This window comes from Arvicanthis niloticus, chromosome 1, assembly GCF_011762505.2.
Source record: "Arvicanthis niloticus isolate mArvNil1 chromosome 1, mArvNil1.pat.X, whole genome shotgun sequence".
NCBI lineage: Eukaryota > Metazoa > Chordata > Mammalia > Rodentia > Muridae > Arvicanthis > Arvicanthis niloticus.
The window spans coordinates 3,832,683-3,893,630 of NC_047658.1; the positions used below are offsets into that span (position 1 = coordinate 3,832,683).

The 60,948-nt window shown below is 51.7% G+C and overlaps 3 protein-coding genes across 5 annotated transcripts; all 3 read left to right on the forward strand.

Annotated features, from left to right (window-relative positions):
• The first annotated feature begins 3,622 nt into the window (after positions 1-3,622).
• Plaur (plasminogen activator, urokinase receptor) lies at positions 3,623-18,996 on the forward strand. Its single transcript, XM_034494809.2, has 8 exons — positions 3,623-3,769; positions 4,161-4,248; positions 6,165-6,275; positions 7,761-7,904; positions 15,055-15,210; positions 15,686-15,820; positions 17,423-17,569; positions 18,494-18,996. The coding sequence occupies exons 2-8, from the start codon at positions 4,188-4,190 to the stop codon at positions 18,727-18,729; spliced, it is 990 nt and encodes a 329-aa protein (XP_034350700.1). The 5' UTR covers positions 3,623-3,769; positions 4,161-4,187; the 3' UTR covers positions 18,730-18,996.
• A 6,442-nt stretch (positions 18,997-25,438) lies between these two features.
• Positions 25,439-47,173, forward strand: Cadm4 (cell adhesion molecule 4). Its single transcript, XM_034496973.2, has 9 exons — positions 25,439-25,560; positions 41,686-41,832; positions 42,057-42,209; positions 42,432-42,566; positions 42,983-43,147; positions 43,244-43,334; positions 44,325-44,497; positions 45,284-45,412; positions 46,148-47,173. The coding sequence occupies exons 1-9, from the start codon at positions 25,497-25,499 to the stop codon at positions 46,255-46,257; spliced, it is 1,167 nt and encodes a 388-aa protein (XP_034352864.1). The 5' UTR covers positions 25,439-25,496; the 3' UTR covers positions 46,258-47,173.
• A 2,969-nt stretch (positions 47,174-50,142) lies between these two features.
• On the forward strand, positions 50,143-59,094 carry Znf428 (zinc finger protein 428). 3 transcript variants are annotated; one of them, XM_034486459.2, is made up of 3 exons: positions 50,143-50,285; positions 53,360-53,566; positions 58,457-59,094. In XM_034486459.2, the coding sequence occupies exons 2-3, from the start codon at positions 53,491-53,493 to the stop codon at positions 58,948-58,950; spliced, it is 570 nt and encodes a 189-aa protein (XP_034342350.1). In that variant the 5' UTR covers positions 50,143-50,285; positions 53,360-53,490; the 3' UTR covers positions 58,951-59,094. The 3 variants fall into 3 exon arrangements, with proteins under 3 accessions (XP_034342350.1, XP_034342352.1, XP_076785595.1); XM_034486461.2 differs by having other exon boundaries at positions 58,496-59,094; XM_076929480.1 differs by lacking the exon at positions 50,143-50,285 and adding an exon at positions 50,609-50,738.
• The last annotated feature ends 1,854 nt before the right edge of the window (positions 59,095-60,948 follow it).

Here is a 60,948-nt window from a genome sequence, read left to right on the forward strand (position 1 = left end):
TTTTTGTTTTCTTGTTTTTTGTTTTTGTTGTTGTTGTTTTTCGAGACAGGGTTTCTCTGTGTAGTTCTGGCTGTCCTGGAACTCACTCTGTAGACCAGGCTGGCCTTGAACTCAGAAATCCGCCTGCCTCTGCTGGGATTAAAGGCGTGTGCCACCACTGCCTGGCCTTAAAAAAATATTTATTTATTTATTTATTTATTTTGGTTTTTTGAGACAGGGTTTCTCTGTATAGCCTGGGCTGTCCTGGAACTCACTCTGTAGACCAGGCTGGCCTTGAACTCAGAAATCCACCTGCCTCTGCCTCCCAAGTGCTGGGATTAAAGGCGTGCACCACCACCGCCCAGCCAAAAAAATATTTTTAAAGGGTTACTTATTTTATGGGTGTAAGTGTTTTAACTGTATGAACACTAGGTGTGTGCCTGGTGCTCAGAGAGGCCAGAGGAGGCCTCAGGTCCTCTGGAACCACACCCAGCACTGATTCTTAAACTGATCCAGGTATGGTTCATGCATGGAACTCCCCAGTTCTAGGGACCCCGATGCCTGTAGCCTCTGGTCTCCTTATCCCTTCAAACCCAGGGCCCAGGGTATCCTAGGCAATGCTTGGCTTTGGACCCTGGGACAAGGGACTGATGTGCACAGTTTACATATTAAAGCAGCCCTGGCCTCCAGGTTTTCCCAGCGACCCTCAGTCCCCACCTGGCATTCCCTGCCCCCAACCTGAACTTTCCAACCCAGGGCCTGGGCTACCCCTCCCCCAGAGGTTCTTCTATATAATCCAGACATTTGCTCTTTCTCTTCACACTCCCCACCCCCACCCCCTTCTCTCTCTGCCCCTGTCTCTCTTCCTCTCCCCTCTCCCTCCCCATGGCGACTCCCCTGGCCTCAGTCCTTGGGTCCAGTGAACTTGCCAGAGAGCAGCTTCCCAATAAACTTGAATTTAATATAATCTAATCTGGCTTGAATTGGCCCATTTCACCAGTGGAGGAATAATCTATCAGGCAAGCACTCTACAGCTGAGCGCACCGCAGCCCGCCCAGACTCTTCTCTCATCCACTGTTTCTCCTTCCCACTCCCGCTCACTCCCCCTCTAGCCCTTCGCTCCCTTCACTCCTGTCTTTCCCCGTCTTTTCGTCTCTTTCCTCCTCCCTCTCTTCCTCTCCGTCCATCCCCCTTCCTCTGCCCCCCACTCTCAGCCTCATCCCTACAGTCATCCTTCCTCTCTCAGGCTGGGGAAGCCCCCACATGCTGGACCTCACTCAACCCCGCAGCTGGGTGAGGCCAGGTGAGTCACCAGAAGGAAGGAGTGGACATTCCTGAAGTTTTTCTACAGGTATCGGCGACTTGGCACTTTTCTCTCCCCTCCTTCAAATTCTGACGGGAACCTCCCAAAAGTCAGAGCGTGACAAACACACAATGAAGGAAGAAGATATGGAAAGACAGACGGACAGACAACTGAGGAGGGCACATGGAGAGAGATAGTCATGCAGAGGCAGGTAGAGGTGGCATATGCCAGTAATGCCAGCACTCCTGATCCCCCTGTCTCAGCTTCCAGAACTCTGGTGAACAGGGATGCTGGGAACTAGACCCCGACCTTCATGTATGCTAGGCAAACACTGCCACTACCCAGCCCTGACCAATGTTCACTCTTCACACCACCCCAAGAGGGGCCCCGTTTTCCAAGTAAGGAAACAGAGAACTGTGCTGGCTTAGGGTGACACAGCCAGGGAGTGGTCCATCCTGGCCACCATCAGCATGACAACTGCTGACCTCAGACTCCCTGGCTGGGGCCAGCTTCCCTGTCACACAGGAAGAGCTATTGGGGTAGGGGTGGGGGTTGGGCTGGCTGCCATAAAGCACACCTCTTCCCCAAAGAAGATGAGTTTATTCTGGAGCCAACGTGAGTGAACACAGATTCATGATCCCCTCAGCAGCCCACAGTTACATGAACTCAGAGTAACAATGAAGAACGAATCTCACAGCAACTTTCAAAGCTGTTGGAGGCTTAGAGCAAACTGGGAAAATCCCGCTATAGGCCTCAGATGTTACCTGATGACGTTCTTAGCTTTTAGATTGGCTAAGGATGTGTTTGCACATCCCCAGACTATCCAACAGCTGCCAGAATGTTTAGATCAAACGCAGAGAAAAGCAATACATATCTATTTAAAAAGCCATAGGTAGCCACCATAAGTTTGGCTCTGGACCTGTAACATTCCGACTTTCCACACTTAGTCAGTCAGCTTTGTAGAATGTTTCAGGCCAGCAAAGCTCTTCAATTGACAGTCCAGAGTTAGGAACAGGTATGTTCAAGGCAGCCACCTTCTTACTGAGCATATATTATGCCTGAGGCCCTAAGGCAACCATACATAGTTCTTTTTCCTTCTCCTCCTCTTCCTCTGCTTCCTTCTCCTCTTCTTCCTCTCCCTCCTCTTCCTTCTCCTCCTCCTCCATGTGAAATGGGATCTTTTTGTGAAGTCCAAGCTGTCCTCAAACTCATGATGCAGTCCAGGCTACCTCTGGGCTCCCATCCTCCCGCCTGATCTCTGAGTACTAGAATTTTAAGCAGACAGCACCAAGCCTAGATGTATTTCTTCACTTCCCTCGGGGCTCCAGACCTTTGCTATCTCAACCCTCCTGATGCAGAGCTTGCAGCCCAGAGAGGCCAAGAAAACACCTGCTAATGATCAGACACACAGCCCTCACCCTCTGGGGCCAGCCCCCTACTGTCTGAGTTAGGACCCCTTAGAAGACAGCTTTATTTGGGACTTTTTATTTTTATTTTTTGCCTTTTACCTTATCCTAATATTATTAAATCAAGCCAAGATGAGGGCGTGGCTCAGTGGTAGAGCCCCTGCCTAGAATCCCCCAGTGAGGGGCTGGGGGCGTGGCTCAGTGGTAGAGCCCCTGCCTAGAATCCCCCAGTGAGGGGCTGGGGGCGTGGCTCAGTGGTAGAGCCCCTGCCTAGAATCCCCCAGTGAGGGGCTGGGGGTGTGGCTCAGTGGTAGAGCCCCTGCCTAGAATCCTCCAGTGAGGGGCTGGGGGCGTGGCTCAGTGGTAGAGCCCCTGCCTAGAATCCTCCAGTGAGGGGCTGGGGGCGGGGCTCAGTGGTAGAGCCCCTGCCTAGAATCCCCCAGTGAGGGGCTGGGGGTGTGGCTCAGTGGCAGAGTGCTTGTCAATCTTGCAGGAGGCCTCAGGGCTCCATCTTTCTCAGCTTAGGCTTCAGTGACTCAGGGGACACACAGTAGTGACATCACTACTATACAGGTAACTACTACTCACTCCTTGCTCTCTGCTCTCTCTGGTTCCCACTCAGCCACACTGAGCAGCAGGTGATTCTGTGCCCTCAGGGCCTTCCCTCTCCCCACCAGGTTTCTCCTGGCATCCACTAGCTTTCTTTCATACCTCACTGGCCCTCTTAAAGCAATTAGGCCATTTACCTCTCTCTTTGTTTCTCTTTCAACTTGTTTTTCTCTGAATGACAGGAGAGATTAGATAACTAGTGTCTCCTCCCCACCCTAAGGGCTGTAAGGGTGGGGCTTGTTGTTTCCTGTGGTGTCCCAGCTTCTGGAATAGCGCCTGCCCGGAACCAAGGAGGTCCTTGGTAAGGTGCTGAAGGAAATTGTACTGCCCAGGCTAAGTGTGGTAGCGCGCTCATGATCCAGGCTAGGGAGGCTGAGGCAGGAGGTTCCTGAGTTCAAAGCTAGTCTGCATAGCAAGACTCTATCTGAGGAAACTCAAATCAAACAAAATTTGAAAATATAAACTCTGACTGGTAAGAAGTAGCCAAGGCTAGAGACCATTCTAACCTTTGCTATTTGGTTTTTTCTTTCTCCCTCATAGTCTCTTTCTTTCTCTCTCCCTCTCCCTCTCCCTCCCCCTCCCCCTCCCCCTCCCCTTCCCCCTTCCCCTCTCCCTCCCCCTCCCCCTCCCCCTCCCCTTCCCCCTTCCCCTCTCCCTCCCCCTCCCCCTCTCCCTCTCCCTCCCCCCCCCCCTTTGGAGACTGCATCTTACTATGTAGGGAAGGGGCAGTTCCAGGATCTATGGAGGAGGAAGGGCTACGGGGGAGGAAGGCGAGGCACCCACTCGATCCTGGCTGACTCACTCTTCAGCAAACAGTGGGAGGAGCCCTGGGGTCACAAAACTGTCTTCTTCCCCATGGCCAGTCCAGAGCAGAGGTGAACGAAGAACCCATGGGCCTCCCGAGGTGGTGGCAGCTGCTGCTGCTGCTGCTGGCGACGACCTGTATCCCAGGTAAGGGCTGCGTGGTGACACCCGGTGTGAGTTAGGAAAGGGCGGCTCAGCGCTCCACCCTCTCCTCCTATCCAGCTATTCTCCAGTGTTCTCTAGCCCCATGTGGCACAGTCAGACATCTGCAGGCATTCACTTAGTAAACTCTGATTCCTGGCACGCCAGGCTTCCCTGAAGAGTCAAACTGGAGGACGCGGAGGAGCACAGAGGTTAAGTAGTTGGTCCGAAACCACACAGCTAGAGGTTGAATGGTAACTGGGCATGTGACCTCACAGCCGCTCCCCACAGTGTTTTGGTCTCTGTGGGGATCCCACTTTGGGACAGGACTGGGGGTTTACATCTCAACGGTCCACAGTGTCCAGCGGGAGCCCAGGGCCTGTCCCTCGAGTACACTTGTCTTTTGCTACGTCCTCGCCTTCTTTCCTCAGAAAATGTGGGGGAAATGGTGTTGAGAAAGCATAGGGAATGGGGAAGGAATTGAGTCAGGGTTTGGCACGGTGAATAACTCGGAAAGCGCTCTCCGGTCTGCGGGAGGCCGGAGATGATTAATGAGACGGGAAAAGACTGGGGGGGGGGGGGGGCTGTTGGCTGGATGGTCTGGGAGCTAGAGCGGGGAGGAGTGGGGGTGCAAAGGAGAGGGACTCTTGCTGCAGAAAGGAGATCTGGCACAAAGGGGACCAGCTTTAAATTGCAGACCTGATTTCGGGGCTCAGGCAGGACAGTTCTTACTGTGAAATAGAGACCTGCGACTGGGGCTGCCACCTGGGGTTAGAACTGGCTGTGTGGTTCAGGACAGTTACGTAGCCTTTTTGTTCCTGGAATATGTCTGGGAACGGGGGCCAGACCCGGGCTAGGCTGGCGCTAAAGTCCTAATTAGAAACTAGGCAGTCTGAGGTGGGGGTGGGGTGGGGGATGGGGTTGGTATATAACTGGGGCAGAGTTAGGGGTGGGTCAGGGCCTAGGGGAGGATGGGGGGGGGGCTTCGGTCCTGGGGGTGGGACAAGCATTTGGGGTCTGAGGTGTGTCTATGACAGTGCTCTCAACCTTCCAAATGCTACGACCCTGAAATACAGCTCTTCACCATGTGGTAACCCCCAACCATAAAATTATTTTTGTTGCTACTTCATAACTGTAATTTTGCTACTGTTATAAATCATAATGTAATTATATCTGATGGGCAGGATATCTGGTATATGACCCCTCCTGGAGGTCTGGATCCACAGGTTGGAATCCCTGAGCTATATGAAGGTGAAGCCTGGGCAGAGCTGGTCTACCTAGAACAGAGAGAGTGTAGTGGCAAAATAGCCTTAATTCCAAGGCAGGTGAATTTCCAACTTTAAGGCCAGCCTGGTTTACATAGAGTTTTGGACCAGCCACAAGTAGTAAAGACATTTCAGAAATATTTCTGAGGACAGAGGACCTAAACGGGACCCAGGGTAGAAAGTCCTTTCAAATGGGAAGAGCTAGAGTTTGGGGGATGGGGTGGGGGTGGGGGGGAGGCATCACATGTCTTTAATCCCAGCATTAGAGAAGTGGGTGGAGTTCTGTGAGTTTGAGGCCATTCTGGTCTACAGGGCAAGTTTCAGGAAAGCCAGGGTTACACAGAGAAACCCTGTCTTGGGGGGAAAAAAAGGTGGGAGGGGGAAACTGGGCAGAGTTAGAATGAATGAATGGCAGGTGATGCATGTCTGTAATCCCAACACACAGGAGGCTGAGGCAGGAGGATTGCTGTGAGTTTGAGGTCAGCATGGACTATATAGTTCGATCTTAGAGAGGCAGAGATGGAGAAGAAAGGACCATGGGCAGTCAGGATGTGACCCATGAATCTGAGGGGACCAGGCCAAGACCTGTTTCACAGCAGGTGGGGTGAGAGGCAGACCCGACCCCTCCCCTGTTGACTGCTTCTCCTCTCCTCCCAGCCTCCCAGGGCCTGCAGTGCATGCAGTGTGAGAGTAACCAGAACTGCCTGGTGGAGGAGTGTGCCCCAGGCCAGGACCTCTGCAGGACCACAGTGCTTCGGGAATGGCAAGGTGAGGCTGAGCACCCCATACCTGATGGGAAACAATAGGGCAGGAAACCATCTCTCTCCAAACGGCAGGAAACCATCTCTCTCCAAACGTTAAGGAAATGGAGAAGTTTAAACATCTAACAAGGGGAGAGAGAGAGAGAGAGAGAGAGAGAGAGAGAGAGAGAGAGAGACAGACAGACAGACAGACGGGCATTTAAGACCAGCAGCTCTTCCAGAGGCCGGGAATTCATTCAGGTAGCCACATGGGGTGGCTCACAACCACTTGTAACCCCACCTCCGGAAGGAGAGCCAAGGCCTTCACATTCACCCACAGACACACTTGTTGATCTTGTAAAGGATCTGGATTCATTTACAGCACCCAGCTGGTGGCTCCCGCCTCCTCGGGCAGCAGGCACGGGCAGCATTCGTCCTACATAGAGACGCATGCAGGCAAAACTCTCATGCACGCAGAATAATAAAATCTAAGAGAATTTTTCGCAATGTTGGTGAGATCCCAGAGATGGGGACAAACTGGCCATACGCTACCCAGAGCAATGGCAAATGTCTTTGCTTTGTTTTGGGATTGGCCGCGGTGGGGTGACAAGTTCTCATGGAGCCCAAGCAAGCCTTAAACTTACATTGTAGCCGCTAATGACCTTGAACATATGATTCTCCTGCCTGGAACCCTAAGTGTGGAGATTATAGGTGTACACTGCCACACCTGCACTCAGGAGGCAGAGGTAGGTGGATCTCTAAGTTTGAGGCCAGCCTGGTCTACAGAGTGAGTTCCAGGACAGCCAGGGTTACACAGAGAAACCTTGTCTCGAAAAACCAAAATAAACAGATAAGCAAACAAAAACGAAAAATTAGACAGGCAGCTGAGCAGGCTAAGACTCTCTGCCAAGCCCCATAACCTGAGTTTGACCCCAGGAAGGAAAGAACTGACTCCTGAAAACTGTCCTCTGACCTCCACAAGAGCACACAAGCACACACATGCACACACAGACACACATATACACATATGCACATACACACATGCAAACACACATGCATATACACGTACACATGTGCGCACATGCACACACATACAAAATAAATACATAAGTTAAAATAAAAGCTGGACACTTCAGTACACACCTAGAACTCTACTACTAGGTGGGTTGAGGCAGGATCCAGAGATCCAGACGGGACTGGGCTCCATAGCAAGACCCTGTCCCAAAAGAGTTTAATTAATTAATTAAGTAAGTAAGTAAGTAATGTATTTACTTAATTTTCCTCACATTAAATGCACCTCCTTGCTGGTTTCATTGACCTTGGAATAGATCCTGAAAATCCGAGTGACAAGTGTGGGGGAAGGGAGTCCATTCTAGAAGGTAACAGAGTCGGACCAAACAAGAGGAAAGGCTCACAAGGGTTGGCCCTGGGGATGTGTGACCCTGCGACCAGGAGTGTCATGGGCTGGCTGGGACTTGGAGTTTCTGGGGAACTAAAGCTGTTTTCCTCATAGCTGACGGTGAGCTGGAGGTGGAGACAAGAGGCTGTGCCCACAGTGAAAAGACCAACAGGACTATGAGCTACCGCATGGGCTCCATGATCATCAGCCTGACAGAGACAGTGTGTGCCACAAACCTCTGCAACAGGCCCAGACCCGGTGAGTCGGGTGTCCTCGCCACCCCCAGCCTCTCTACTGATTATAAAATCATCCCTAGGCTGTGGGGTTAAAAATATGGTTGTTATGTATAAGATGATCTATCTATCAGGCTTGGTTGTGCTTGTCTGTAGGAGGCAGAAAGATTACAAGTTGATAGTCAGCCTTGGGCAACTTAGACTCTGTCTCAAAACAAAACCTAAAAAGGAGGACCAGAGAGATGGCTCACTGGGGAAAGGTACTTGTTGTTCAAGTCTAGTGACCTGGGCTCCATCCCTGAATCCCCTCGGAAGTAGGGCCGGGGGCCGTGGTTCAGTGGTAGAGCCCCTGCCTAGAATCCCCCAGTGAGGGGCTGGGGGCGGGGCTCAGTGGTAGAGCCCCTGCCTAGAATCCCCCAGTGAGGGGCTGGGGGCGTGGCTCAGTGGTAGAGCCCTGCCTAGAATCCCCCAGTGAGGGGCTGGGGGCGTGGCTCAGTGGTAGAGCCCTGCCTAGAATCCCCCAGTGAGGGGCTGGGGGTGTAGCTCAGTGGTAGAGCCCCTGCCTAGAATCCCTCAGTGAGGGGCTGGGTGCATGGCTCAGTGGTAGAGCCCCTGCCTAGAATCCCTCAGTGAGGGGCTAGGGGCGTGGCTCAGTGGTAGAGCCCCTGCCTAGAATCCCCCAGTGAGGGGCTGGGGCGTGGCTCAGTGGTAGAGCCCCTGCCTAGAATCCCCCAGTGAGGGGCTGGGGGTGTGGCTCAGTGGTAGAGCCCCTGCCTAGAATCCCCCAGTGAGGGGCTGGGGGCGTGGCTCAGTGGTAGAGCCCCTGCCTAGAATCCCCCAGTGAGGGGCTGGGGGCATGGCTCAGGTAGAGCCCCAGTGTAGCATGTGTGATATCTTAGTTTTCCTCCCCAACAACCTTTAAAAAAAAAAAAAGATGATTTTTGGCTTGGAAGTATAGGAAGGACGTGGAGAGAAAGGAAAAGCTTCGGTAAACCTTTCAATTGAGCACCGCTGTGGCTTTAGGCTGTGGTCAGTGGTCAGGCCAGGGCAGGTGAGGAAGGAACTGCACTTGTGTTCTTTCTGCACTTTCTGGTCCTGGATGAACGCTGATCACAGGCCTGCAGTCCCAGGGTCCTCATGAGGGAAGAAACTGCCTTTCTGCCTGCTTTGTCTTCTTCCTCCGTCCTACCTACAAAGTGTCTTCTAGTGCACGGGTGAGTCATGTGCCGGTAATTTTCTCTTTAAACAACAGCTATATTTTGCTTTGCCATGGCACTTGTGTGAAGATCAAAGAACATGGCGCAGGAGTTGATTCTCATTCTACTGTGTAGGTTCTGGGGCTTGAACTCGGGTCTTCAGGTTTGACTACAAGCACCTTTACTCTCTAAGCCATATTGGTGGCCCTGTGTTTGTTTGTTAATTGGTTTTTGGCGTTTGTTTGTTTGTTTAAGCAGAGTCTACTTATATAGCCCGGACTGTCCTGAAGTCACTCTGTAGACCAAGCTAGCCTCAAACTCACAGAGATCCTGTGACTCCTCCTCCAGTGCTGAGAGTAAAGGCGTGCACCACCATGCCTGGCTTATTTGTTTCTTAGATAACCCTCTCAGGCATTGACCTTTCCCTGTAGCCACGGAATACCTTGAATGCCCGGTTCTTCTGCCACCACCTCCTGAGCGCAGGGATCACTGGGATCCCAGCCATAGGCTTTCTTCAGTGCTGAAGACAGAACCCAGAGCTTTGTGCATGCTAGGCAAACACCCCACCAACTGAGCCACACCCCTAGGCCCTCTTTCCTACTGTTCGTATCCCTCTCCACCCCGTTTCTGTTTTTGACAACTGATTCTGCTCTCAGCAGGGAGGACAGATGGGAGGGAAGCTACAGTATGGGGAGAGATGGGCATGGGCGGGTGAGGAAGCCTGCACCCAGCCAGAGGTGTCCTCTGGGCTGGGATAGAAGTGTCCTGATGGATTGCCTTTGGCAGGTAGATAGGGGGACCCCAGTGGTGTGTGACCTGTGCACAGAGGCTTCTTTTCTGGATGTGCTAGAGACCTGTATGTCAGTGTAATGCTTCTGGGAGCGACAGCTATAAAGCTGGGCCAATGGCAGCCAGTGATTTGAGGTCTCTGAAAAGCACAAAGCAAAGGCAGGAACTCAGGGCCCTGTGATCCTTGGAAGAGAGAAGCCAGGCACAGAGAGTGCCACAGGTGCCATGGCTGGCGTTCCAACTCACCAGCTCAGCTCTGTGAAGGGAGACAGAGCCACGAATAGACAACAGAGCCATGAGACTGAGGCAACAGGCTCGGGCTGGGTGGTGGGGTCCCCAGATTTAGAGACAGTTTCCCTCCAGTTTTTGGCAAGCATACATGCAGAAGTGCAACAGGAGCCGAGCCGCAGAGGCATGGGTAGCCATCCTAGATCCCCTGAGAGCAGCCAGGAGGTGAAGAACAGACCCTGATCAATAAATAGGGACAGAAAAAATAACTTAGAGCTGTGTGTGTGTGTGTTCATATGTGAATGTATGTGCACATGTATGTATCAGTGTGGTGTGTATGTGTGTGGTGTCTGTGCAAAAGCATGTGGGGTGTATATGGTATGTATGTGCTTGTGTATATGTGTGTGGTGTGTGTGCATGTGAATGTGTATGGGCGTGCATATGTGTGCATGTCTGTGAGTGTGGTGTGTATGTGTGTGTGCATGTGAGTATGTATGTGTGGTATGGTGTGGGTGTATGTGTGTACATCTGTGTATGTATGTGTGCATGTGAGTATGTGTGGTGTGTGGGTGTATGTGTGTGCATGTGTGTATGTGTGTAAGTGTGTTGTCTGTATATGTGTGTGTGTGAGTGTGTGATGTGGTGTGGTGGGTATATATGTGTGTGTGCACAAAGAGGCCAGAGGAAGACGGCAGCTGTCCTACTTTGTCATGCCGCACTTAATTCTATTCAGAGAGCCTGAAGCTATGCTGGCAGACAGCAAGTCCGAGGGCTTCTCCCGACTGCCTACCCAGAACTGGGATTACAGGCCACTGGCTCCATGATTTTTAATTAGTTCTAGGGTCAAACCCATGTTTGTCTAGCAAGCACCAAAGAGCTGTAAAGAGCCTGACATGGTAGCACACACTTATAACCCCAGCACTTGGGAGGACACAGTAGAAGGATTTCCATAAGTTCAAGGCCAGCCTGATCTACCTAGCAGGTTTCAGAATGCAGACTGATCCCTAGTTAAAAATAAATAAATAAATAAAATAAGAGCAACCCAAAGAAGTTAATATAGACAAAATAAGTTTATGCAACTCACGGTTCGGGAGATGGGAAGTCCACACAGTATGGTGCTAGCTCTGGCCAGAACCCTTCCTCATCACACACACATCAGACACTCCCAGTACCCTGTTACCTCATGACTACATTGCTGAGGGGGATTCAAAATGAGACACCACAACTCTGGGATGGCTCAGTGGTTCAGAGTCTGCTCTTCCAGAAGACCCAGGTTCAGTTCCCAGCACCCACCCACATCAGGCTGCTCACAGCAGACTGTACTCCAGTGTGTGTGTGTGTGTGTGTGTGTGTGTGTGTGTGTGTGTGTTTCGCCCTCTTCTGTCCACCTCTGGTACTGCATGCACATGATGCATAGACATACATGCCAGCAAAATACCATGCACAGAAAATAAAATGAAGAGAAAAAAAAAACCATTTTCTCTCTTGGGAGCCAACTTGGAATCTCCTCCAAGGTTAATTTATTAATTAATCACTTCCAAAAGCATCTTCAGATGACCTGGCAGCTTCTCACTAGCTTCCTACCTTAAAGATGCATCTCCTAACACTCTGCTACACTAAAGACCAATTCAAACATATGACCCTCAGGGATACAAACCACAGCCAACTATGGCAGAGGCAGATAGAGACTCAGGTGAGCAAAGCCAGAAGAGCCAAGAGGAGACTGAGTACACAGGTCTGGGAGTCAGATATTTGTTTTTAGTACCACAAATGTAAGGTAGGGTCTTGGGAGTCCTAGGTCTGTGCTGCTGAGCCACACCCCCAGCCCCTCACTGGGGGATTCTAGGCAGGGGCTCTACCACTGAGCCACATCCCCAGCCCCTCACTGGGGGATTCTAGGCAGGGGCTCTACCACTGAGCCACGCCCCCAGCCCTCACTGGGGGATTCTAGGCAGAGCTCTGCCACTGAGCCACATCCCCAGCCCCTCACTGGGGGATTCTAGGCAGGGCTCTACCACTGAGCCACGCCCCCAGCCCTCACTGGGGGATTCTAGGCAGAGCTCTGCCACTGAGCCACATCCCCAGCCCCTCACTGGGGGATTCTAGGCAGGGCTCTGCCACTGAGCCACGCCCCCAGCCCCTCACTGAGGGATTCTAGGCAGGGGCTCTACCACTGAGCCCCGCCCCCAGCCCCTCACTGGGGGATTCTAGGCAGGGGCTCTACCACTGAGCCACGCCCCCAGCCCTCACTGGGGGATTCTAGGCAGGGCTCTGCCACTGAGCCACATCCCCAGCCCCTCACTGGGGGATTCTAGGCAGGGCTCTACCACTGAGCCACGCCCCCAGCCCTCACTGGGGGATTCTAGGCAGGGCTCTGCCACTGAGCCACATCCCCAGCCCCTCACTGGGGGATTCTAGGCAGGGCTCTGCCACTGAGCCACGCCCCCAGCCCCTCACTGGGGGATTCTAGGCAGGGGCTCTACCACTGAGCCACGCCCCCAGCCCTCACTGGGGGATTCTAGGCAGAGCTCTGCCACTGAGCCACATCCCCAGCCCCTCACTGGGGGATTCTAGGCAGGGGCTCTACCACTGAGCCACATCCCCAGCCTCTCACTGGGGGATTCTAGGCAGGGCTCTACCACTGAGCCATGCCCCCAGCCCTCACTGGGGGATTCTAGGCAGGGCTCTGCCACTGAGCCACATCCCCAGCCCCTCACTGGGGGATTCTAGGCAGGGCTCTGCCACTGAGCCACGCCCCCAGCCCCTCACTGGGGGATTCTAGGCAGGGGCTCTGCCACTGAGCCACATCCCCAGCCCCTCACTGGGGGATTCTAGGCAGGGCTCTACCACTGAGCCACGCCCCCAGCCCTCACTGGGGGATTCTAGGCAGGGCTCTGCCACTGAGCCACATCCCCAGCCCCTCACTGGGGGATTCTAGGCAGGGCTCTGCCACTGAGCCACGCCCCCAGCCCCTCACTGGGGGATTCTAGGCAGGGGCTCTACCACTGAGCCACGCCCCCAGCCCTCACTGGGGGATTCTAGGCAGGGCTCTGCCACTGAGCCACATCCCCAGCCCCTCACTGGGGGATTGTAGGCAGGGCTCTACCACTGAGCCACGCCCCCAGCCCTCACTGGGGGATTCTAGGCAGGGGCTCTACCACTGAATTAAACTCCTAACCCAGCTCCTCACTAGGGAATCCTCCTGCCTCAGCCTCCCAAATGCTTTTCTCCACCAAGACTTGTTAGATCACTGGTGTTATGAGAGAGAGAGAGAGAGAGAAAGAGAGAGAGAGAGAGAGAGAGAGAGAGAGAGAGAGAGAGAGAGAGAGTTATGAATGAGCAATTGAGAAATAAAAAAAGGAACTAAATAGATTCTTGACGGTCACATGATTCATATTCAGAAAAGCATCCTGGAAAGAAGTCTTTACAAGGGAACCCACCCACTACCTGCTAAGAGTGGTGGACAGGCAGTGTGGCTATGATGCAAATTTCTGTTTTGATTTTTTTTTTTTTTTTTTGGAGACCCAGTCTTCCTGTGTATCTCAGCTATGTTCAAATTTGCAATCCCCCAGCCCCAGCTACCAAAGTCCAGGGCTTACCGGAATGTACCACTGTGCTTGTAGGAAGTTCTGCTTTTGATTTTCGTGGAAGTTTGTGGGAAGAGGGGGGCTGTTGGCCTTTTAGGCATTTTTCTTTGAATGAGATAAATGAGTTGGCTCTGGGTGGAATGATTCACCTAATTGCCTTGAGCCTGCCAGTGGAGTGCCTCCGCTCAGACACAGCTCCAGTCTCCTGGGTCAGGAAGAAGAGGCTGTGCCAGGCTACAGGATGGTGTGAGCCAAAGCCTGGGCAAGGGATGACATGGTGTTTCCAGGGAAAAACCATCCAGTTGGCCTCAGTTAGAAGCTTTGAGCAACACAATAAGATTACCATGGGTCCATCAAGTGAGGCTTTGACCTTTCCGGTCATCCATCAGTGAGTGATAAGTTGTGATTCCAGGTAGACTGTTCCAGAAGTAAAGGCAAAGCTAAGACCGAGCTGTTCCATGAGATAGCTGAGGGTCTGGGGGCGTGGCTCAGTGGTAGAACCCCTGCCTAGAATCCCCCAGTGAGGGGCTGGGGGTGTGGCTCAGTGGTAGAGCCCCTGCCTAGAATCCCCCAGTGAGGGGCTGGGGGCCTGGCTCAGTAGTAGAGCCCCTGCCTAGAATCCCCCAGTGAGGGGCTGGGGGCGTGGCTCAGTGGTAGAGCCCCTGCCTAGAAGAGGTGCTATTTAAGATGATGAAGAATGGGGAGGCTGGGGAGTGGTGGCACACGCCTTTAATCCCAGCACTTGGGAGGCAGAGGCAGGTAGATTTTTGAGTTCGAGGCCAGCCTGGTATACAGAGTGTGTTCCAGGACAGCCAGGGTTACACGGAGAAACCCTGTCTCGAAAAAACAAAAAGAAAAAAAAAAAACAACAAACAAAAAGAATGGGGAGGCGTTAGGAAAGACAAGCAGCAAAGGAAGGGTGTTCTAGACAAAGACAACAGAATATCCCAAAGTCTGGTACCACTCAGGGTCTACGTTCTAAGACTGTGGTGCCAGTATGGAAGAGAGCATGGGAGCGACTGGTGCTTGAAGATGAGGCAGGAGAGGTGGCCAGGACCCGGTCCTCAGTGGGCTGTGAATGTACGTAGGTGCTTGGCTGTTAATCTAACAACAGGGAGTTACAGAAGGGTTTGAGCAGAGGAGAACTGGGTGAGATGTACTTTAAAGACTTTATTTTAGGGCCATTTGAGAGGAACTGGGGTGGAGATGGTAGCGGCTAGAATGGAGGCTGGTATTGAGGGGCACTGAAGGCTGGAAAGGACAGCATACGTTTTAGAAGGATTTGGGATAAGTACGCTTGGTGATTGACTGCAAGGTTCAGAAGGGAGTTCTCTGCAGGACTGGCCCGCCAACCCGCGCTTCCTCTTCTTCCTAGGAGCCCGAGGCCGTGCTTTTCCCCAGGGCCGTTACCTTGAGTGTGCATCCTGCACCTCTTTGGACCAGAGTTGTGAGAGGGGCCGGGAGCAAAGCCTGCAATGCCGCAATCCTGCAGAACACTGTATTGAAGTGGTGACCCTCCAGAACACAGGAAGTAAGCTCTCACCTGCCTGCAAGGCTCCTCTAGGCTATACCTAATAGAGATCTTCAGGTAGCAGGCGTGTGAACGACATACACAGTGACTGGAAGTTCAGGGTCACAGGATCAGCTTGAGAGTGACCAGGAACCCACCTACCCTGGCGCGTCTCGCATATTGCTTTCCTTCTGATGACTGCCTCACATGGCACAATATGGCCACCAGAACTCCAGACTTGGTGTCCACATTCCAGGCAGAAGAAAAGGGGAAAGAAGGACCAAGAAAGTTCCTTCATTTTGTAAGGGTTTTCTTTTTAGAAATCCCAGAAACTCATGAAGTTCTATTTATCATTCGGGCCTCCTTCATCATATGGAACCCTTTGGCTAGGGATGAAGTGACCCTCAGTAACAAGGGGCCTCTGATAAAAAGGGTGTGCTCAAGGGGATAAGTCAGCGGCTAGCCTCTTACCCAATCTGCCCTCTGCCCTCTGCAGGAAGCTTGAAGGATGAAGACTACACCAGAGGCTGTGGCAGTCTTCCCGGATGCCCAGGCATAGCAGGTTTCCATAGCAACGAGACCTTTCACTTCCTGAAGTGTTGCAACTATACCCACTGTAATGGTGGCCCAGGTGAGGAACAGGATGAAGTGGACGTTACTGTCTCTTTCTACAACTCCCTCTCCTCCCTCTTTCCATGCAATCAGCATCAGTATCACCTCTTCCTGGAGGCCTGCCCTGACTTGCAAATTTGCTTCCAGGTCACTCTTTAAGCACACAGAGCCCACTCAATCCCCCATGCCCCAGCTCTGCCCACTCTGGGTGGGGACTGTCTGCTGCCAAAGCTGTGAGTCCTGAGAATGTAGAGCCAGTCTGTCCCAGTCACTGTGGTGTCCCACACAGCATGAGATTAAGGCCAAGGAATCCATTTTATAGCAATTTCATAGCAATACAGCTCTTCTATAAACCGAGCTGGGAAGGTGGCTCAGTGGTTAAAGGCACTGGCTGCTCTTGCAGAGGACTGACCAGGTTTGATTCCTAGTGTACACGGCTCATATTTGTAACTACAGTTCCAGGGCATCTGGTGCCCTCTTCTGGACACCATGGATCCTGCATGCATATGGAACACATACAAGAACTGGTACACATAAAACACAATAAATAAATCTTTTAAAAATTGTTAATGTTCTGCAAAACCATGCTTTTAATTCCTGGGGCAGCTGGTGGAAGCCAGGGTCTTACACATTTCAGAAAGGTCCTCAGCCTTGTCAGCAATCATCTTTACTTACTGAGCTATCTCAGTCCTAAACTTATTGTTTAATATTAATTAATTTGAACCTAAACACAATCTCAGTACTCCAGAGGTAGAGGCTGGAGGTTCAGAGGTTCAAAGTTGTCCTCTATACAGTGAGTTTCAAGGCTAGCCCAGATACATGAGACCCTATCTCAGAAAAAGAACAGAGAGAAGCCAGGCATGATCGGGCAATGCCTTTGATACCAGACTGTAGACCGTCTCTTTGTTCACCAGCACTTTTCACAGTAATAGACATTGTTTGTATTGAAGGCTGAAGAGAAGGCCCAGCAGTTAAGTGCAGATAGCAGATCTGGATTCAGTTCCCAGCACCCATTGATGGGCAGCTCACAACTACCCATAACTCCAGCTCCAAGGGGTCTCATGCCCTCTTTTGGCCTCTGCAGGCAATGGAAGCACATGATACACATACGTATAATTTTAAAATTTGTAGTGTGTTGCCGCGCGCATGCGTGTGCCCACATGAGCGTGCCGTAGTTTAATTGTAGAGGTCAGAAGACAACTTTGAGGAGTTCTCTCTTCCCACCATGCAAGTCTTGGAGATTGAACTTAGATAATCAGACTTGACTGCAAGGTCTTCTACCTGCAGAGACATCTTACTAGCTCTAGGATTGTATTTAACGACAATTCATTTAAACCTTAAGAAACACAGGTAGCCAGTGGCTACCACAGTGAGCAACTCTGCATAGTAACTTTTTAGAGGGTAGTGTCTGTTTGATAGTACCTAGTTTGTTAGGGTCCAGCATCGGTTGCCTAGCTAGATGTGAGTGGAGAACTCAACCCCAAAAGATAATGCAGTTCCCAGTCATGACCATCAGGTGGCGCCCTATCATCTCGGGCTGAGCGTGGGTAGATGGATGGATGCATAGACCCAGTGCTAATCTTGGTTCCCTGTCGTTTTTTTTTTTTTTTTAATCTTTAAGTTCTCGATCTTCAGAGCTTTCCACCAAATGGCTTCCAGTGTTACAGCTGTGAGGGGAACAACACCCTTGGGTGCTCCTACGAAGAGACGGCCCTCATTAATTGCCGGGGACCAATGAATCAGTGCTTGGAGGCTACTGGCTTAGATGGTGAGTCCCTGTGGGAGCTGGAAGGGGACCCACTGAGGCACAGAGCACTGATCAGACTGATAGACAGATGAGCCAGACCTAGGCCGGGTGGATCTTCCTGTGGTAAAGATGACACTTTAGCCCCGGATGGTGGTGCAGGCCTTTAATCCCAGCACTTGGGAGGCAGAAGCACGTGGATCTCTCAGTTTGAGGCCAGCCTGGTCTACAGAGTGAGTTTCAGGACAGCCAGGTTTACACAGAGAAGCCCTATCTGAGGGTGGGGAGGAGGCGGTGTTCACCTGCAGAAGGACAAGTTACAACAAGAGGGTTAGCTCTGTCAAGCCAACAAGAATAATACACTTCATTGCACCTAATGTTTTTCTTTAAAACTGGGTCTTATTCTGTTGCCCTGGCTGTCCTGGAACTTGCTCTGTAGACCAGGCTGGCCTCTGCCTTCTGAGTGCTGAGATCCACCTGCCTCTGCCTTCTGAGTGCTGAGATTAAAGGCTTGCACTGCCACAGCACATCTCATAAATAATAGTTTTGATGGGGGTGGGGATGCCTGTGTTTTTCATAATGAAAAAGTGCAGAGAGGGTGCTGTCATTGTTTACAGTGTGGCAACCCTCTTCCCGTCTGGCTTTAATAGCAGCCAGCTGGTCCTCGGCTCTGCTTTCATGTTCCGCCTGTTGCAATATCACGTCCTGGGGTTTCTCTGGAAAAGTATCTCTTGTACGCGCAAAAGCTTGGAAGGGTGAAATGACATCTTAGTGTTACTATGAAATCAGTCCTGGTGTGAGTCTGAGGGACTGCCAGGGGTCCCTGGAACATGCTCTGGGAAGCTCTGCTCATCATAGGGATCTGGAGGTCGGCTATGGCGTCCATCGGGAGCGTGTCACTTTCCGGTCAATTCCCACTTGGGCTCACTGACTCTCCTCTTTCCTCAGTGCTGGGAAACCAGAGTTACACCGTAAGAGGCTGCGCCACGGCTTCCTGGTGCCAAGGCTCCCACGTGGCAGACTCCTTCCTCCAGAACCACCTCAATGTCTCTGTCTCCTGCTGTGAGGGCAGTGGCTGTAACCGCCCAACAGGGGGCGCCCCCAAGCCAGGCCCTGCTCACCTCAGCCTCATTGCCTCCCTGCTCCTGACCTTCAGACTATGGGGTGTCCTCCTCTGGACCTGAATCCTGAGCCATCAGCCCTGGCTGGACCCAGGGACTTTTGACCTCCTCCCCTCTGCTCCACCTTTGAGGACATGCATGCTCTTATGTTGTCTTCTTTGGGCCTCAGTTTCTCTAAGAACCAGAAGAGAATTGGAACAATGGCTGCGGGCAGCAGGGGCTTCTTGGTTGAGTTAATATTGTTGCTGTTGTTATTATTATTATCATTGTTATCCTCTAATTTATTATATAAATATATATATAAAAGATTTTTTTTTTACCTGTGAACAAGGCTGGGTCTCCCCTCTGTCACATTTGACTTGGGAAGACGAAGCAGCAGGGAATTCTTTTTTGTTTGATTTTGTTTTGAGACAGGATCTCACCATGTAGCCCTGGCTGCCCTGGAACTCACTCTATAGACCAAGCTAGCCTAAAACTCACAGAGACCCACATGCCTTTACCTCCTCGGTGCTTTGGTTAAAGGTGTGTACCACCGTGCCTGGCTTTCTTTTCACCTCACTGTTTTGAGACAAGGTCTCTTACTGAACCCCAGAGCCCACCAGTTTGACTGTGCTGGTTCTGAGCATGCTCTACAGACCCTGGCTCCCAAGCACTGTAACCACAGATGCATTAAGTCTGGCTTTTTTGTTTGTTTGTTTGTTTAAATGGGTACTGGGGATCTGAACTCAGGTTTTCATATTTCCGGGGCCAAGTACTGTACCAACAAAGCCATCTCCCCAGCCCCCAAACTATATCATTGCTGATGCCTTGGGGGGGGGGGGGAGGCAGCCAAGGCTGTATTTCTCATCATGCCCTGCAGCGGAGAGAGCTGAAGATGATGTTGTATGAGATGTTTCCTAGTTGAAACAGAAGATAGTGTCACCATGATGCCTTGCAAAAGACACTGAGGCTAAGGCTTCCTCTTCCTCTCCCATGATGCCTTGCAGTGGGCTCAGAGGGTAAAATGGCTACCCCACAGTGTCCTCCGGCAGATGTAAAGGCTAGCATCATGTCTCTCATAAGGTCCTATTCTGTATTAGGCCTCAGTGTCGGAGGCTCCTGAGTTGGTCTTCCAGGATCTTTGGCTGCAAGAGATAAAATCGCTTTGTGCTGACTTAAGCAGAAACTGTTATTGGAAGTAAGAATCTAAGCAAAGTCCTAGGTCTCCTGGGGTTCACCCAGGACAAGAAAGAACCTGTGTAAATCAGAAAAGTCTCCCTCCTGCAGATTATGTCCCTCCCTACCCTTTCGTACATGCGTACTCGTGCCTGACCACTCATGTGTACCTGCACGCATGTGTGGGCAAGAGGTCACCCTTGATTGTCGTGCTTGGGAGCAGCATTCACCTTGGTTTTGAGACAGCGGTTCCCACTGCTCACTGGCCTGGAGCTCAGACTGCCTACTTCTGACTTCCCACATAGTTGACAGAAACACCTACGGTGGAGCTAAAGACCAAAAACATTTGAATTCCTTTTTCTATGTTCTCACATTTTAACTAAAGGATCCACCAGTTCTGCCCACGGCTCCCCTCTGCTTGGGGCCAAGGAAGGTCACCCTATCCTGCAGTTCTCACGATCTACGGCCCACTCACTGGGGAGCCAGGAAACAGACCCCGTGGGAGGGATCCTGCCACAAGTAAGAAGGAGTAACTGGAAAAAAAGCCAAGAAAGTTCCCACCACTTAGAATGTTCTGGTTGGCAAGCAAGACTGCTTCCACATAATCTCTATGAATCATGTGGCCAAGACTGCACCCAACTCTAGATGGTTGAAAGAAAAAAGGAAATTGATTTTTCTCATATAAAAACAGTTGTAGAGCTAGGGAATTCCTGAGTTGATTAATTCAGTGTCCAAAATGGTCCGTGTTTGTCTACTTCATGATCGCAAGATGGCTGCCTCCACTCCAGGCATTACACCATGTTCAGAGGCAAAGGGGTCATTTACTCAGGTGACTTCTTTGGCAAAACACAGAAAACCTACAACGTTTGTAAGACAAATCCTGCTTGGCATTCCATTTGCCTGAATTGTTTCATGCGTTTTCTATCATCTGGTTATTGAAGGGGGCGGGCACCGTAGTGAGATCACTGTTCTCACAAAAGAGCAAACGGTGGAGGTGGAACTGGGAAAATCAAGTAGCAAAATCAACTCAGCCCCATGATGTCTGCCATGTAAGCAGTTCAGTGTGCATGGCTGGATGTTTCCATCACCAGAGAGGGGGGCCAGCAACTGCATTCCCGGCATCCATTTGTGCTTGAAAAGGCTGTTTTCCATTGCAACCAGAGTTAGGACCTGTGGTCCTCTCTGATGTAATTAGCATAGTCCCACCCCCTTTGCCACTGTCTTAGTTATATGACAAGTAAGATGACCAAAGCAACATACAAAAGAAAGCATTTAATTGGGCTTATGTTAGAGTCTGTGGTGGAGGAGTAGAGGCATGGTGACAGGGACAGCTGTACAGGAGCAGATAAACACATGTTTATCTGCAAGCCTGAGGCAGAGAGAGCCAAGAGGGAATGATGTCAGCCTTTTGAATCCTGGAAGCCTGCCTCCAGGGATACGCCTCCTCCAAGAAGGCCACACCTCCTAATCCTTCCCAAACAGTTCCATCAACTGGAGACCCAGTATTCAAACATATGAGCCTAAGGAGGCTGTTCTCATTCAAACCCCCACAGGAATAGATACTGATTTAGGGACAGGTGAGTGGCAATAATCTGGGATAACAAGATACAAATCCCAGGACCCAAGAGGTGGAGGCAGGATCTAGACTTTGAGGCTACAAAGTGAGACCCTTTGTGTTGAGATAAAGAGAAGGAGGAGGAGGAAGAAAAGGAAGAGGAGGAGGAGGAAGAAGATGAAGAAGAGGAGGAGGAAGAAGAGGAAGAGAGGGTTGGGTTAAGAGTTACTGCTGTACTGTGCTGAGGCTCAGGGTTGAGATCCTAGCGTTTGTGTAGCAAGCCAGGCATGAAGCGAATGACTAACTTCAGCTCCAAGGGACTGGATGGCATCCTCTGACTTCCATGTACCAGAATACACACACACACACACACACACACACACACACACACGAGAGAGAGAGAGAAGAAAAGTACACATGACCACAACCTGCCCTGTCACTTTGGCATGACCTGGCCATTTGTCTATCCTGAGAACGGATGGTTCCCCTCATCTTGAGAGATGGCTGGCAGTCAGCCCCACGGCTAGAATTACTAGTGAGGCCAGGCACGGGAAAGGAAAGGATAGCTGAATAAAGAAGTCTCCTGAAGGAAACTCAAGGGAGAGATCTCCTTGGCCTCACTGAAATGGGGGTGGGGCAGGGGCGTGGAGGCCACACTGGCCCTAACCTCTGTAATAGAAGCTGACCTTGAATTCCTAAGCACTGAAATAGCAGGTGTGTGCCACCATGCCTGGTTTCTGTGGTGCTGGGGATCACATAAGGGCTTTGTGCTTACTGGGTACACACTCCACCCACTGAGCCTTGTCCACAGCCCACCAGAATCATCTCTTTTTTACCAGTTGAATTAGTTGAATTAGGTTTCGGTGTCACTTGCAACAAAAGCCTATGAAGAGACTGCCTTGAAGGGAAAGGACTCCCAATCTCCTAGCGACCTGTCCTCCCTCGGAAGATGCAGAGCTGACAGATGAGAACCAAGCCAGTCTGTCCCAAGGTGTCCAGAGCTGGGAAAGAAGACATCAAAGACTGATGGACGGAGGTGCACCTGCCTGTATAGGGAAAAGGTCACTATAACTATAAGTTACTCCCCTGTAGTGGTATGGGCTTGGCTTGGATGTGTGCCAAGTTCTGTGTTGCAAGTCCATCCTGCACTAGGGAGTTAGATCAGTCAGCGAAGTGCTCAGTGTGCAAGTGTGAGGACCTGTGTTCGATTCCCAGAACCCAGGAAAAAGTAGTCAGACATGGGAGCATGTGCTTGAAACCCCAGGATCTGGGAGACATAGACAGGAGGAGCCCTGGGGCTTGTGAACCAGGCAGTCAAGTCTAGTTGTTGAGTATCAGGTAAGTGAAAGAACTTGTCTCAAAGGAGAAAAAGTGGACACTGTTAGGAAAAGTATTGGCTCTGGACACCCAAGATCAAGTTCTCAGCACAAAGGAGGTTTATTTGCCCCAGAGGGCAGGGAATAAGGAGACAACAAAGACAGGAGATAGAGGATGAGGGAGAAGGGGAAGGGAACAAGGGAGAGAGGAGTGGCATTTCTCCCGGGAGTGGGACAAAGGACTGCCTCTGGAGAGAGAGAAGACAGAGGTGGCCCATAGGCAAATGGCAGTTTTTAAGGGTACAAGGGGGAAACCCTGTGTTAGGATGAGGTGTTTAATTTTAATTGGGCATGTTAACTAGGTGAGCCAAAGGGGGCTTTTGATTGCTGGACCCTGGTGGCCAGTCTCAGAATGAGGAAGTGTCCAAATAAGGGAATAGATCCTGGTGGCTGGGCAGAGGGGATGGGAGGGAAGAGCAATGCCTCAAAGCCATGCTGGCCAGAGTCCCTTCAGATGCACCTGAGGAGAGGTGACACCTAAGGATATCCTCCAGCAGCCACATGCAGGTGCACACACATGCTTGTGCACTTGCACACACAGGAACACACACAGAAATATACATTTACAAAGAAACACACATACAAACACACACAGGCACACACACATTCACACATTAGCACACAGACATACACACCCAGAAAGACAAACACAGAAACACATACAAGAACACACAAACACACACAAGAATACACAAACACACATTCACACAGAAACATACAAACATACACACAACACAGAAAGACACAAACGCAGAAACACACACCTAAGAGAACACACACAAACATTAATCTCCTTGTAAGCCATTAAAAGGATGGAAGCTGAATCCAGCTACGGTGCTTGGAGGTGGGGCCTCTGGGGCTGCTGAGTATCAATGAAGTCACCAGGGTGGATCCCTCGTGACTGAACACTGGCAGCTGGGTGAGCCGAGAGACCAGGAGACACACGTGTGCTTCCCGTCTCCTGCCATGTGACACCATGAGAACTCTCAACCAAAAAGGCCATCGGCAGACGCAGCCCCCAAGTGCTTGCCAAAACAAACCTTCCTTCAGGACTCATCCAATCTCTGTCACTAAGTTACCGGCAACAGAAAACCGGTTAATGGACCCCGAACAAGTATCCTGGAAGCAGTCTCTCACCTCACCTGAGTCACAGAGATGAACGACTTCATTACTCCCTTCCCTAATCTAAGCGGTGAACTGAGAACTGGAAAGAAATGAAGCCACTCACAGCTGTGAATACGGTAGAGAACTGAGGTCCTGAGGTCAGATGGGATGCTGGGAGATATGGTCCTGGGGACATAAGAGTTGATGAATTTGGGACTGAGGACAGAGAGGATGCTGGGAGCTAGGCACTGGACAGGAAGTGTGTCCTGTGATGATGACCTTGGTTGACCTGGATATACAACAGTTTAGAAGTGATGGAGAGGAAAAAAAAAAAAAACAAAAACAAAAAAATAACGCAGAGCTTTTCAGAATGGGCCTATGTTGACCCAGTTTACCTGCTGTCCCGGAGTTCTGTGAGAGGGAGAGGCCACCCGCACCCCACTTTCTTCCTCTTCTTGGTCCTATGAGTCACTAGCCTGCTCCAGGCCTTCAGGTGGCCACAGGGTAACCCAAGAGAGAAGAAAAGGACCAAAGTTTGGAGGGGTGAGTCAGCCTCCCAGGATGGGGAACAGAACCTGAAAGGCAGAGTCACACAGACAGACTTGACCGAACAGTGTGGAGAAAGGTACAGAGCCTGGATGACACACCTGGAAGGTTGCCCCAAGGGCTTCTTCGCCCTCCTCAGGGCCTAGGATTAAGACTTCCTTCCAGTTCGGTTAGCTTTCTGGGGGCCCCTCCCAGGGAAACAAGACTGAAACTTGGCCTATCATGGGGTCAGGACCAGAGGGAGGGAGCTGATCCTATTCTACACCCTGCCCAAAGAAGTCCACACCTGCTCAGCAACCCGTTGCAGCCCAGCCTCTCAGTCTTTCCCTGCCCACATTCACTTTGGCATCGCATTCCTCTCCCCCAAAGCTCACACTCACAGCACACGCCAGCACCCCGCACCTTCGCGCGCTTCCGAGCATCGCCCTCTCGCGCATCTCCCAAGCATCTCCCAAGCATCTCCCAAGCATCTCCCACGCACCCCCTGTGGGTTTCCCGAGCATCTTCTGCACAACCCTCGTGCATCTTCCGCGCATCTCCCGTGTGTCTTCTATACATTCCCCCGCGCACCTCCCGCGCCTCTCCCACGCATCTCCCGTGCATCTTCCGCGCACACTCCGGTGCATCTCCTGCGCATCTTCCTCGCGTCTCCGGTGCAGCATCCTCTAGGGAGCCCCACTAGCCCAGGCTACGCCTGCGCACACTCGCACGCACACCTTTGCACCTTCACACGACCCTCGTGACCTTCCGCTCTCCCAAGTCCTCACGTCCTTCCCCACTAGCTCCCACGACTCTGTCACGCTCACGCCCAGCCCTCTCGCCGGGGTCGGCGTGCTGTCCTGCTCCCCCACCCCCGTGCGCGCCCCTTCCGCGTTCCCGTCCTCCCTCTCCCCGCATTGTCTGGGCCTCTCTGTCCCCGTCCGGTCCCCGCCCCTTAGCTGACGCCACGCCCACACAGGCGCGCAGTGGGCGGGGTAGAGGGCGGGGCTGGACTCGGGGGCGGGGTCGGCGGCGCGGGAGGTGCAGGTGCCGGGCCGGGAGCGAGCGGCGGTGGCGGCGGCGGCGGCGGCGGCGGCGGCGGTGGCGGCGGCACCATGGGCCGGGCCCGGCGCTTCCAGTGGCCGCTGCTGCTGCTGTGGGCGGCCGCGGCGGGGCCAGGTAGGGTGACGGAGGTGGGGGCCGGGTCGGTGGGCTGGATCGGGGTGACGAGGGAGGTGTGCGTATTGCGGTCGGGTTGGGGAGGGGGTCGCGCCGCTGTGACAGCTGGGTCGCCTGGGGGCCTGCAGAGGCCGGAACAATGCGCTGGGGGTGGGGGGCTGCGGGAGACCCTCGTCTCCGGGACAAAGCGCAGCGCGAGCCAGGAGCCCGGAGCCGCGGGCAGGGGAGGGGGGACGCGGGCCCCGGCCGCCGTGCCGCAGCCCCCCCACCCCGCACAGGCCCCGATCCCGCGGGGACAAAGGGCCCGAGACCCTCCCTCCCCCCATGTCCCCAAGCCCGCCTTCTCCAGGCCAGTCCCACTGTCCTTCCGTCTTGGTCTTTAGATCTCTCTCTCTCTCTCTCTCTCTCTCTCTCTCTCTCTCTCTCTCTCTCTCACTGATTTTCCCCCAACCCTTGTCCTCTGTCCCTCAGTCTTCAAGTCCTGTCCTTCCTTCCGTCTGTCCTTTCTCCTTGTCTCCCCCTTCCCGTCTCTCCACTCCGCCTTTGTCCCCCACCACTGTCCCTTTTTCCTGGGTCACTCTGCCTGCCCCCCATCCTCTATTCACTCTTCCATCTCCTGTGTTGCTGTCGTTCCTATATGTCCCCATTCACCATCTCTCTCCCCGTCTCCTTGACACCCTGTATCTCTTCCCTTCTCTGTCCGCTACCATTCGCCCATTTCTCTAGCAGCCTCTGTTGCTTAGCTGCCTCCTTTCTCCTCTCTACCCCACTGTCTCCCTGTTCCCCGAATCTGCTTCCTCTCCCCATGCATCTTCCATCGAGGTATCCCTCCTTGCTCCTGGAGAGGAGTGGTGTCAGGCAGGGCAGCGACAGTATAGATGTGTGAAGTGGCATAGGGAACGTTGGCATGTGAGCACACACGTGGATTCCACAAATGTCTCCCCCAAACCCTCCCACCCGTTCACACACCCAAGCCACACTTCACAGAAGAGCCCCCTCCAGGACATTCACATGTCTTTCTCACTTGCTGTGGGAATCTGGAGGACCCCCACCCCCAACCCACAACACTGTGACCCTGAGGCTGGGGTCAAGGTCAGGAAATGTCACCTGAACTCTCACACTTAGGACCCTATATTTTTCATATCTACCATAGGACACTCCCCTGCAGTGGGTCAAGTTACTTTGCCCAGGAATACATCATGGGAAGGAGGCGGCTGGGTGAGCAAAAGCAGGGTTGAGGTCTCCTATAGGGAGTTGAGAATTGGGACCAGGTGGCCCAGCCCTCCTTCCTGGCTCCAGTTCTGTCCAGTGAGGGTGTTGAACTGGATCCATGTTCTAAGTTGAGTGCAGCCACACCTGCCGCCCCAAGGGCTGCAGCTGAGGACGAGGTTGGGGGCAAAGCTGACCTTAGAAGTTCTGCCTTTCTTCTGCAGACTTCTGGAGCAGCTTCCTAACTTTCATCAGACCCTCCTTTGCAACAATCATGCCCCAATTTCGCAGGTGGGAGCTGGGGACTCTGGGTACATTTTCATCCGTTTTTCTCTTTCTTTCTTCTTATGCATGAAAACCAGGTTCCTGGAACCAGGGAGTCCAACATAGAACCTGAGGTTATTTAAAACGTTGACACCCCTATGATGTTAGATACGGGACGTCTTTAGAACCTTAATGCCTTTACATTTCTAGAATGTTGTTAGGCATGGTGGCCTGTAATCCCAGACACTCTGCTCTGGAGGCTGAGGCAGAAGGTTCGTGAGACTTGCCAGGATTACTACAGAATGAGTTCAAGACCAGCCTGGTCAATTTAGTGATATTCTGTTTCAAAATAAAGGCATAAGAAAAAGAAGAGGGGGGTTCTAGGGAAGTAGCTTACTAGTCATAGGTGTCTGGAATCCACCAATGAGGGGCTGGGGGTGTGGCTCAGTGAGTACTTGCCTAGAATTAGCAGCCAGCAAGGGGATGCAAATATATGGCTCAGTGGCAAAGTGAGAGAGAGAGAGAGAGAGAAAGAGAGAGAGAGAGAGAGAGAGAGAGAGAGAGAGAGAGAGAGAGAGAGACAGAGACAGAGACCATTCTAGTGTCTTGACATCTGTGAAATTATGAAATCTTGACTTACTGGGTTGTACAGCCCCTGGGCCCTTATACGTTGGACCTTGTCTGTAGCTTCAGCTGGTTACCTACCCAGTTCAGGAGTCAAATCTCAGGCACTCTGGGAGGTGGCTCTTAGCCTTATCCCCGGTTTAGATTTTAAAGTCATTGCTTCCTGGTACCTTAATGCTTTCTGTAAATGATCTCTAAATTACATGTTGTGGGGCTTTATAAATGGGAGGCAAGCTTGGCGTCTTGGGGAGAACTCCAGGCAGCAGCTGGGTCCCAGCTTCTGGGGCAGTCCTCTCTGGCATAGTTTAATGTCAGTCTGGGGCCTTCTCTGGGCCTCGGTTTCTCTTTCTGGTGAGCATGGTCCTCAAGGGTCCTGTTTGTGGAGCTTCTTGTTGACATCTAGTTTCTTTTGTTTTTCGGTCTTACTATGTACACAAGACTGACCTTAAACTATGTAGCCCCCAACTGGTCTCAACACTATAGTGAGACCAGCTCTCAAGTCTTGAGATTATATGTCTGTGCCCCCATGCCTAGCTTTTTAATCGGATCTTTATGAAGGACTCCGACCACCCATTTTAGGAGGTTTCAGTAGCCACTACATCTCCTTACCCAGCCAGCAGGAGTAGAAGACTGGAGCCTATATTTGTGTCTTACACACACAGATACACACATACACACACACACACACACACACACACACCAAAAGTATCCTGTCTCTCCTGGCTCACTCTTGCTGAGACTGTGAAGAGGCAGGTGAGGCTGATGCTGAGAGAAAGAAGGGTCTAGGTGGGTAGGATCTGTGAAAGGAACAGGTGCCTCCCGGAGATGCACATGGGGGTGGGGGTGGGGTGTGACCCACAGCTGGAAACTGGGTAAAAACAGAAGGAAGCAGAAAACACAGATATGTAGCTACTGAGAGAGAATAAAGAGGCTGTTAAGACTCGGGGAGCCCTCCCGAGGGGGACCTTGTTGATCCCGAGTTTCTTTTCTAGGGTGACTCACTTCTCCCTGCCGTGGTTCTAAGCAGCCACTTAGAGCATAGACGGGCCCTCCTTTCATAGTGACTCACCCCAAAGACTGGGTCTTGGGAGATAGCTATCACTGACCCCCGACCCACTCATGGACTGGATGCCTGGGTCCCCAGAGTGTGGGGGTGGAAGTCAGGTTCCACCATAGATTCCAAGACCTTAGGCCCAGCAGGGCTTGGGCCCAGGGGTGGGTTAATGTCGTGCGAGCCTGGCCTGTCCCCGACTTGGGGAACACAAAGGCAGCTTTCTCTCTCGGGTGTATGTGTGCATGTTGGGGGGTGTGCTGGAGGCAGCCAGACCCGCCAGCATCCAGTGGCCCATGGCACCAGAACCCGAGTGAGTGCCCGCCCATGGCTTCTGGCTGTAGACACAGAGCGCCTAGGCCCCTTTGTGGACACCCAGGGGGATGGGGTGGGCTTCTGAGTCTTCATGGAGGAAGGTGTGGAAGAGTAACTGAGGTAAAGGCTTAGGCAAGCTGAGCTCAGTAGAAGTTTGCATTCTTCTGGGAACCCTACACTCAGGGTGACCCTCTGAGGGACTGCTCACCCCCTGGCTGGACCAGAAGCCTGGAATCCAGGGAGTCCCGAGTATCCCAGGAACGTGGGGACCACAGGGAGGACTTTGTGTGAGGCTGCTGACTCACCCCTGACGCCCCCACCCAAAGCCTAGGTCCCTAGACACTGGAAGACAAAGGACAGAAGGCAGGATCATGGCTTAGGAGTCCAAAGTTTTCAAGAGGGAGAAGATAGGGCTCAAACCCCAGGGTCTAAATGAGGAGAGCTGGAATCTAGACCCCTGTGTCTGAGGGAGGAGGCTGGGGTTTGGACCCCTATGTCTGAGAGGGAAGGCTGGAGTCTGGACCCCTGTGTTTAAGGGAGGAGGATTGGAGCCTGAACTCCTGTATCTGAGGGAGGATGGGGGCAGGGGGATGTCTCCTTGTGTCTTAGGAGGAAGGCTAGGGTTTGGGCCCCTGTGTCTGGGGGTTGCTTGGGGGCTAAGCCCCTGTTTCTGAAGATGGGGGCTGGGATGGGGATTTATGGGCCTGGGGGAGGAGGGGCTGGGGTCTAAGTCTGAGACTTGAGGTGACTGGGAGTCCTTACTTGTGGGTACTGAGAGAGGAAAGAAAAGCTCAGCCTCCTCGGTTGACAGAGGAAAGGGCTGGGGGTTTCCGAGGGAGGTTGAGCTGGGACCCTTATGCCTAGGTCCTGCAAATACAGGCGCCTTCACAAGGCTCATCTGCTGGAAGAATTGATGCTTTGTGCGAGGATGCTCGGACTCCGCCATTGATGGGGGGCTGAGGGGGGGTTTAGGCAGGACCCAGGAATGTACCAGCTTCCCGGGGGAGGGAAAAGGAAAGAGGCATGATGCCAGGGGCCCCCTGGGGAACGGATATAGAGGGGGTGGCTATGACCTTCCCAGAACTGTGACCTTGAGACTCCCTTGGGTATTCGCTGACTCAGGACCCAGGAAGTACTCCCCCGTCCTGCTTAGTCTCTGTGGAAACACCCACCAGCTGTGCACTGTGGACCCCTGTCTCAAGAGTCTGAGGGAAGAAGACTGGGCCTGGACCCCTGTGTCTGAGGGAAGAGGGCTGCCCTGGCTGGACCTCTGTGTCTGAGGGAGGAGGGCTGTCCTGGACCCCTGTGTCTGAGGGAGGAAGGCTGCCCTGGCTAGACCTCTGTGTCTGAGGGAGGAGGGCTGTCCTGGACCCCTGTGTCTGAGGGAGGAAGGCTGCCCTGGCTGGACCTCTGTGTCTGAGGGAGGAGGGCTGTCCTGGACCCCAGTGTCTGAAGGAGGAAGGCTGCCCTGGCTGGACCTCTGTGTCTGAGGGAGGAGGGCTGTCCTGGACCCCTGTGTCTGAGGGAAGAGGGCTGCCCTGGCTGGACCTCTGTGTCTGAGAGAGGAGGGCTGTTCTGGACCCCTGTGTCTGAGGGAAGAGGGCTGCCCTGGCTAGACCTCGGTGTCTGAGGGAGGAGGGCTGTTCTGGACCCCTGTGTCTGAGGGAGGAAGGCTGCCCTGGCTAGACCTCTGTGTCTGAGGGAGGAGGGCTGCTTTGGCTGGACTGACTCCTGGGTCTGAGGGAGGAGGGCTGGCTCTGGAGCGCTATGTCTGAGGGAGAAGGGCTGAGGCCTGGGACAGTTGTTGCCTGAGGTTGTTGAGTCTGAGGGTGAAGGATGCCATGTCTCTCCATGTCACCTGACAGCCCCTTTTCCAGACCCTTCCATCTACTTTCTCTGAGCATAGTCCCCACGATGACTTTTGGCTGTCAACACCATTTCAAAGTCCATGCCCCAGTCCCAAAAGCTCAGCCCCTCTCTGACCAGAAAGTCCCGCCCCTGCCCCCCCAACCAGAAACAAAAGCCTTAGGCCAATTAGTATTCTAGGCAGAAACACGGTTGCTTACTGACTCCTCAGGAGCGGGAGGGAGTCAAACAAAACCCCCCCTCACCCCATCTGCACCCTCAAGCAGAGAGCAGTTGGGGAATAGGAACCATGGATATGGGGGTCCCCATAGTTCCCAGGAAATGGTGAACCGTGTCACTAACTAGTTTTGGATAACTCCCTACAAGCCTCACTCTTCACGCCTGTAAAATGGGGGCTAATTCACATTAGTAGCTGTGAGGTCCAGAAGAGGTAGGCTTTAACATTTTGTTTGGTTGGATTTTGTTTATTTATTTATTTGTTTGTTTCTTTACTAAAACAGTGTCTCATGTAGCCCAGGCTGGCCTCAGACTCAATGCTTAGTCAAGGATAACCTTGAATTCATGATACTCATGTCTCCCCTTCCCAAAAGCTAGAATTATAGATGTGCCATTATGCCCAGCATGTGCAGTGCTGGGGCTCAAACTCAGACTTCATGAAATGCTAGACAAACATTCTACCAACCGAGCTATATACCAGCCCAAGATTTTTGTTTTGGTATTTGGTTTTGTGAGATGGGGTTTCACTGTGAGGCTTTGGCTGGCCTCGAACTTTTGAGGACGACCTGACTGATCTCAGAAACACAGACATTCACCTGCCTCTGCTTTTGGGGTGCTGGAATTAGATGTATATCACACACCTGGCAAGATTTTTTTTTTTTAAGTATTGAGCATGCAGACTAGTTTTCATAGGGCCTGGCACATCCCCATAGCCTGTAATAACAGCTTTCAGAAGGGACTCTTCCTGAGTGTCAGGCACCAGGCTGACCCCTGCAAAGCTACCTCTGGCATCCCTGTCATCTCACAGATGGTGTGGACTCCGCTAATAAAGGATGGGGCACTTCCTCAAGGTCACACAGGCTGGAGCGGGGATCTGCATGGCTTGTACAATGAGATTCCTGGGCAGGGTGTGGCAGGGCATGCTTGTGACCCTGGCACTAGAGAGGCTGAAGACGGAGGACCATGAGTTCAAGGCCAGCCTGGACTACACAGTGAATTCGAGTGTAGCCTGGTCTGCTAGTGAGCCACTGTCTCAGAGAAAGTCAGAGAACAAAGCCAGGGGTCCTAACTGTCTGGAAGCCTGAGCAGTACAGGCCTGAGCTGTAGCCTCTTTTGCAAGTTTCCTAAATATTTTTGCTTGCTTATTTTTAAACTTCTGTTGTTATGTTTATTTCTTTATTTTGTGTATGTGGATCCTGGAGGTCAAACTTGGCTTGCTGTCTTTACCCGCTGAGCCATCTCCATAGCCCTGTTTTGCTTTTTGTTTGTTTAAGGCAGGGTCTCTCTATTCTGTTGTCTTGGCTGACTCTCTGAACTCACTATGTTGACCTGGCAGGCCTTGAACACCTCTCTCTCTCTCTCTCTCTCTCTCTCTCTCTCTCTCTCTCTCTGCCTCTGAAGTGGTGGGTTTAAAGGCTTGTGCCACAGTACCTGGTGAGGTGTGTGTGTGTGTGTCTACGTGTTCACACATGGTAGGCAAATGCTGTAACACTAAGCTATATCCCCAGCTCTGAGCTTCGTTTTAAAAAACAAAAAAAAAAAATTTTCCTTGAATTTAAACGCAAGTACCATGTTTTAATACACAAGTGACAGCTAGGAAAATGAATTTAAATCACATAATGTACAAAAAAATTTTACTTTTACGTGTGTATACGTGTGAGTGTGTGTGTGTGTGTGTGTGTGTGTGTGTGTGTGTGTGTGTGTGAATGTATGCCACACATGTGCAGGTGCCTTCAGAAGAGTGAAGGGGCATCAGGCCTGGAGATGGATTCATACACAGTTGGGTGCAGTCTGATGAGAGCACTAGGAACGAAACGCAGGTCCTCTGGAAGAGCAGCAGACGCTCCTAACCTCTGAGCCAACTCTCCAGTCCTGATATATATTTTTAAGAATAATTTTTTTTAAAAATCATGTGTGTGTTAGGGTGTGTGTATTTGAGTTCTGGTGCCTGCAGAGGTCCCCTGGACCTAGAGTCACTGAAGTTGTGAGCTGCATGTGGGTGCTGGGAATCGAACTCAGCTCTTACAGCCAGAGATCCTCTTAACTGCTGAGCCCGCTTTCAGCTCCCCAGACTTACATTTTTGAGATAGTGTCTCAGGTCGCCCAAGAGGGCTTCCTACAAGATACATAATGGAGGATGACCTTATCCGATGTTCCTGCCCTCCTCCCCGGGCCCCCACATGGTGATGGAGGGCTATGTGGTCCTAGCTGGTGGGGGAGGCAGGATAGCTCTTAACCTCTGTGGGTCACACATCTGGGTTCTGCCTTCACAGAACCTGGGTGTTATTTCCGTAGAATACATTAATCTATGGAGAGGAGGCAGAAAGCTTTCTGAATACGAAGAGACTGGACGGTGAGGGAAGGCATTTTGGAGGCAGTCAGAGGTCAGAGGTCAGAGGTCAGAGGACAAGGACTTGAAGGAGCACAGAAGACAGCCCTGGGATGGTGGGAGCAGTAGAACAGAAAAACTAGGAAGAGGAAAGTGCATGTAAAGGCCCTGAGGTGGAAGCCTGTTCAGTGTGCTTGTGGCACAGTGAGGCCAGGTAGCCTAGAGGGCAGTAGATAGGAGAGGAGTGAGACCGAGAGTCAGAAAGTCAGAGGGTTCAGTCTGTTCGGTACCTAGAAGAGCCCACCAGGATTTGTGTTTGTGATGGACTGCATGTGAGGGAGGATGTTGCGGGGCTGAGCTGGGCTCTGAGGCCTTGCACGCCACCCAGTAAAGGTCCAACCACTGAGCTTCATCCCCATTGGCTTGTTTTAATATGGGCATGGTGTGCAAAGCAGGAAGGTCATGAGTTCAAGGCTAGCCAGGGTGTAAGAGACAGGCATGGAAGATGGTACCGTAAACAGGCTGTGTGTGTGTGTGTGTGTGTGTGTACATGTGTACATGTTAGTGTGTGCACATGTATGTGCATATGTATGTGTGGAGGCCAGAGATTTGGGTTGTGTGACTTCCTCAGTTCCTCTCCACCTTGGTTTTTGCTTTCATTTATATACTTATTTTATTTGAGACACTATCACTGGCACCTTTGCTAGTTTAGAACTCACTCTGTAGACTAGGCTGGCCTCGAACTCACAAAGATCCACTTGTTTCTTCCTCTTGAGTGCCGAAATTAAAGGAGTACGCCACCACACCTCTGACTCTTCTCTCTCTCTCTGTCTCTCTCTCTCTCTTGCTTACATTTTTATTTTATGTGTATGGGTGTTTTGGTCACATGTATGTGTGTGCCTGGTGCCTTCAGAGTCCAGAAGAGGGCATCAGATTCCATAGAACTGGAGTTTACAGACGGCTGTGAGCTGCCATGTTGACAGTAGGAATCAAACCTGGGTTCTCTGGAAGAGCAGCAAGTGTTCTCGGCCACTGAGCCATTTCTCCAGCCCCTACATTTTAAAAATTACATGTAGTTATTTAATTGAGTGTAGAGGTAGGTGCCATGGCTCTTGTGGAGGTCAGAGGACAACTTGTAGGAACTACTTCTCCCTCCATATTGGTTCCAGGGATCCCAGGGATGGAACTTGGGTTGTCAGTCTTAGCAGCAAACACCTTTACTCACTGAGCCATTTTGCCTGCCCCTCCATTTTTATTTTTATTTTATTTTTTTTAAGAATTTATTTATTTATGTTGTGTAAGTACACTGTAGCTGTCTTCAGACACCCATATGAGGGCATCAGATCTCATTATGGATGGTTGTGAGCCACCATGTGGTTGCTGGGATTTGAACTCATGACCTCTGGAAGAGCAGTCAGTGCTCTTAACCACTGACCCATCTCACCAGCCCTATTTTTTTTTTTTCAAGACAGGGTTTCTGTGTGCAGGCCTGGCTGTCCTAGACTCATTCTGTAGACCAGGCTGGCCTCGAACTTACAAAGATCCATCTTCCTCTGCCTATGCCTCTCAAGTGCTGGAATTAAAAGTGTGCACCACCATGCCTGGCTTCCGTGTTATATTTTAACACAGGGTCTCTCAAGGGACCTGGAGCACTCAAATTCGACTAGAGTAGCAGACTAGCAAATACCCAGGATTCTCCTGTCTCCATCCCTTCAGCAGTAGGCTTCCAGTCATGTGCCACTGGGCCCTGCTTTATTTGAATGCTGAAAGTCAGACCTCAAATCTTCATGTTTGTATGGCAAACATTTTACCCACAGAGACACCTCCAGCCCTCTGACTCCCATTTTGAAAAATGCAACTATGGGGTGGGGGTGGGGGTGGGAGTGGGGCTGGGGGTGGAGCAGCTGGAGAGGTGGCTCATTAGTTAGAGTACTTGTTACCCTTGCAGAGGACCCAGTACCCACATGACAGCTAATGACCAACAGAAATTCCAGTTGCAGGGGTTTCTGATGCCCTCTTCTGGCCACTGAGGGCACCAGGCACACATGTGGTGCATATGCATGCATGCAGGCAAAATATAAAAATAAATACACGGGCTGGAGAGATGGCTCAGTGGTTAAGAGCACTGTCTGCTCTTCAAGAGGTCCCAAGTTCAATTCCCAGCAACCACATGGTGGCTCACAACCATCTGTAATGGGGTCTGGTGCCCTCTTCTGGCGTACAAGCAGAACTATACTGTAAACATAATAAATCTTTTAAAAATATACAATATATACACATATAAAAAATAAATAATTTGTAATTTTAAAAAGAGGGAGCTGGACAGTGGTGGCACAGGTCTTTAATCCCAGCACTTGGGAGGCAGAAGCAGGCAGATCTCTGCCTGTTCAAGACCAGCCTGGTCTAGAGAGCTAATTCCAGGACAGCCAGGGCTACACAAAGAAACCCTGTCTTGAAAAAACAAAAAAGGGTGTGTGTGTGTGTGTGTATGTGTGTGTGTGTGTGTGGAAGAGCAACGGCTCAGTGGTTAGGAGTACATACTGTCCCTGCAGAAGACCCAGGTTCTGTTCTCAGCACCTAAGTGGGGTGGCTCAACGTCTCCTGTGTCTCCAGCTCCCAGATATCCAGACCTAGGGCACCTGCACCCATGTATGCAATACCCACACTTAGACACATACATACAATTAAAAATAGAATCTTGAATTCAAAAAGTCCACCTAGTCAGGTATGGTGGCACAAACCTTTAGTCCTAGGCTGGTCTACATATCAGGTTCCAGGTCAGGCAGGGCTACATGTTGAGACTGTGTTTTAAAAATGAAGCAGCCAGGTGGTGGTGATTCACATCTTTGATCCCATCGCTCAGGGGGCAGATACAGGTAGATCTCTGTGAGTTCAAAGCCAGCTTGATTTACAGAGCCAGTTCCAGAACAGCCAGGGCTAAACAGAGAAACCCTGTCTTGAAAAATCAAAAGAGGAGGAGGAGGAAGAAAGAGAAAAAAGAAAAAAGAAAGGAATCCATAAAATCAGGGCATGGTGGCACGCCTGTTATCTTGGCATTCAGGAGGCAAAGTTAAGATGGTCACGTGTCAGCCTGGATGTGTGAGGCAGGCTTGGAAGTTGAGATCCACAAACAGGTTCTTGAGAGGTCCAGGTAAGAGAGAGATGATGATAGAAGAGGGGGCTCGGAGGTGAGACAGACAAAGCTAAATGGATTCAGATATATTTTAGAGGTAAAATATGCAGACATTGCTGAAGGGATGGGTGTTAGGGCTGAGGGAATGGTCGAACACTTGGGTAGCTTGTTGTTGGGTGGCCTGAGCAGCTGTGTGGGTGTTTTGTGGCACCTACTGAGCCTATAAAAGGGTAGGCAAGGGCTGAATGTGTTGTTTGTCATTCTAGGAGGTAAAATTCAAAGGGTGGCTTAGATTCTGTTACTCCTGTTGTGCTCTGTGGCCAGGACCCAAAATGGCTGCCGAATTCCACATATCCCATCCTCCATGAGGCTGTCCCTGTAGGAAAAAAAAAAAGAATTTGTCTTTTTTTTGGTTAGGAACTACCCCATATATGACTATATGATATTTCTGCTTAGGTTTGTCCAATTAGAATAAACATCATCATATAGCTTTACCTAGCTGCAAGGGAGTCAGACAGGGGACAACCATAAAGAACAATGAGGATTCTTTAATCATGAGGGAAAGAATGTTGAGTTAGGACGCTGTCAGCCCCTGTTTCTATCCTGCAGGAGGAATCTGTTCTGCCCTTGGTTACTCATGCTCTTAATAGGAAGTGTACCACTTCTGATGGGAAATTACATTCATCGGTGGCTAGTTCCTTATAAATGGTAAAGATTTTCTTTTTTTTTTTTTTCTTTTTTTGTTTTGTTTTGTTTTTCGAGACAGGGTTTCTCTGTGTAGTCCTGGCTGTCCTGGAACTCACTCTGTAGACCAGGCTAGCCTCGAACTCAGAAATCCGCCTGCCTCTGCCTCCCAAGTGCTGGGACTAAAGGCGTGCACCACCACCGCCCGGCTAAAGATTTTCAAGGGACTGGACCCCATCTGACTTATCTCTGGGTACCAGCCTCAAAAACCTCCCAGACAACTAACCCATGGGACTGAATGGAAGAGACCTGGAAAACCACTGAGCTTATTTTGTTTCTCTGAGGCGGAGAAAGGCTCTTGATATAGCCCTGGATGAACTGGAAAGCCTCCTTCTTCTGCGTCTCTGGTACGGGGATCACAGGCGTGCTCTGTCTTGCCCAGCCATTACCATTTAAAGACAGCTGAGGAGGCTATGGTGCCTCATCTCTGTCTCCCAGCACTCTACAGGAAAACCAAACTCTGAATTCCAGGTTCAGGGAGACACCATGCCTCAAAGGGTTAAGGCAGGGGCATAACAGAAGAGGGTATCCAATCCCAGTGCCCTCCTCGTCTCCTCCTCTGGGTTCTGCACATACACTCATGCATGAGTACTAATACAAGTATGTGTACAGCACACACACACACACACACACACACACACACACACACACACACACACAGAGAGAGAGAGAGAGAGAGAGAGAGAGAGTATTAATCCAAACTGGAGAGATGACTTGGTGGTTAAGAGCACTGGCTGCTCTTCCGGAGGACCCAGGTTTCAAACCCAGCACCCACCCAGACTCACACCTATCTGTGATTCCCATTCCAGAGTTTGGATGCCCTCTTCTGTTCCCTGTGGCCACCAGACACACACAAATGGTGCGCACACATACCTGCAGGTAAAATATGCATACACATAAAATGAAGTTAAAAATTAGAAACATAAATAAATCCAAATAACTAGCCATCTACAGTAGCACTCGACTCAAGAATATCACCCCTGAGTCTTGATGTTCAGAAACCCTGGCAACCGGGTGAGATGAGACAGCAAACACGACAGAAACCGACTTAGCTTCTCACCTCAGCAGGCCTGTCAGCAGCAAATCCATAACCCCTCACCAACACCGGACATTCACTCAGACGGCTGGAAGGGATGTGGAGGCAGGACCAGAGGTCATAGGTCATAGGTCTGGACTTTGCAGTTTTGACTGTGGCCGATTTCCCCACCTATACACCGGGACTTGGGATGTGAGGCTCTGGGTTCAGTCTCTGGTACCAATTCATTGTCGGGGGACTTGAAGATGGAGATTGAAATAGAACTCCCTTCTACTTCAGTAGTGTGGCATATGCCTTTAATTTCATCTCTCGGGAGGCAGATCTCTGAGTTTGAGGCCAGCCTGGTCTACAGAGTTTCAGGACAGTCATGCCAACACAGAGAAACTATGTCTTGAATAACAAAAAAGAAAGAAGAAAAAAAGAAAGAAAGGGTCGTTCCCTTACCACAGGACCTCCGGCAGCACGTGCCCATCCAGTGGTAGCTGTGGTTTGTTGTTGTCTTTCAGAAAAACAAAACAAAACAAAAACCTGAGGGTTCTTGGGGCTTTGCTACTGGTTAACCTTGGCTTTCAGCTTGTTTTGTTTTCTAGTGGGAGTGGAATCTGTGATCTTGCTCAGGTCAAGCAAATACTGAGCCACGCCCCCAGCCCCTCACTGGGGGATCTAGGCAGGGGCTCTACCACTGAGCCACACTCCCAGCCCCTCACTGGGGGATTCTAGGCAGGGGCTCTACCACTGAGCCACGCCCCCAGCCCCTCACTGGGGGATTCTAGGGCAGGGGCTCTACCACTGAGCCACGCCCCCAGCCCCTCACTGGGGGATTCTAGGCAGGGGCTCTACCAGTGAGCCACGCCTCTCACAATATTACCTTTCCAGCCCTGTAATTTGTTCTTTTAATGGTTCTTCTGGGTGGGCTAACTGCTGTCATGAATAATCCTGAACTTCTGAGTTGGGCGGAGTGGTGCACATCTTTTAAATGTTTTCTTTTATTATTATTAATTATTATTTTGTTTTGTTTTGTGTTGAGGTTTCTCTGTGTAGTCCTGGTTGCCCTGGAACTCGCTCTGTAGATGAGGCTGGCCTCGAACTCAGAGTGCTAGGATTAAAGGTGTATATCATCAAGGCAGGTGTGGTGGCTCATGCCTTTAATCCCCACACTTGGGAGGCAGAAGCAGGTGTATCGCTGTGACTTGGAAGCCAGCCTGCTCAACACAGAATTCCAGCTCAGACAGGCCTATGTAGAGAGACCCTGTCACATAAAAATAAAAGTAAGTCACAGGCGGGCCTTGGAGAACAGGCAGCTATGAGGCTCTTTCTTACGTGAGGTCCTGCCTTTCTGTGTGCTCCTTAGACTGTTCTGACCCAGTAGATGTGTAGAACTGTGGGGGAGAAGGAGCAGGCTGGAAGAAGTACATCTGATGTGTCCATCAGATTCATCATGTGTCCCCACCCAGCCACAGGGATGCTGGGGGAGTAGTGTAGGTATGTATCAAAGCCATGGATCTCACCAATGGAGCAGACCATTCAGAACTTAGTGGTTTAGGAAAATGGCTGCTGAGAGCCAGGGGCAGCATTGGACACTTGTACCACTGTGGAAAAGCAGGAGGCCAGCTTGCTGAACACTGCAGGACCTTGTCTCCAAATCCCCAGGTGGTGGGCAAAGGGCTTTATTTACTCACATTCTGGGTTGGGGGTCTAGACTGGATCAGGTGGGCAGGCTTCTCTTGGTTTCCACTGGGGTCACCTGGGCTTCAGTCAGAATGTGAGGTTTAAGGTGACCTCCTTCACAGGATGGTGGCAAGAACCTCAGAGAAGCTATTCTGGACGTCTACCCAACAGTTTCTGGGTAGCAGATGGTACAGAGGAAGCAGTTAGGCCTCTGTAAGCCTGAGCTTCTGACTCTTAGTAGACCGTTTTTAGCAAAAACACCTCCCTTCCCAGCGTGGCCTCCTACTAGTGCCTGTGTATGAGGATGACCTGATGCTCCCGTCCGTTCCTCAAGCACAGGGCTTATGGGTATTCACCATCAGACCCAACTGATGCAGTGCTGGGGACCTAACCCAGAGCTTCATGCTTGCCAGACAAGCACTCTACCCTACAGACATCTCTGTGTGCGTGTGCATGTGTATGTGCCTGTGCGTGCGTGTGTGCATGTGTGTGTGTGTGTTATTATCTCTTTTCTTTTTTTTTTTTTTTTCTTTTTGAGACAGCACCTTGCTCTTGATACAGCCTGGCTTTGATCTTATTATACAGCCCAGGCTGGCCCTGAAGAGATCCTTCCTGCCTCTGCCTCCAAAGGGCTGGAATTTCATGCATGTACCAGCATGCTGGGCCACTTCTAGCAGATTCTATTGGTCACTGAGAGTCATAAGTCAGCTCAGATTCAGGGAGGAAGAGCCTCTTTAATAGGAAGGCAGCTGAGTCGCCTGCAAAGGACCTCTGTATGTACGTAGACCAGGCTGGCTGGCTTGGGACCTAGGAAGAGGAGAAACGAGGAAGCAGAGGGAAGAGGAGTTTGTAGCTGGCTGTGTTGATGTAAAGCTGGACAGCACTGGAAGGGCACGGGCAGGGTACTGTGTGCTCTACATACCTTCCAGATGTGGGAAGACTGCCCCATCAGACGAGCTTCAGCGTGTGTCTTGATGGGAAGAAAGCAGCTTCCCACACTGGGCAAACTCCAGCTCCAAGATGCAATGGGATTGCTTCTGTGGGAGCCTCCCATTACTGTCCATTTTGCTGGGCAGATCCTGCTCCCCTTCGGCTAGCTCCGGGTGTTCCTTTCACTCAGAGGAGGACACTGAGCCTTGCCTGGCTCCTCTAGAGGCCATTTTGCCCCTTCAGATGGCAGAGAGAGGACTAAAAGCCATGTTGGGTGACACACCTGCAATGTTAGCACTCATGAAACTGAGGCAGGAGGGTTGCCATGAGTTTGAGGCTATGGGGTGACAGACTTATTCTCAACAAGGAACAAACCAGGAATTAGGGAGATGTTCAAGCAAGTGCAAGGACGAGAGTTCAGATCTCCAGCTCCCTCATAAATGGATTGTGGTCATGGAAGCTTGTACCAAAGACAGGGATGTGGATCTCAGAGTAAGCTGGCTAGTGGAACTGGCTGCCTATCAAGTCTGACCCTCAGCTGTGATCTCTGGGTTCAACTGAGAAACCCCACCACAGTGAACAAGGTGAAGAACTATAGAGAAAGTCCGGATGCCATCCTCGGACCTTAACACTGGCATGTGAATACAGAGAACCTCACTGAACCTCCCCCCCCACCCCCCCACCCCCCACACTACTGAGTGTCATCTCAGGGACTCTCCATTCTGTTTCCCTTGGTTCAGGGACGGGACAGGAAGTGCAGACAGAGAATGTGACGGTAGCTGAGGGTGGGGTGGCTGAGATCACCTGCCGTCTGCATCAGTATGATGGGTCCATAGTCGTCATTCAGAACCCAGCCCGGCAGACTCTCTTTTTCAATGGCACCCGAGGTAAGTGCAGGAAGACTGAAAACGTTTACGACCTCAAGAGGGACAGATCTAAGCATGTGACAGGGGAAGAGGGCTGGAAGTCTGGACTCCCATGGTCCTGCGCGGGTGGAGGTGGGGTTTGAGGGGCTGGAATGGGTTCCCAAGTTGAACGGGTCAGAAACGGGGTTATATGTGTCTAGGAGGGTGGCTGTCCCAAGTTCAAGTCCAGGCTCTCTTCACTCTAGCTCTGAAGGACGAGCGATTCCAGCTGGAGGAGTTCTCCCCGCGCCGGGTGCGCATCAGGCTCTCAGACGCCCGCCTGGAGGACGAGGGGGGCTACTTCTGCCAGCTCTACACGGAGGACACCCACCACCAGATCGCCACGCTCACTGTCTTAGGTAGCCCCCACCCCGAGTCCCACTCTCATTCATTTTCTGCCTTCGCTCTCTCTGGCTGTTTTATAACCTCTTGGACATCTGGCTTCATCTGGTCTCTACTTTAGATCCCTGCCACCTGTGGGACCTTGGCTCCCGTTGGTCCCTGGGATCTAGCAGCCAGACTGATTAGACCTCGATGCCTCCCTTGACACCCCCATCCCCGCGCGCCTCTTTTCTGTACAGTGGCTCCGGAGAATCCTGTGGTTGAGGTCCGAGAGCAAGCAGTGGAGGGCGGCGAGGTGGAACTCAGCTGCCTGGTTCCGCGATCGCGCCCCGCAGCGGTCCTGCGCTGGTATCGGGATCGCAAGGAGCTGAAAGGTACTCGGGGGCGGGGCTAGGAGAGGGGACGCTCGGCGCTCAGGAAAGAGGCGCGGTCAGTGGTGGGCCGGCCCTGGATAATAGTGCAGACAGTTTCCGGGCGCAGTTCAGCTGTAGAGTCAGGCGTGATGGATAGCACACGCCTGTCACCCCAGCATTTGGGAGGTGTCAGGAGTTCAAGGTCATCCTCAACTACCTAGCGAGTTCAAGGTCAATCTGGACCCTGTCTCAAAGCAAACAAAGCTAAACAAACAAAACTTAGACCAGAATCTTAAGTGATTGAGAGTGACAGGGGCATGGTTAGGTGAATAAGTCCAGGCTTACAGATAGGAGTGTGGCTTGGCCAGCAGCCTACATTGGGATCCGGAGGCAGGGCAGAACCCTTGGCCTGACGGTAACTGGGCTGGGTCGGGTAGGAGTGAGCAGCGGCCAGGAGAACGGCAAGGTGTGGAGCGTGGCGAGCACCGTGCGGTTCCGTGTGGATCGCAAAGACGACGGCGGTATCATCATCTGTGAAGCGCAGAACCAGGCGCTGCCCTCGGGACACAGCAAGCAGACGCAGTACGTGCTGGATGTGCAGTGTAAGTGGCTCAGGGGTCTGCACGCCAGCCGCCCACCCCTAGAGGTCCCTCATCACCCGCATGATCTCTCTCTCCTCTTTTCCTCCTCCGCTACAGATTCCCCCACAGCACGGATCCACGCCTCTCAAGCTGTAGTGAGGGAGGGAGACACTCTGGTGCTGACGTGTGCTGTCACAGGGAACCCCAGGTAAGATCTGACTGACGTCTGGCTCCTAAGTGGTGAAGAGACTTGGGGCCTGCGCTCCTGGGTTCTATGGAAAGAGTTCATGAAACCAGACTCCTGATGAAAAGGAACCAGAAATCGAAGAATACTTACAGCCCTGACTGCATGTAGAAACTGGCCTCAAGCCTGTTGGTTTTCCGTAAGAAAGGGATCATTAGACAGCCCCTTTTATTTAAAAAAAATGGGGGGGGTGTTTTGGAGGAATAGCCTCCAGTTATTCAGGGAAGAACCTGATTCAATTCTCAGCACCCACACAGTGGTTCACAATCCTCTCCTGTCCCCGGGGATCCGCGCCCTCTTCTGGCATCTGAGGGCACTGCACGCCGGAGATGCATTGCCGCACATGCAAGACAAACCCTCATACACATACGATGCATACTTTTAAAAAATACATTTTTGCGGGACGTGAGAGGCGCACCACTACACACGTAGGGACATCAGAGGACAACCCGTAAGAATTTGTTCTGCCCTTCCACCATGTGGGTCCCAGGAATCTAACTTCTAGTCAAGCTCATCGATAAGCGCCTTTGCCTGCCTTTGAGGCATTCACAGGCTGAGTAGTCGATCTTCCTAGATTCTTTTCATTGCTGGGGATCGAACCTAGCATCTTATGCATACTGGCAAAGGGTCTCCGCTGGGACGGACACACACAGGCACACATATAAAAGCTGTCCTGACCTTTACACACACACAAACACACTCACACACAAGCATAGTATCACACACACCATCACCCCCATAATAAACAATTTTAAAATTATAATTTTTAAAAAGGTGTCTTAAGAGAGGTACCCCACATGGGTGAACCTACCTCTAGAAGGTATGTTATAGACACACACACACACACACACACACACACACATATTTGGGGGTTGATGTTGGATCAGTGCTGTATATTTAGATTCCTGAGAAGTCAGATTCTTAGGTTCCTAACTTGTTTTTACTCACGGCCAGGCCAAGCCAGATCCGCTGGAACCGCGGGAATGAGTCTCTGCCAGAGAGGGCGGAGGCAGTGGGCGAGACGCTCACGCTGCCTGGCCTAGTATCTGCAGATAACGGCACCTACACCTGCGAGGCGGCCAACAAGCATGGCCACGCGAGGGCGCTCTACGTGCTTGTGGTCTATGGTGAGGACAGTATGGGGGCGCGGGGGGGGGGGGGGCCCGGGGGGGGGCGCGGAGAAAGAGGGACGGGCTGAGGCAGGTGGATCTCTGTGAGTTTGAGGCCAGCTTGATCTAGAGAGCAAGTTCCAGGACAGCCAGGGCTGTTACCAGAGAAACCTCTTCTTGAAAAAAAAAAAATCAAGGCCATACTCATCAATTTTTTTTAATACCAGTCTACAATACAGGAGACACTCAAAAAAAAAAAAAAAAAAAAAAACCAAGCCAGACTGGTCTACAAAGTGAATTCCTGGCTAGCCGGAGCTACTCGGTGAGACTCTGTCTCAGTAAACACACAAATAGGGATTGATGGCTCGGCAGTTAAGTGTGCTTACTGCTTTTGCCAAGGACCAGGGTTGGATTCTCCACACCCACGTGGCAATTCACAACTTTCTGGAACTCAAGTTCCAGATCTAAAGTCGTCTTCTGGTCTCCACAGGCTTCTGCACACACACATAAATCCACGCAAGCACATACACATAAAAATAAGAAAATGTATTTAAAAACCCCAAAGCTAGGGTGGATGTTACTTCTAGCTTAGGGGTGGAAGGGTAAGGAGGTGTGTAGATACTAGGAATGAAAGACCCACTGGTGTAAAAGCCAATGATTCCCAGAGGAATTGGAGCAAACAGAGAGAGGGGCGCTAAAGAAAGGTGGCAGGCTTTCAAAGAGCAAAGCTGTGTGCGGAATAGCTTAATGGCTTGGCAGCAGGAGGCGGGATTAGGACCTTTTTCGACATTTTCTCTTTAACAGACCCCGGTGCAGTGGTAGAGGCTCAGACATCGGTTCCCTATGCCATCGTGGGCGGCATCCTGGCGCTACTGGTGTTTCTGATCATATGTGTGCTAGTAGGCATGGTCTGGTGCTCAGTCCGACAGAAGGGTAAGAGAGGGCGGGGCCTGAAATCTGTGAAGAGTGCGGTCGTTTCTGATTGTGGATAGCAAGGGGGCGGAGCCTAGACCCAGGATTGGATTTGAAACCGAGCCCTATTTTTTGACTAATACCCTGTAGAGGGTGGACCTTTGGCCTGCTTTGCAAGGGCTGAAATTTAGCAGAATAAAGGGAGAGATTTTGAGTAATTTATTTTTCAAATTGCTGGGTTTATTGACAGCATAGACTTAAGGGAATAGTATCAAAAGCTTGGGATGGGGAGGGTTGGGAAGGAGATAAGGGTGCAGGGGAGGGGACTCAGTTGATAGACTGTCTTAGCGTGCACAAAGCCGTGGACTTCATTCCCAGCACTGCGCAGACTGGGCGTGGCAGTGGACGCTTCTAACCCCAGTATTTGGGAGGTAGTGGCAGGGGGATACAAGTGCAAGGTCACTTGTAACTATCGAGTTTGAGGCTTCCTGGGAAACTGGAGACCCCCATCCCCACCCCCGTCTCAAAAAAAAAAAAGAAAAAAAAAACGGAGGGCAGGTCGGGGAATGAGGGTGGATTTTCTGTGACGTTTTGGGGTCTTCCTAATTCCTCTTTACCTCTTTCTCTTCCATTGTCCTATGCTTCCCTGAACTGAACTCTGGTTCCCTCTCTTTCTCCCCCTTCCTTCATATGCTGTGTCTCTGGCCTGCCGCCTTTTCCTATACCTCTGCCCTGGGGGCATCTTTCCCCTCTCAGGCTCCTATCTGACCCATGAGGCCAGTGGCTTGGATGAGCAGGGAGAAGCCAGAGAAGCCTTCCTCAATGGCAGCGATGGACACAAACGGAAAGAAGAATTCTTCATTTGACCCCACTCCCCCACTGCCAGCTGCAAGGAACCAGCAAAGACATTGACCAGAGTCCGGGATGGTGGGCTTCTCCCCCACTAGCTAACACCTCAGCGCTTGGGCAGGGATTAGGGTGTTGGATGCCTGGATCTCTCCCAGGGCCAAAGGCTAGGGTCCAGAGACTTGGGATCCCCTAAGGAGACAGGGACTTAAGGTCCCTTCTAGACCCTGAGTCCAGGGACAGATAATAGGGATTTGGGTTGGGGGAAGAAAACAGGGGGAAGGCCAGAACCCCTAGGCTACAGAACCAGGTCTTGTGGGGGAGGGGGTCAGATTCTGGGAAGGGTGGGGTGGGCAGGGAAGGGAAACACAGATTTCTTTGGGGTCCCAGACCCCATGCCAGCCATTGTAAGAGTTCCACAGAGCTCTGGGCACCTCTTTGCAAAGCCATGTTTGCACGGTGGGGGGGAGGGACAGGGGAGGGCGTGGAAAAGGGAATTCTGTGTCTTTGTGTGAAAACTCTGATGGGGGGCAGTAAGGGAGACAACCCGACCCTTATCCAGCCCCCCTGCTCCGGGTTCCTGGGCGGCTCCCCTTCCCTCCATCTGGACCCCCACTTCCCATCCCATAATTGTCTCTTCACCCACTCTTGGGGGGGCCTTCCCCGTCTCTCCTCCAGGCCCCCCAGGGAGGGGGAAAGGAGTTTGGAGGGGATGTGTGGTCTCTATGGTTTTATATATAATATATTAAAAAATCAAAAATCTGTATGAAAAATATCAGATTGCACCCCTCTCCCTCCATTACTGGCTTTTGCCCCTTTTTCTTGTTTAAAAAAAAACAAAACAAAATGAAACACATTTTTGTACGGGGCGGGGAGGGGATAGGGAGGGGGGTTTGGCAATCCCACTAACCACCATTAAACTGAGGAGAGAACAAGTATGGGGTGGCTGTGTGTCTGTCCCTCTGTTCACTGCTGTACCGCTGGGGAGGCATGTCATGGGTGCTGATACACAGGAAGATGAAAGAGCCAGACGTCATTGAGACCACCACCATCCACTCCTCATAATTCCAGACTCTTTGGGGTTTTGGGGGGTGGGGTGAAGTGGTGAGGATTTTTTGTTTCTTCAATTTGAAACAGCATCTTACACTTTAACCCAGGCTGATGTTGAACTCCCGGTAACCCTTCTGCCTCAGCTTCTAAAAAGTTGGGATTACAGGCTGAGCCAACCATAGCCAGCAATTTGTGAATTTTTACAAGCATTGTCTCTCTTTGTCCAGTCATTGAGACAGTCTCTGGTTGGTCTGTCATTCTCACGCTAGCCCACCTCTGTGCCCCCCACCCATAGTCTCTGGAAACCCTTAATTCCATTTCATCCTGTCCCTACCAACTGCTTGAACCTAAGAGTTTAGGGTCAGCCTGGGCAACAGAAACCAGGCCTGCTGGTACATGCCTGTAATCCCAGCAATTGGGAAGATGAGGCAGGAGGACCCCTGTAAGTTTTGAGGCCAGCTGAGATGTACAAAAAAATAACTGTTTACATTGTGTTAGTTGTTAAGGTTCCAGACAGCCAACTGTGAATAAAACACAAACGCACGCAAGCACACAGGCACAGGAGTTGCTTCAGTTTAACAGCGATCTGAAATTTGATCCAGTTCTAGGCTTTCAGGGCTCAAGGTGAAAAGGTCACTGTATTCTGACCCTGTGAAACTCTGATGAAGGAAACAGACTAAGCAAGGAAACAAGTTTCTGAGCTGGACATGGTGGGTAGACCTGGAACGTCAGCATTCAGGGAGCAGAGGCTCCAAGCAAGTTCCAGGGCAGCCTGGTCTACGGAGCAAGTTCCAAGCTACTCCTGGCTACTTAGCAAGACTGTAAGACTGTGTGCCCCTCCCTTCCCCCAAACAGAAAAGCTTAAACATCTGCTTTAAATTGTAAAGAGGGCTCTTAAAATGCTTAAAATCCTAAAATCCCAGCCTTCTAGAAGCTGACTTTGGCAGGAGACTGAGTTTGAGGACAGCCTGGGCTACACATTAGGTTCCTGTTTCAGAAAGAAAGGAAGGTTGGTCGGTCATTCTCTTGTGGTGGCATACACCTTTAATCCCAGGGCAAGGGGCAAGTGGATTTCTGCACCCAGTCTGGTCTACATAGTAAACTCCAGGCCAGGGCTATATAGTGAGACCCTACCTAAATAACACAGACACGGTTGGGGGAGGGGGGGAATGTAGGGTACTGTTTTATTTTGTTATAAAATTTTTCATGCAATGTGAAGGAGACGAAAAGGACCAGGAAGCCCCAAGCACCTTTCACCCTATTTCCACCTACCATCAAAAGTGCCTAATGTTGCTGGGTCAGTCTCCCTAATTAACTCAATCTGCAGGAGCTGGATCATTAAGGAAGGCTCCTCGGACGGCGTCAGTGCCAGAAGAGAGTGAGCTGGGAGCAGCAGGGACAAAGAAAGGGGTTTCAGATAAAGCGAAAGGCAAGATCAAAGCCGGAGGCAGCAAAGAGATTACTGTGTTTGAAGTGCTGGGGACCTGGACCGGGTAAAATGGTGGGTGGGTCCAGAAAAGGCATCAGGGACAGAAGTTTGACTGGGAGGCTAGGTGTGAGGGATGCATATCTGTCATCTCAGCCCTAGGAAGCTGAGGCAGGAGAACTGCAGGCAGTTCATGAAAAGCACCTGGAGCTAGAGTGAGCTCCGAAGCTGAGGTGAGTTCCAGACTACACAGGGAGACTCTCAGAAACAAAGCAAAACACAACTTTTCGTTTGTCTATGGTGTAATGGGATTCTAGAGTTTTAGGTTGCTAGTGAGAAAAGCAGTTCTTTCGAGCACACGGGAAGGAGAGGGTTGTAGGGACGGCTACAAATAGTACGAAGTTATAGCCCTTTAAAATTACCTACTGGAGCTGGGCTGGCTGCCATATGCCTGTAATTTCAGCATTCAAGAGGTAGTGTTCAAAGTCATTTTTTTAGACCCAGGTCTTGGAAGCTAGCCTGAGCTACATGAGACCCTGCCTCAAAAAAAAAAAAAAAAAAAAGCGAAAAAGAAAAAAGCAAACACCTATAGGAGACTTTCTAATTGTGTTTTTTTGCACGCAAAAGCGGCCATGACTTCCTCTAAGAATGCAGGCACTACTTTGCCTCTGGACATTTGCATTAGCTAGTCGGTCTGCCAAAAGACTCCCATTCTAGTTGGCTCCAGTTCAGACCTGGCTTAAATCAGTACTTGGAAGCCCTTGCATAACCTCGGGCTGGAGCAGGCGTTTCTGGCATCCACGGCCTCCAGCTGTCTACCTCTTCCAGGTCTTGACAGTTGTATTAGTCTAAACAAATGTGGTTCGTCTTCCTTAGGCTGGGGGTCCAGATCTCTCGCAACGCAGAAACCACGTGCTGTTCTGGTACTTATCCTAGGTGACAGGGGCGTGAACTCGGTCTCAGACCTTTAGTTTCGGGACAAGGTTGCCAGTCCACTCAGCTTAAGTCTGCAGTCCCCTACACGCATGCGCTTTTCTTAGTTTTCCCCCTCCCCATCCATATGCTAATCACTGCGCTGGGAAGGACAGCCTCTCCCGGGAATATGCAAATCACATCCTCCAGTGCGGGAGGTCTTCCTTTGTCCCGCGCTAGGATTATGCAAATGAGCGAGCCTCCAGCCCGGGGATCCACGCCGAGTATTTAAGCCCCTTCTCTCCCCCCCCTACCCCGAGGCATTCCCCTATTTATAAGGCGCGTTCGCTGTACTGCGCACGCACGCGCAATTCTTGAAGCTTCTTCACCCTTCGGGCAGCGGACTGTACCAAGTCCGGCGGGGCCGTGAGCGGCAGACACCCCGCCGGCATGAGCTGTGCAGCCTGCGAGATTCTCTGAGTCCCTCTTCCCACCGATCGCCAGGAATGGTCCGTCTGATCGCGCACGCGCCCTGAACGTCTCTCGCCCCTCGCTCGCTCGCCCGCTCCCTTGCTGGCTTGCCCAGCCTCCCTAAACGCAGGCGCAGTGCCCGGGCGTGCAGCGGCTCCCGCAGAGCCGGAGCCGGGGCGGCCGGCGTCGGTGAGTGTCCGTGCTTGGGGTGGCGCGGGGCATGCTGGGAAGCGGGCGATACAGCCCCGCTGCATGACGGGAGCCCGCGGCGGCTTGGCAGAGTGACCAGCCCGAGTCTCCTTTGCTTCTCCCAGCACGAGGCTCGGGACCTACCACAGCTTCGCCTCGAGGCATTGTGGGAGCCCGTGGGCCAGGAGTTATGGGCCTGGGGCATTCTGGGAAGGGCCTGGGCTCCTGAAGGGGACTTTTTTTTTTTTTTTTTTTTTTTTTTTTTTTGTCGCACACGCTTTCCACCAGAAGCCTGACCGCTAGGAGCGTTTCTATACCTGGCGTTTGTAGAAGGTGGTCGTTAAAGGCCCGAGGCATCGTGGGAAGTTGTCATGGGGCATTATGGGAGCCGATCTTTATTGTTCGGTGCCGGGCTTGTCTGAGTCCTTGTCCTAGCTAGCGTTGTGCTGAAAGGTATCTGTTGTGTTCACTCGCACAGTGTTGGTTCACTGTTATGTGGGTGGGTGGGGTCTTGACCACTCTGTGCATTTGAGGCCACTGTGACTGTGACGGTTCCACGTAGGTGGTTTTGGACCCACAATATCGTGGAGTACGACCTAGAGTTTATAATTTACCAAGTGCTGAGTTCGCAGGGGTGCACCACCACGCCCAGCTGATTTTCACCTGTCGTAATGTTTCCATCTGATATCTGGAACATTCTGGAAGGAACTTTATATAATGTGAGTTTGGAAAGGGATGATTGTCCCCAAGTAACCCAAAGGAAAGTCCTGACAATCCCTGGTGTGATGGTCAACTAGAATAATAGTTAAGCCCAGTATGGTGTCATGTGCCTGTAATTCCAACACTCCGGCAGGGGCAGGAGGATTCGCTATTCTAGACCAGTTTTGCATTTTGGGTTTTTTGTTTGTTTGTTTGGTTGGTTGGTTTTTTCCTTTTTGTTGGGTGGAGGATCAGATCTCAAGAAGGGAGAGTGAGTTGGGTTTATGGAATGGCTAATCCCAGGTACTGCATGGAACACAGATATTAAATATTTAAAATAGAAACTTAATCAGTTGTCCTCAGTTTTTTTCTTTGCTAAATGGTGCAAGTTTTTCCAGAAATAATCTATTACTCCAGAATCAGAGGGACCCTACACCTGATGGCTCTTTTTTGCCAATTATTTCTCTGTCCTTAAAAGGCTGGATCTAGGTGTCTTTAGTAAATTCCCTATCCAGTGATACCACCCCTCTCCTCGAATTCCCCCAAGAGCGAACTTGACATTTGGGCTTTGAAAAGATAGTGTGCTTTCTGCCATTGTTTGTGTCCCCAGTGCCTAAGCCTTAGGCTTTGCCATATTATTAGTGTCCATATCTATAGTCCCAGTACCTGGGAAGCTAAGGTTGGAGGATTGCAAGTTCAAGGCCAGCTTGGACTGGATAGCAAGTGTCTACAGGAGACTGGAAACCATACTGTGGTTGTTTAGACCTTCCCTGCCTGGTTTTGCAAGGTTCTCTCTCAATGCAGTAGGAGGAGGAAGTGTGTTCATTGAAAGAAACAGGGATCATTGGAGCGAAGGAGATGTTAATAGGTGAGCTTTGCAAGCGTGAAAATGAACTCTCCGGATCCACAAAGAGGAAGGAGAAAATTCCAAATGGGAAATGGAGGATGAACTAGGACTTTCTCCCTCTGGCTATAAAAGGCCTGTGTGTGCCCCTACCTCCAACCCTACAGAAGCCTGGAGAGATGCAGGGTCTCAAATTCTATGTAGTCATCTAAGACTGCAGATTTACCAGCCTGAGGCTTAGACTGTAGGTGTAGACTGCCTACTTAATTCAAAGCATGGCTTTGGATTCTTGTTCAGCCACCAGTCTGAGGAGGTGACCAGTGTGATCTTGGGCTTTGGACAGCCTGCAGGTCTTCTCCTCGCTTCCTCTTCTGCTTCAAGGGAGCTGGTTTTTTTGTTTTTGTTTTTGGGTTTGTTTGTTTGTTTGTTTGTTTGTTTTTGATTCTGCATGTACCAATCAAGGCCTGGTCTCGAGAAGGAAAGAGACAAGAGAAGAAGTTGGGTCCTGTTTGAAGCAATAGGCAGAAAATGACAGATTTGAGTTCAAACCTAGGCAAGATTGACTTTTACAAAATTAGTGTAAGTTGACACCCAAAACACACCAGGCAGGGTGATGTTCCTGTGATCCTGGCACTTGGGAGGAAAAGAGGCGGGAAGACCTGGAATTCAAGGTCATCTGAGGCTACTTAGTAAACCTGAAGCCAGCCTGGGATATGTGAAGCCTTGTTTCAAACAAGCACAAATGGAAGGGTATCGATTCTGCTCAGTTGGCAGAGTGGATGTTTGCCTAGCATGCCTGAAGCCCTCATTACCATTTGATCTCTAACATTTGGGAGGTAGATCCAGGAGCATCTGGAATCTAAGGTCTGTCCAGGGCATTTCAAATCTTGTCTCATAAAAACAAAGCAATTTAAAAACATTTCCAGGCTAGCTAGTGTCTCAGCTGTACCAAGTGTTCTGTGTCCTTAATAGTCAATGATCTGTGACCCTTCTTCCTGGTAGTCCTCCCCTCAGCCCCAGACCTCCCTACAGCTAAAGGGTTAATGTCTGGCACAGGTCTCTTTTTGGACACTGGTGACCTTGCCAGCTAATAACTACCTTTAAATAACTTGGGATGTCTTCTCTCCCTACCTCATTGAATAAGACCCACAAGACACACTTGGGAGGCAGAGGCAGGTGGATTTCTGAGTTCGAGGCCAGCCTGGTCTACAGAGTGAGTTCCAGGACAGCCAGGACTACACAGAGAAACCCTGTCTCGAAAAACAAACAAAACAAACAAACAAACAAAAAAACAAAACAACAACAACAAAAAGACCCACAAGACAGTCTGTTGCCCAGATAACTGGAAGTCAAGGTCTCTTGGGAGACAGGGTCTGCAGAGTTGAGGCTCTGTACACAGTCAAGACAAAACAGAGGCCATCTTTGCCTCACCTCACCCCCAGCACTGAGCACACAGTCGTCTTAGAATGGGGACAAGTGTTATGTAAAAATTTATTGAGTCACCGCAGGCCTTTCTTTTCCCCCTGTCCAGCATCCCTCTACCTGCCAACATCCTGTGTTAGAGGAGCTTGTGGCTGGAGGTGTGACCGTGGGAGAGCTGGCCGGGGAGGGACCCTGCCCAGTCGCTGCTCTGCTCCTGTCTCTTGTCCCCTCCCCCCCGCCATGACAGAGACCCGTGAGCCCACTGAGACTGGAGGCTACGCCAGCTTGGAGGAAGATGATGAAGACCTTTCCCCAGGTGAGGCCTTAGAAGTAGCAGTGTTGACAAAGCTGTCATCCTGGGCTTGGTTCTCCTTGGGAAGCTGTGTAGAGGAGTGGCTGCTTGCCTTGCTACCAGCTGTTTTCTGACTAGAAGTCTTGGTGGGAGATGGCTCCCTATGGAGACTCTTAGGGGTTGCACCTTGAGTGGGTTCTCTGTCCTTGCTGGAGGTTCTAGATTGGCTGAGGGCTCTATCTCTGCTGTGGGTTCTAGAGTGGCCATGGTGGTTCTCCTTGCTGGAGATTCTGGATCTGCTCCGTGGTCTCTTCTTGATGGGAGTTCGAGACCGCCTGTGGGCTGTGTCTGTGCTGGGGCTTCTAGACTGGCTGTTCTCACTCTCAGGAATGGACATTTTAGACCGCCTGTGACCCTTCTTCTTGGTGGTTTTTGAGCGGCTGGGATCTTTCTTCTTGGTACTTCTGGACCGGCTGTAGCTGTTTTCCTCGCTAGAGGTCCCAGACCATACTTGGCTTCTTTCCCTTCTTGGAGGTTTCCTGGGGCTGTGACTTCTCTCCAGGCTGTGGTTGCTAGACTGGCTTTGTCTCATCTGGGTGGGCGTGCCTCTCCGGGTACGACTTCTTGCTCTACTGCGGTTTCTCTTCCAGCTGTAACTTCTCTCCTGGCTCTGGGTCCTCTTGCGACTATGACTTCTTGACCTTCTGGGGGTTCTAGAGCGGCTGTGACTCCGGGTCCTGCTAGGGGTCCTAGAGCGGCTGAGGCTTTGGGTCCTGCTGAGGCTTCTGGCCTGCATGTAGCTCCTGATCACGCCTGACATGTGAGTCAGATCAGTCAGGGTGTGAATCTGCTCCCTGCCGGGGGAAGTTACCTGGCTGTAACTCCTGGCTCTCCTGGATGCCACTGGAGACTTGCTGAAACTCTTGAAGGCTGTCCTATTTGGGCTGTAGCTCTTGGCCCTACTGAAGATTGCAGGTAGCCTGGAGCCAGCACGCTCAGTGTCTAAGGCTCCGTGCAGCTTGGGGCTCTTGGTCCTGTGCCTGATTCTAAGCCAGTTGTCGCTCCTTTCATGGGTATTGGGTCTAGGTCGGCTATAACTCTTGCCTCGGCTTTGTTTGCGGTGGGAAGTAGGGGTCCTCGCCTTCTTGGCCACACCTGGTTTGGCAGAATGGGTTCTCTTCCTGTTAGGAGTGTTGGCCCTGTGTGGGGATGTCTTGGAACTTTGGCTTCCCCTTTTGCCTGGAGTTCGCCCTCGGCTGTGTGTGTGTCTCTGCTGATACTGTCCCATAACTGCAGTCTTGCCTCCCTTCCGGCCCCTGCTGGCCTTCCTGGCCTTGGTCTTGGTGCTCACCTGACTGGATGTCCTTGTCTTGCTGTGGCCCTGGGACCTGCTGCTGGGCCGGGTTGAAGGGGCTGTCTTGGCACCCATTGCTCTGGCAGACTTGGAGCTGCTGGGGCTCATGAGCAGGTTTGGGGACTTGGGGTGCACTGAGGAGCTGTTCGGCACTGCCGCTTTGGTGATCTTTAAGGAGGCTGGAGACATGGGAGCCACAGGGACTGCCGTGGACTTTGAGGGTCCAGTGGATGCCAGAGCTGTGGGGGCTGAAGGAGCTGCGGGAGCCGTGGGAGCCGCAGTGGGCCTTGAGGGCCCAGTGGATGCCGGGGCCATGCTGCGCTTGGAGGATCTCTTTGATGGAGAGTGCATGGCGGGTGCAAAGGGGCTTGAGTGCCTGGCAGTCATGGTGAACATGCAAGATTTGGTAGCCAGGGACAACAACCAGAGGGCTCATCACAAGCAGCTTCATGACGTCATAGTGGGTACCTGAGGCCCCTGAAGCACTAGTGAGGTCAGACTTGAGAGAAGGAGCGGGGCTCTGGCACAAGGCTGGAGACGATTAGCCAATGGAATTAGAGCCACTCTGACTCAGCAGGGTTGAAAAGTGGAGCTGGGTTCAGCAAGGGCCTGCCTCAGGCCTGGGTGATGGATGTTACTGCCTGGGTGGGTGTGGTAGAGGAGCCCAAAGAGACACTGACAGCCTTAAGGGCCAGGGAGGCTCCATAGAGGTGATGACACTGAGCTGGGCCTCACAGAGTAGTTGAAGCTGCTGGTAGAATGGTGAACGGCCCTCATGGGGAAGCAGGAGCGAGCTCAGCCTGGGCTCACCATCAGCTATGATCACTTACTCTCTGCTAGACTTGAGGTGAGAACCCAAGATCAAGTCTGCCCTTAAGGAGTTCCCAGGTTGATGAGGGAGACATACTAGGGACCCACAGGCTCTAGACAGTGATGGGAGCAGCATTAGCCAGGGCCATCAAAGCAGTGGCTGTCCTTTGTCTGTGCTGGGCCCTGAAGCCAGGGTAGGAAGGGCCAAGTGGACACAGTGTAGGGCAGTTGCAGAGAGCCCTAGGCCTGAGATAATGTCTGTAGGAGGTGAGACGGTCACAGAATGGGTCAGGGACAAAGGCAGCAGTCTTGAGACAGGGAGAAGCACATTGAATACTTAGCGCCTGCTCTGGGAGTGGGGAGGGGCCTGGGCATGGATGTCATAGCCTTGAGGCTCACAGGGAACAGTGAGAGGGCAGGTGGAAAGATGACTGGCTGTCTAGGATGTCTAGAGCGGCTCACCAAAGAGGGAGCTTTGTCCTGGGGCCTCAAGGGGAAGGCAGGACTGAGCATCCGTAGCAGAGGGGACAACATGTGGGGGCCCAGTATCCATCCCACAGATGTGTGGGGTGCAGAGGGCCCTAGATATCAAGGCCACCACCCAAACCATCGCTTCTCTTGGAGACAGGAAGAAACATGAGCACAAGTAGTTGTTGAGCAATTGATTGGACTACAGGAGAAGCCAAGGCTGCGCTGGGGAGGGCTGCCGGGAACCAGTGACCAGTGTTGTGCTGAGCAGAGCCAAAGACGGGATTGGAGCTTGGTCTGCAGAAAGGGAAGGTAGATGCACCCTTGTGGTGTGGAGACAGCAAGGAGTCTGTGGTGAGGGTGAGGGCGGGTAAGGGGTGGCCCCTGAGCACCTGTTGCCCCTGTGGTAATATGAGCAGGGCAGAAACACCCTCACTGTGAGCTGTGGGAGGAGATTGCTTTGCAGCCCAGTGGGTTCTTCCAGCAGGCCGTTTTCAGTGTGGCTGAAGCAAGCAAGCATCCTGAGGACTGCAAGCTCCCTTGACCATGGAGACCCCCGCCCTGCGTGTGACCGTGGAGACCCCTGCCCTGCGTGTGACCCACAGCAGGTGCTCGTGTCCTCGCCACGCCACTGCACGTTTGCTCATTTAAAAGCTTTTGTTAGTTTATTGATTGATTTAGTGAGGGTGAGTACACTCTCATGGATTCAGGAGATCACAGGCCAACTATTGGGAGTTGGTTCTATCCCTCTACTCGGTGGGTCCTGGGAATGAAACTCAGGTTGTCAGACTTAGCAGGAAGCACCTTTACCACTGAGCCGTCATGCCAGCCATTGATCATGTTTTTAAATCCAGACTCATCTATATGTACTTTTATGTCGTGAAATTATAGTCATGTATCTGTACTTAAAATTGAGCATTGTAGTTGACTTTTATATTGAAATGGAAATTATCTGTAATCCCAGCACTTAGAGGCTGAGGCGGGATGATGTTGAGTTGAAGGTCAGTGTGGGATCCAGCGCGAGCACGTGCGCGCGCGCACACACACACACACACACACACACACACACACGCACACACACATGCGCACACACACACACACACACACACACACACACACACACGCACACACACACATGCGCGCGCGCACACACACACACACACACACACGCACATGCGCGCGCACACACACACACACACACACACACACACACACGCACACACACATGCGCACACACACACACACACACACACACACACACACACACGCACACACACACATGCGCGCGCGCACACACACACACACACACACACGCACATGCGCGCGCACACACACACACACACACACGCACGTACGTACCCATGTACACACACGCATGCATACACACGTGCGCACTCGCGTGTATACAGGTGCACACAAGCGTGCATGTACACACGTGTTCTGTTTCCAAAAAGAAAAGCCAAATACAGTGCTGCTGCCTGTAACCCAGCTTCTGAGAGGTGAAGGCAGGAAGATGGGGCGTTCAGAGCCAGCTCTAGGCCACACGAACCTGCCTCCAAAGAACAAAACAAAACAAACAGAAAGGCCAGGGAGAATGCTGGCCGTGCAGGTGTGAATACAGGAGTTTGGATTCCCCAGCACCCAAATAAAAACATAGTGTGGAGTGTGGTCTCTGCACCTGGACTGCCACCCTGGAAGGCACAGACAGCCCTGTCTGATTAGTCATTTGCTGAGCTCTGGGTTCAGTGAGAGACCCTGTGAGACAGCAAATGATTAAGGAAATCACCAGCTTTGGCACTAAACCAACCAAAACAGACCTTCCTGTCTACTGCTCAGCTTCCTAATTCTGACACTTGTCTTTCTGGAATGGTCTAGGGCGGGGCCGTTGCCACCTTTTGCTTTCTGTGATATTGTGTGACTGCCGGTGAGAGCCATGGCCACGTTGGTCCAGGTGCTGCTGTGAAGAGCAGGGTGAGCGCACGTGCACTGTCTTTGCCCTCCACCGTACCCCGGTGCCCATCTGTCTGATTTAGTTTGAGACAGGATCTCATTCTGTAAGCCCGCTGGCCTGGAGCTTGCAGTGATTCTCCTGCCTCAGCCTCCTTGATACTGTCATTACAGATGACGGACACAACTCTTGCCAGGTAGTCATTTGCTAGATGTGTAGATACATTGCATCTGTGTTGTGCTAAGCTGTCCTGCCCACGCAGTGAGCTTGAACGGGGCTCGGGGGGCAGCTGGATACAGCCCTGATGCCATGTCTCTCCTACCTGCCCCAACAGGCCCGGAGCATTCTTCTGACTCTGAATACACTCTTTCAGAGCCCGACTCTGAGGAGGAAGAGGAGGAAGAGGAAGAGGAGACCACTGATGACCCTGAATATGACCCTGGCTATAAGGTGAAACAGCGCATAGGTGGGGGCAGGGGTGGCCCGTCCCGCCGAGCCCCCCGAGCAACCCAGCCTGCTGGCCCACCTGCACAGCCTTGCCAGCTCTGTGGCCGATCAGCACTGGGAGAGGCCCCACCGGGTACCCCGCCTTGCCGACTCTGCTGCCCTGCAACAGCAACCCAAGAAGCCCCAGCTCCTGAGAGCAGGGCTCTTGGGGAGGAAGAGGAGGAACCATCTCGCACTGGGGAAAATCAGCCAGCAGCGGGGGATGGGGATGAAGATGAGGAGGAGGGGGGTACCTACCACTGTACGGAGTGTGAGGACTCCTTTGACAACCTTGGGGAGCTGCATGGCCACTTCATGCTGCATGCCCGGGGTGAGGTTTAGGTGGGGCCACCAGAGAGCTAGTAGAGGGGTAGGTGGGAGCAGGGGCTGAGGAAGCTGGATTGGGGGCTGGGGGCCTGCCCATCTGTGTTGTCATAGCAGTAGATTTGTGAAGGGCCGAATAAAAGCCAGATTCTGTGTGCTGGCCCCGAGTGTGTGTGAGCTGTGTGAGTGTGGCTGAGCGTGCTCCATACCAGCATCCCTCTGCTTCCACTTCCTGTGTGCTGAGGTTACTGGCATGCACTGCCCCTAGCCAAGTGTGTGTGCTGCCGGGGATTGGACCCGGAGCTTTGAGCATGTTACACAAGCACTCTATCAACTGAGCCACAGCCCAGCACGCTGTGCTTGGCTTAGAAACAAGGTTTTGTTGGCTTTGAACTTGTTTCTCTTGTTTCAGCCCTAGAATCACAGGTACAAAGCCACCATACTTTGCTAGGAGTACTGGGGTCCACCCATGAAGCTTGAAATCACCCCCATTGATCTGTGTTGTCAAGAGCCAGGTAGGGCACCTTGGTGCCTGCCAGTTGCATAGGCCACTTCCCCCACAGTGCCTCTCCTGGAAAGCCAGTCTCCTGGTGGTAGTTAGCTGCAAAGCAGCCTGGGAAGGGCTAGCTAGCGAAGCCTCCAGAACAGACTGGTTTGCTGGGGTCATGAAGGCTTTGAGGATCCTGCCACCACATCACGTGGCCCTCCTACAAAGAGGAGAACCATTAGCTTGGTAGCCAGCTCCCCTGTGCTGCTTAGGTGTCTAGAGCCTGGCCGGGGCTCTATGTGTATGGAGTTGGAGTCCAGGAGCGCTGTGCTCCTGATGCTCCTGATGCTCCTGATGCTCCTGATGCTCCTGATGCTCCTGATGCTCCTGGTGGGTGTTTGCCAGCGCTGTAGCACTGCCTCGATTTGCATGGCCTCTTCCAGAACCGGAAATATAAAATAGTTTTGAGTACCTCCCTTGTGTTAAGTGTAGTAAGTACATCATTAAATAAGATTTATGTGTGTAGTGACCAAGGAGGCCACAAGAGGCCGTCAGGATTCCTTGGAACTGGAGTTACAGGCTGTTGTGGGCCAGCCATTGGTTTCTCTGTGAGGGTAACACTTTTTTTTTTTTTTTTTTTTTTTTTTTTCCCGAGACAGGGTTTCTCTGTGTAGCCCTGGCTGTCCTTGACTCGCTCTGTAGACCAGGCTGGCCTCGAACTCAGAAATCCGCCTGCCTCTGCCTCCCAAGTGCTGGGATTAAAGGCGTGCGCCACCACTGCCCGGCTTGAGAGTAACACTCTTAACCAGTGAGCCATCTCTCCAGCTCCCTACACATCCGATGTCACCTTCATTTGTAGCACTGGCGTGGGCCCTGTGGAACAGACACTGAAGACGCAGTAAAAGAAATGCTGTGTAGAAAAAACCGAGAGAAGGGAAAACTGTTGTAGAGAGGCGTCCTAGTCACTGTCCTACTGCTGTGAAGAGACACCGTGACCAACGTAGCACTTAGAAAAGACAGCATTTCAGGTTTAGTCCATTGCCATCATAGGGAGCATGGTGGCAGGTGACAGGCACAATGCTGCAGAAGGGGGTGATAGCTACACCCTGGTCCTCACACAGAAAAAGACAGACATCGGGCTTGCCATAAGCTTTTGAACCCCCAAAGCCCAGCCCTAGTAACATACATCCTCCCACAAGGCCACACCTGCAGATCATTGTAATTTTTTTTAAACAGTGCCACTCCCTGGTGACTTAAGCATTCAAATACATGAATGAGCCTGTGGAGGCCATTCTTACTCAAAGCACCCCAGAAGGGTATAACTTTTAAATCTAATCCTACCTAGAAGGAGGCAGGTGCGCATGGGAGTGAACCCTTCTCAAGAGTGGACAAGGCAAGAGCCTACCTGGGACAATAAGGCCAGAATGGCTGCGGGGGGATACTGCAAGGTGCCCTGGTTGAGGACACCAGTCTGCCCCACCCATTACAGATGTGGAACCTTGGTTATTTTGATGCTGTAGGTGGTGATT

Bases quoted from the DNA above. Each gene is read 5' to 3' on its own strand.
- Plaur (XM_034494809.2), top strand. From the start codon at position 4,188: ATGGGCCTCCCGAGGTGGTGGCAGCTGCTGCTGCTGCTGCTGGCGACG. The intron at 6,276-7,760 runs GTGAGGCTGAGC...TTTTCCTCATAG, and splicing joins AGTGCTTCGGGAATGGCAAG to CTGACGGTGAGCTGGAGGTG. The intron at 15,211-15,685 runs GTAAGCTCTCAC...TGCCCTCTGCAG, and splicing joins GACCCTCCAGAACACAGGAA to GAAGCTTGAAGGATGAAGAC.
- Znf428 (XM_034486459.2), top strand. From the start codon at position 53,491: ATGACAGAGACCCGTGAGCCCACTGAGACTGGAGGCTACGCCAGCTTG. The intron at 53,567-58,456 runs GTGAGGCCTTAG...CTGCCCCAACAG, and splicing joins TGATGAAGACCTTTCCCCAG to GCCCGGAGCATTCTTCTGAC.
- Cadm4 (XM_034496973.2), top strand. From the start codon at position 25,497: ATGGGCCGGGCCCGGCGCTTCCAGTGGCCGCTGCTGCTGCTGTGGGCG. The intron at 43,335-44,324 runs GTAAGATCTGAC...ACTCACGGCCAG, and splicing joins GCTGTCACAGGGAACCCCAG to GCCAAGCCAGATCCGCTGGA. The intron at 44,498-45,283 runs GTGAGGACAGTA...TCTCTTTAACAG, and splicing joins CTACGTGCTTGTGGTCTATG to ACCCCGGTGCAGTGGTAGAG.